Genomic DNA, 72089 nt, shown 5'->3' on the forward strand with positions numbered 1-72089 from the left:
ACCAGACATTGATACAGCCTTCCAACACCAGATGCTTGACTGCCAAGTATACAGTTAATCCAAGTTCTTCAATCCTTTTCAGGCTTCTTCCACAGAGGCCTCTGGGGATGCATTTTTCCCTTCAGCCCTGACAGTACATCGGGAGCTCATGTTTGGCGGAGTCATGTCCACTCTTAGTGCCAAGCCTTTTTAAGAAATGTTGCCCCCAGCATAAACTCTCTCACTCTGCCAAGAGAACCCTACTCTCTTGTTTAATTTGTAGATATATAAATTGGTTATCAGAGTGAATGGACATACCCAGAGGCTCTCAGAGTCTGGGAGGAGCAATCAGGCTCCTAAATATCATACTATGTCCTTGCCAATGGACTGGTAATTTACTTGTTTCTTCCTCTGTACTTTGTGTGACTGCATATTTGCATTTTTCTCCTTCATGTGCCGAGGCTGTACATGCTCTTTCTTTTAGATTTGATCTAGTTTCATCTGGTGAACAGAGTATACTTTAGGGATTGCATTGTGATAATGCTGTTTCTCTAATCATGTTTATTATTATTACTATAAAATGTTATCTATGGGGTTAATTATTTCCTGTAGTTGTGTGGCTAATAAAATATTCATCTTGAGTACATTATGAAATGCCTCCCATCTTGTTTAACTTAAGATTAAATTTCTTTCGTTGCTGCTGAGCCCTGTTCAGGGTGGTACTCCTTCCCTGCTATCTCTGGAGAGCTGATATCACGCTGGTTTGGAATATTCATTAGCAGCCCAACCCTTTTTCCAGGGATAACTCTGTTTATGCCCATTTCAAATGCTTCTGCTTTTAAAAAGTGCATCAAAAAATGAATTATTGCAAGGAAAAAGGGGCTTGAACCTGAAATCTACTTCTTGGGCTGGCTACAGAGGAGGAAGAGAGAGCCCCTCTCTTCTTGAAATGGATCGATGTTACCAGCATGACACTCTTGCACCAAGGGCAGAAGCTATTGTTTCCCTTTCCAGATGTAAGAACACTATTCCCTGGTGCTAAGTAGAAGAGAAAGACTTTTATACTTTTAGGATTACTCTGTATTTAAAAGCGTCTATTTGAAAGGAGCAAGTGTTTTATTGGAAAAAAAAAAAAGAAAAACAAAACAAAATAACCTGATTTCTCAAGATATCAAATTGTATGTTAAAGTAGAAACAAATCTGAAGAAGAGCTGAACTAACTTGATGTCAGTAGGTATTCTTAGGAATTTTTTGAACTGCTGTTTGCCTTTCTTGAAATGAAGGTGTCCTCTTCTATAATTTTTAGTTACACTTTTCTCTTGAAATCCTTCAATAAAGCAGTTGTCTGGTGTGAGTTATAGGGGTTGCAGCTGTGCTGGGTCCCACCAAGTGGCCAGGCAGCGAGTGTGGCCAGCAGGGAGTTGTGCCAGTGTGAGAGGCAGCAGTGTGGCACCTGATGTTGGCAGTGACTCCCTGTTCCTGGCCACCTGGCATCCAGGATGGACTTCAGGTCTCTGACACCTGGAGGGGAAGAATTGTTGCACGTGGTTATGCACTTTCCAGCAGCAGCAGGGTTGAAACTTCACCAGGGCTACTGGCTTGTGCCATGAAGGAGTTGTGCACATGGAGAGAGAGGGGAAGCTGCTGTGTTGAGGGGAAGCAAGAAAGTCTCCAGTTTTGTGAGGCCAATGGGCCACCACAGAATCATAAAATATGCAGAGTTGAAGGGGACCCATCAGTATCATCGAGTCCAACTCCTGGCCCTGCACAGGACACCCCAAAAATCCCACCATTTTCCCAAGAGAGTTGTCCAAACGCTTCTTGAATTCAGTCAGGTTGGGTGCTGTGACCACTTCCCTGGGGTGCCTGTTCCAGTGCCCAGCCACCCTCTGGGGAAGAATCTTTTCCTGATATCCAACCTAAACCTCCCCTGACATGATTTCCTGCCATTTCCTTGAGTCCCATCACTGGTCACAAGAGTGAAGAGATCAGTGCCTCCCCCTCAGCTTCTCCTCATGAGGATGATGAAGACTGCCATACCATGCCATGCCCTGAAGCAGTGTGACATGGGTACTCATCACCTGGAGTTTGGATTGCTGCCTCTGGATCCTTCTGGTGGTGGCTAATGGTGACAGTGGAGGGTGCTCTCTTGGAGCTCAGGCACATTCCATGCTGGGTCTGGAGGAGCCCCCTGGGGCCAGGCCCACCACAGGCTGCCACAGCCCCATGTTGTGTTCCCTCAGGGGGTTCCAGCTGCCGGCAGTGGTGAGGCATCCTCAGCCCTGTGATGGGCACCAGGCCTGCAGTGCTGCAGGCCAGACAGAAAATGCCTTCAGCAGCCTCAGTGGTAGCCAAAGGTGGTCCCAGCATGTGCTGGCTTTGCTTGCCCACAATGCAGGGAACTGGAATGGGACAGTGTTCCTCTTTGCCCTGCAATGCAGGGACCAAACCTCCATATCCCCCTGCTCTGACCTGGGCCATTCTCAGGAAGGGAACACAGCACAAGGTATTTAGAAAGAGCAAGACCAGCAGCCTCTTGTAAAATATCTCAGTTACTGGGCTGGAGGGTGTGAAGTGATTTCTTGTAGCAGTTCTTGAGCTGAAAAGCAGATGGTATCTATATGCTATGGTGTAAGTGCAGCAGAAGCACTCGGAGGATTAAAATGATGACTCATTGGAGCAAAGCAGGTCACGGAGATGAACAATTGGAAGAGATGGCTTTAGTCAATACAAAGTTGTTGGCTTTTTGAGGCATGCAAAAATGTATTTTACACTACTGAGAAGCAGTAAGTTTTCAAAGTTGTAAATATGCTCTCCAGACTGTATGTTAAACTAAATAAAATCAGTTTTTAATTTTTTTTTATACTTTAGCTTTATGTTTTGTCTATCATCCAGCAAGTAATGAGTCCTTATGAAATTAGAAAAGCAATCCTCCTCTGGCTTGGGTAAATAGAAAGATTGGCTTGTCCTTAAATGATTGATTACTTCTAAATTACTGTGAAAGCTCTTTTTAAATAGGTCAATGTAAGTGACAAAGTAAGCAAAGCTACTCCTTTTCCCCTCTCTGTTGGAGGTATCTTTAACATTTTCAGCATACACTCATGGTGTGGAACTTAGGATAACACACCTCTAACACACTGCCTAAATGATGCGCTGTTGTTGTGAATGCAATAGAAATAATACATGTAGTGAAATTTGATGAGTTTCCCAGTTTTTCATTTAGATACAGTATCTGAGGGGTTGTACCTTCTGTGAAGCTCAGAAGCTGAAGTGTTTCCTGCTTTAAAAAGTGAGGTTTTGTTGCTATTGGGTTATTTGATTCAGATTTTTTGTTTGTTTTGGTTTGGCTTTAAGGAAGAAATTGGATGACAATTATAGCATCTCTGATTCGGAGACAAGGGAGAAAAATACAATATTTTAACAGTTACTTTGTGGTTTTTTGGTTTTTTTTTACCTGCTTTTTGAAAATTTCTGCAGCTAAAACGGGACAGATGAACCAATTTTGACAGGGAATTCTGTAAATGTTCATGATGAGACTGAGTTTTGTTTTAGTGCATTGTGAACTACTAAACTTGGACAGTACAGTTTAATGATAAACATTCAAGCTGCTCAGCTAAAAAGTCTGCTAAGAATACTCGTAGACTGAGTTAGCTCCATGTTGGAAAGGCAGAATTTGATATAACCCTAGGAATTAGTCACTGGAAGGCAGCATCAGCAGAAGATGTAAAGCATACCGAGGGCTCAGGTAAAGGTTTTGCATTTTAAAACTCATCATTGCTCCTCCTTACAGTTTATCATAGAATAATAAGTAGTCCTACTGCAAGGTCCTAGCTCTGCAGAACAGCCTATCTAGTGACTTAATTTATGACGCCAGCATTTAATAGAAGAGTCAAGCATGTCAATTGATACAATCTAAAGTTTCTGAATAATTTGACTATGTACTGTTGACATTTTGTGGCTGGGCTGTGCTGCCATGGAATAATTTACACCACTTGAAGTAACTTGTGTAGTAATCTGTCCTCACATCTAAGGATAGCACAAAGTTTCTGTTTTAAAACTAAGGAAAAGTATTTTATAGAACAAGTCTGTTTTCTGAGCCTGTGTGTGTTTGACTTGTCATAACACCAACAAAGTAGAGGAGATAGGCACACCCATAGATATGCTATGAAACCAAATTTTAATTCGCTGGTATACCATAAAAGTTTGATAACTTTGGAGAACTGTCTAAAAAGTCTAATGTAACAGAAAATATACATGAACTTCCAAGAATCAGAAGTGTGAGGGGAGCTAAATCTACTGAGACAAAGATAAAAATCAGTGCAGTTGACTAACCTCCCTGTAGCACCCTTTGATATATATGTATATTTTTTTGATATATATATATATTTCTTTTCTTCTAAATCAATCCTAGTGTGTCCTGTTTTGTGGGCAGCACAGGTACGTTTCTTCAGAACTGCCTTTGGTCATTGGTGGCTCTTCTCCAGAGCAACACCTGCTGATCCCTGGTGTCTTTCCAGAAGAGAGGGACCATGACAGAGGGAATTTGTGCAGCTTGTGACTTCACATGCGTGGAAACGCTTACAAAGGGTATGGGTTCATTCCCAACCCAAAAGTCAAAGGTGATTTTATGAGGACACAAAAAAATTAAGTGGCTGCAGCTCATGTGGGCCTCCCGGAGGCAGCCAAGGGCTGACATATTTGGCCTTGAATCTTGCCAAAGAGCTAATGGCTGCAGGACGAGGATTAAGGAGAATGGATAAATATTTGGGGAGTGCTGGAGTGGAATGAGTCTCCTTTGCTGTGTAACTTGTTTAAAGGACACGGTTTGGCAGCCAGAACTGTGTTTAGGCCAGCCGGCTGCCCCGTGGGGAGTCCAGAGCACCTTCATGCAGTGAGTCGTTCCTGCCTGGCTGAAGTCCTGTTTGTCCCAGATGTTTGGCATACAGATATCTTTACTAATGACTTATGTCTAGCTAAGGCTGTAATTCTGGCTCTCAGAAGAGAAACACTTTCAAAAATGTGTTTGTAAAAATCTCAGAAACAACTGAATATTAATTTCAAAAATCTCACTTCTATTCAGTTTGACTTATATGGCTGATGGCCCCAGGAGTTTTGTTCGTATTTTTGTGGCTGAGGTTTCAGTGGACTATGCCAGAAACATAATGGTTGCCCACACCAAGAAGTACCACTGGATCCTAGTGATGGCTCAGGCCAAATCACCCTTGAATAAACTTTAATAAATGTCCATTTGTTTACACCTCTTAGGTTTGCTTCATATGTCTGAAACCAAACTAAAGATTTGGCAGTACACTTGCACTACATCTTTGTGGGAACAGCTGCACTATGCTGAAAGCTTATCAAGATCCTAAAATTTTAAATGTATCTCTTCAGAATAAATCATAGTTAAAATTGGATGCCTCAGTTTGCTTGTTTACATTAGCAAATATTAGAGTGCAATAGAAGCAAATCTGAAAAGCAAAACATTTTGTGCTGCGGACCTGATGTCCACATGTGGGGGCACTTTTGAGGTTTTTACTTTAGTTTAGTTCAATCTAGTTCTATGTATGGAATGTTCCTTTATTATCAGAGAGTACATTTTTCATAAACTACCAGCCCCATCCTTTTTTTATTTTGCTCTTTTTTTAAAAAATATTTAATATGTGAGGTTTTTCTCTGTCAGCAGGTGCCTATGATGTTCTGATATAGGTTAGGGTTACGTGCTTGACATATACTAGGTTAGCACAATAAAATGCAAATTAAACTTATGTTGATTCAAGAAGGTTTCAAAATGAGATCCTACTTTACAAATATCACACATTTTGGTGAGGTTTCACTACATATTTTACTGAAATTAATGTTTTAGGGCCATGGAGATTGCAAGCTGAAACAGGTTGCAGGCCATCTGCTCAATATGTTTTCTGTGATGGCAGCCAGTTCCAGGTGCTTAGGAGCTTAGAAGCCCCTATATTAGATGGCTGTGGAATAAAATAGCCCCAGGGCAATGTCTCTGAGATCCATAACAGGTTCTCTGTTTGTTCTATTACCTTAAGCAAAATATTTTGAAAACATCTTACTTTGAAAACAAATATGGTTTACTTCATGCAAATCAAGACATTGGCAATTCGAGGGATTTCTCTGTGTCCAAGCTTTAGGTACAGATGACTTAGGAACTTCACCACAATTGTCTTTAAATGGCTTAGAATATGCTTGGTAGAGATGATCTGCAAGTTATGTGTCCTGAAATTGATTGGTTTTTTTTATTTGTGAAAGAAGTTCTATTCAGCTATATTTTTTTTCATTTTGCAAGTAGATGTGTCCCTCAAGCTATTGGGTCCAAACCAGCTCTGGAACTGCATTATCCATATTTACCTTCCAAAATAGGTTCTCATTTGTAAATATTAATAAAATAAAGATTTGTGCTCTATCCCAGAATAGAATTTTTGTAGTTATTGCAGTCCTTTTTGCAGTCCAGTAGATATCTTGAATCTTGGATTATGCTTTCCAAAGTTGAAACTAGGGCATTTGAAAATAATATTTGAATGACTGAGGGAAAAAGACCCAACTTACATAAGTTCAGTGAGATGGGCTTTCAAACAATTGCAGTCATAATTTTATTCTTTTTTTTTTTTTAATATATATGATATTTCACAGTACACTGAGACTCTGTATTTAAATACTATTTGTATATCTTCTTTTGCCACTGGCAACATTTCTTTCTCCTGTTCACTTCAGTGTGCATTTATGAACAAGCACATTTCATTAGACTTCTCTTTGATATTTGTGTTTTGTTTTGTTTTTTTTTTTTTAAACTGGAAATACAGTAACTTGTCACTAAAACCCCTGCAGAAGACCTGATTTTGCTCCATCTGTTCCTCCCAGACTGATAGGGAACAGCAGGATGCCTGGCAGGTATCACTTCTAAAACCCGAGCTGGCTCTCACAAAACACAGTGCCCAAGACAGCAGTGAAACTTTCCAATTGGAGCACAGGGGCAGCATTTTTCTGGTCTTGTCCTTCCTCTGCTTCACGCAAGTGTTGGACAGCATTCGCTGGACAGCTGGCTTAGCTGTCAATGGAGAAGAGATGTGGAAAACTAAAGCAGCTGGTTTTTAGGAACCCTTTTTTTTGTGTGTGAAAATGGGGCTGAACGCAAAGAGTTTCTATTTTAGTGTGAGTATGGTGTATAAACCAGAATGAAACTGGAAGTTGTGTGTATGGCACACTGCCTACATCTCTGCCCACCTTCCTGTTCCTATTCTCCAAGCTCAAGTGAAAACATCCTGAAAAAATCCAGTTCTACCCAAACCTTACAATTTTATATTCTGTTAGAGCCTACTTGACATTTGGACTGTCAGTAAAGTACTCTGCAAGTCTTCTAGCTGGGCTTTTTGTTTTCTTTATCTGTTCTTCTTGTCACTCTTCTCCCAGTAAGTACCCTCACACTCATCCAAAACTGGTTTAAACTTTTGCTTGCTCAGAAAAATCACTCCAGAGGTTCTTATTTCAATAATATTAACAAAGCTGTCTTTGAAGAAAGGCAAAGCCTGTAATAAGGAGCAATGCCAGGAGTTGTCCGAGTTCCAATACCGAAACCAACATGAAAATAAAATTACTTTTCACTTTACTTTGGGAGGGGATGAAGAATAAGTCTTTACAGTGTGATTACTTAAGTAAAAAGTGCAGGAGGAGTAATAATTTCATTCAGTTGAATAAATAAACCAAAAAGCTCCACCTTCTTATCAAGTGACTCTTTGGAGAACTGGCACTTGGAAATTCACAACAGGGGATTTTTATTCATGTGTCTCTTACTAAGCATGTATATTTTGAATTCTCTAAAGCAATAATATAGAGGTGAGAAATTAATAGCTTGCTTTGGAACCTTTGCTGTGCGTTTCTTGCAGTGGATCTTGATTTCTTTTTAATATATCCAGGAATTGTAGTGAGCCAGAAGTTGGTAGTGAGAGGCCTGAGCAGTGACAGGAGGACCCCTCCTGTCCCTTCCACAAAGTTTTAGCCTGTTGCAGAGAGCTGATTTCTGCCTGCCACACATACTGTCTGATGCTGAGTGGATGACCCTTCCTGCTCTACACGCTCCCTCTCGAGGAGACCACACTTCCTAAGGGCAGCCTTGAATTGGAAACAACTTTATGGACTTGCTTTTGTTATGCGAATTAACTCCTGAATTACTTGCCTTTCTACTGTGTTTATGGACTTGCCTGTTTCTTATAGAAACCGGTTTAATTAGCTGTGTCAGTTCCAGTGCTTGCAGAAAGATTTACATGGTTGATCTTTGCTGATATTTCCTCTGTGCAGTCTCCACTTTAAGTAGTGTTAGCACTCCACAAGGACATAAGTGGAGATCATGCTGTGGTAATTTCTTATGGATTCTGGCATTGGGATGTGTGTGTGTTGATGTGTGTGCATTCCTTGCCCTTATAGCTAATCATTATCTGTAAGTATTATAGCTACATAAGAAGCATTAAAGCTATAATAGAAATTATGTTATTTTTTGATTAATTCTCCTTCAATTAATTTGACTTCAGTTATTGGTTGTTCATACCGTGCTATTTAGGGGGAATAACATCTGCTGAACATCACAAGTAAAATGCTAATTTAAGAAAGACAGAGAATATTTTGAAATAGTAACTGTTACAGGTATTGCTTTAATTATACAGTATTAAGAGTCCAAATTACTGTTTAAAATCTCTTATCGATTACTTGAAATATACACCTAGTTTAAAAATAAAAACAAACAGGAACACTGGGTTTCTACAACAATTTCCGTCAGAACTATAAATATTTTTCTTACTTTTGATTTTTCTCCCTCTTTATCCTTTTGGATGCCCTGAGTTCCAGCCTTCCTGCCCAGCAGGTCCCAAAACAGAATTTAGGTTTTGAAGGTGTATAAGGGAAAACAATTATCTTGTAGCTTCTTTTGGAGTCTGATTCCTCCATATTCTGTGAAACTCATTAGCTTAGACTGTTGTGTGGACAAAAGAGATGTTCTGATATGTTATAAAAAGATTGTAGGCCAGTGTATTTATCTTGTAACTAAAGAGATTTTATAATCAGAATCTGTAGTGGAGACAACCTTAATCATTATTTCAAGTGATAATGGAAGTATTGTTCTGCTCAGTGTAAAGTGGTAAGTTAGGGAATTTTTCAATATTAAGCCAGATGAAACTTTAAACAACATAGACTTTTAAAACATTTTTTTTAGCTCTGAGGAGAAAGGTCGGGAAAAAAACAACAGTCAAAACTGTTCTTAACTTTCGTGTGGCACATCTCACCTACTTTAATACGTAAGTTTACAAAAAGAAATATGAAGAGTGTGTTAATTAAGTAAATATGGGATAGTTTAACATTCAAATTAATTGTTTACTAGTAGCCTTAGAACTATCTGTGCTAAAAGACAAGGATAAATGCAAAGGTAGTATTATCAGTGCCTTATCAAAAAGGAGGACATTGAAGAAACGTGGGAATGCCTCATTCCTAAACAACATTGTCGGTGTGAGTTCAGCCCAAGCACTTGAAGGTGACTGTGAACACAACATTTGGCATGTGATGTGGCATTTTAATGCTGCCAGGTTACCTTTTATGAGTGCAATAGTATTGAAAATTCAGAAGGTGTCAATTCCAGCCTTGTTTAAATAGCCTCCCACCGATGTGTTCAGCTAGATCTCAAACCAGGAATCACACAAAATTAACAGATCTTCAGTCAGACTCAGTACAAAAACACATGCTTTTCTAACTGCATTTTATTGCCTTCCTTTTCTAGGTCTTTAGCGATTTTACACTGCATATCTGGAAAAACAAATCCCTGTTTAAAAATTAAGTCTGCAGCTTGAATGGTAAGGGGTAGCCACATTAATTACTGTGTGGTTATTACTCAATTAGTGTGAAGCTGATGACTTGGATGGAGGGAATGCAGTTCTAGTTTCTTTGCTTGGAACTTTTGTGTTTTAAGTCAATATATTCCCCAAAGAATAATTTTTAAAAAAACACATAAAGCAAAGCACAGTTTTTAAACACTTCCATGCTTATAACTATGAGCTTGCTGCCAAAGAAGGTGAAGAGACTTATCAGCTCCCGTTGAACTCACCACTATTCTTGGACCTTGTATATGAACTTTCTGTTATATAAATTTGTACTTCTTTATGTATTTAATGTTTTAAAGTATTCTTTATATGCTTCCTTAGGACTTTTTTTTGTCCTGTCCAGGTTTGCAATGATTTTGCCTGCAGTCTGGCAAGTATTGTCTCTGAATGGCACCTAGCCTTTTGCATTCTAAAATCCTACTTTCAATCTATTTCTGGAAAACTGTGAATTTTTTAAGTTAAAATGATCCATCTTCTTCTCTCCTTTGTTTCCTTTCCCACCAGAAGGATTCAGAAATTTAGAGGAAACCCATCTTTCTTCCAATATTTAGGCAGCCTGTTACAGAAAGTATATTCTGCCCTTCTTCTACTGCAGCAGGGCAGAAGGGAAGGTGCCTTTTATATTCCAACAAAAATTTCTCACATCTGCCCAGGTAGCAAGTGTTCAGAACAACTGAGCCTGGAAAACCTGAAGCAGAGAGCTCTAGGCCTCTGCAGCTGAAGAGTCTGTATTCTTTCCACATTATGAAAACAACTTAGGACTGAGCAGAATATTTGCTGCTTCAATCAGGACCTGCTTCAGGTAAATATGAATTTTGGCATAGAAGCCTCAAACCAAGAGCAGGTTGACTGTACCTTTTCTGGGCTTTCAGTGAATGTGCTTCTGGGTTTGGCTTGAGTGCAAACTAGACATGGAGGGCAGTTAATTGGGTTGGTATCATTTGAGAGATAATTATACGTGGAAAGCGGCCCTAGAACTGCAGTTATGTTTAAGAAGCTGACAAGTACAAGAGCACATAAAATTAAGGTTGCCCTTAGAAAGAGAAATTTGTATTACAGTTACTCTGGACCAAAAATCAGATTTTTTTTCTTCAGAATTAATTGCAATTACTTATAGCACACAATTAATTGTAGTTATTTATAGCACTCAGTGTATGTTTTCAGTTTGGTGTGGTGATAATTACAACACTGGTATAAAATAGCAGAGCTTCAATACACTGAAGCTTGAACAACTGGCAAGCAGTAATATCCATGAAGAGTACAGATCATTCCTCATTGTTTCAGATCCATTCCAAATTTCCTGAAGGAAAAGTAGTCCATGGGTTTCCAAGGGGGTCTGCTGTGGTACTTCATAGAAGTGCTCTAGACTTTTAATTTCATGTTTTAGTAGGTTTCGCAGGGCCTCAGTTGGTCTCTTTTAGGTTTCAGTGGGTCTCTGAATACTTCAGAGACCCTGGCATTTTTCATATTCCTCTTGTCGGCCTGAGCATACCATGGTGAACTCTGACACTGGCTCTCTGATCTCTCCAGTGTAACCAGCCCACCAGTCAGGGGAAAACTGAGGAAACAAGGTTCAGAACCTTCAGCTATTTCTTTAACTTATGTCTGAGTGAAAGGATGAGCAAAAGATAGAAGAGAAAGGATCACAGAGATAAGGATTGGCAAAAATTGGTTGCCTAAGTGATTACAACTGGTTTATTCACATCACTTAGTGCGTAAATTAGCAGAAAAATAAGGGTCCATTTGGAAGCTTAGGGTGAAAAGGATTAAAAGAGAAAATTTCATTAAAGTGTCCTAAAAATATTATTAAACATCCACAGAGAGTAGATGCCTTCAATTGATTTTTAAGAATAAAATATCTGACCTTCTCCTATGGGTGCTTGTACATGAAGCTTCTGGATACCCAATTTATCTTGAGTCTTGTTTCACGACAAGCTAGCCCTTTCAAAGAGGCTTCTTAGATATTAAAGATAGTACGAAACATGCAATTTCCTTCAGAATAGCCTGGGAATACAAGACCAGTAAAAAGCAAACAAGAAAGGCTGGAAATTAATCTTTTGGAAGAAAAGCCCAATAGGAAAGAATGAAGATGCCCATCTTAACTCCCTAGTAAAAGATGTGCAGGATGATGCCTGCAAGGGATTGCTAGGCAGAGGAAAGCGCATGGATGACATTTGGAATTTATTTCTCTCAAACAAAAAATGTAACCTAAAACTCATGCCCTGAAGAAAATTAACTCCACCTCATAGGAACTCTCTAAACATTAGCCAGTGAATTAAACCACTGATTTAAAGGTTTCTCAGGTAGCTAAAAAATATATGAAGTCTTCAGGGCAGCAAAATCTTTTCTAATAAATTTGTATGTCATCAAGCACAGTGCCAAGAAGTGCTGTTTCCATTTATGCTGGTAAGAGTGTAGTATGAAAACTTCTTTGGATGTCTGTAGTTTAATTTCCTTTTAGGGTCATTTCTACCAAAAATGTTTTGTTATACAGCTGGTTTAATTTTTATTTTTTTATGTGAATTTGGTCCGAAGATTTTTTGGAGAAAACCAAAGTAACAGTTCATATAGCATCTAGAATCCAATGTAAAGGGTCACAACACTTCTGTCTACCTGGAATCTAGAGCACAAAGGATCAGTAAACAGTTAAAAATCCCTTTTGTGTGGGGGATTGTTAAATGCCAGTGTTTATCTAGGGAAAAGACCTGGAACAGACAAGTGGTCTTTAAGAGGATTCAAGGAATGATGAAGTTCAAGGAAAAATAGGAAAGCATGTCAATCTATTTCAGACCTGTCTTCTCCATATTTTTTCCCCCTATGAACAAATAGCATAGCACTCTGAGGGGTTTGTCCTCATCACTGACTGCTGTGTTATCAGTCCCAGTGGGAGAAAACCTGGACCTAAGTGGAATCAGTTGAGGTATGTATGGAGGAAGTAATCCCCAGCCTGGTTTGAGGGGAGGAGGTCCCAGCATGAACATGACAGAGGTAGATGCTGATTTGAGATCTAAATCCTGCTGTTGCAGGGCATGTCTGTACTGTGGAACTGGTTAAAGTGCAAAGGAAGCTCCACTGCCAGTTTCTTGTCCACCCAGCACGGTGCTGTGCAGGCTTCCTGGCATTCCTGTGGGAGAAGGGGAGCTCCCTTTATATTGACAGGAAGAGAGGACAGAGTCTTAAACTGTGCCTGGGAAGGTTCAGGTTGGACATTAAGAAGGTTTTCTTCACATAAAAGGTGCTTAGACACTGGAATGGACTTCCCAGGGAGGTGGTGGAGTCACTGTCCCTGGAGGTATTTAAGGAAAGACTGGATGTGGCACTGAGGGACATGATCTAATTGACGTGGTGGTGTTTGGTCACAGGCTGGACTCGATGATCTCAGAGGTCTTTTTCACCCTCATTGTTTGTGTGATTCTGTGATTGTGCCAAGGCTGAAGTGAGGAAGGCTTTTCTTGCATTGGCACTGTACTTATGGACAGAGCCATGGCCAGGCAGCAGCTGAGCTGATTTCAAATATCTGCTGAGAACATCCCCTCGCTCTTGGGGTTCTGCCATCAGTGAGGGTATCCGGCACTTGTACTTATCCAGGGGTTGTACTTGTGGGGGTTGCTGTAATTACTCAACAAATGTTAGAAGGATATTGCAACAACCAGTTTCATGTTCTGTCCCTCCCCAGGCCACCACCCAACACATGTTTGCTAAATATTTTCAGGATTCTTCTCTGGCATTAATAACATTTTTTTTGGTTGGTTGGTTTGCTTTGCTTTGTTTTGTTGGTGTAAGTTCTCTTCATAATACTGATGTATCTTGTAGTACATCCAAGAACCTTCACCAGGAGTTAGATAACACTTGGTTATGTGTGTCTGTGAGGAAAAAACCCACTGTGTTGACAGAGTGACAGTGAAAGGTATAAATGACATATGACTTCAGAAGTGAAAATCTTGCCGTCTTGTTTGTGTAGCTTGTTATGTGGTTAATAAAATGTAAAGTAAGTTTCAGTTATGGAAGTTTTCCAAAGCGATCTTTGATAACTAATGAAACATCTTGCTGATCGTTTTGCAGAGTAACCCATTTGAAAGAGAAGTTTGTTGTCTTTTGTGACATTCATTCTTTTATTCTTTTAACTTTCATCAAGAGCAAAGAGTTACAAGCTCTTGTACTCCATGTACTTATACTTGGAGAGTTGCCTAAGAAATACATACTTAGTCTTTCTGCAGTCATTGTGATTGCAGCATCACAGTATAAAAGAGGCTGGAGGGGCCTCCAGAAACAGATCTAAATAGATCTGGTTGCTCAGAGCTGTGTCCAGTTGTGTCTTGAATTCCTCCACTGAATTCCTTCATGAGGAGATTCCACAGCCTGTCTGGACACCTGTGTCAGTGTTTGACCACTCTCATGGTAGAACAACAAACAAAGGAATTAAAGTTGTTATATATATAATCGGAATTTCCCATGTTCTGACTTATGATTGTTCTAGTTCCACTGTGAAGCTGCAAGGAGGGTATAGCCCTGTCTTCTCTGTATCCTCTGGTCAGACTGTTGTAGACAGGAATATGTTCTCCCCTGAGCCTTCCATCCTGTGGGCTGAAGAGGCCCAGCTCCCTCCGCCTCTCCTTTTTTCTTTTATGGATGATACACATCTGTCTTCACTTTATAGCTTTCTCTTGTGGATATATATACACTTATCTAACTTCAAATTTGTTTTGATTTCTTTTCTTTTTCCTCAAGCCTGGATAATTTAATAGAAATAGTTCTGGTAGCAATGCTTATCCTAGTACAACCCAGGATGTCAGCATGTGGCAAGGGCACGTTGCTGGCTCATGATGGATTTGGTGTCCATCAGGTCACAAGGTTCTTTCCTGAAGAGCTCACTTCATGCTGGTCAGGCCTCAGTGTGTAGTGCTGTCTGGGGTTATTCCTCCCCCAGTTCTGGACTTTGTATTTTCCATTGTTGAACTTCATGAGGTTCCTGTTGGCCCATTTCTCTGCTACTCTCTGAATGGCACAACTCTTTGGCATATCAGCCTCTTCTGCCACTCTTGCATCATCAGCAAACTCCCTGGGTGTCTGTTCCGTCCCATCACCTATGCCACTGAGGCAGAGAATTAAAAAATATTATCCTTGAGATCAACCCCAGGGGTAGACCACTGGGGACTGTCCTCCAGATGGACTTTGTGCTGATCACAACCCTTGGAGCTTGGCAGTTCAGCCAGCTGTCCGTCCACCTCACTGTCCACTTACCTAGTCCACATTTCATTCCTTTGTCTATGGGGATGTTATGAGAGGCCATGTAAAATCAAGATGAACATTCAGAGCTCATTTCTTCATAGGAGGCTCTCGGGTCAATTCAGCATGATTTTCCCTTTTCCTATGCTTATTATGCCTATCATTTCCTTGTCTGCAATACATCTGGAATATTTTTCTGGTGGGTTTTTCCCAGGGTCTGAGGTGAGGTGAGCAGCCTGTAGTTCCCTGGATCCTTCTTCTGACCCTATTGAAAGATGGGGCTGATATTTTTTTTCTTCCAGTTCTCTGGAGCCTGTTCAAGTCACAGCCACCTTTCAGAGGCTACTGAGGATGGCCTTGCAGGGACATCAGCCCATTCCCTCATCACTCATAGATAGATCCCATCAGGTCTCAGGGATTTGTTTATGTCTACTTTAGTTCCTTTAAATGTTCCCTAACCTGATCCCCCTCCACTGAATCTAAGACTTCCTTGCTCCAGATTTAAAATATAAACTTGGACTGTCGAAAATATATGATGTAAAAGATGATTTATGTTAAAATTAAGCACCCCAAACCCCTCCATAGCATAAATATTCAACATAACAAATATGATGGTAATGACTGTGATGTAACTACAATTTTTTTTTCCAGGAAAAGCTTTACCTAGATATTTTTTCATGTTCTGTATGGAACATACTTGAACTGCCAGTGGGTGATAGGCAGCATGTTTTGTTTGTTAAGTATTTGTCTTTGTTTCCTTCTTTTTCCTACTGAGTTGATAAAGACAAGGTTAACTTGTGATCCATAGGTCCTTAAGTAAATTTTCCAGCTTTCTCTGATTATTACAATTAATGTTTTTAGTCATGTTTTATTTAAACAATGGTCAGATATTGGAGTAGGTACGAAGTGCACTTCAGTATTTCTTAAATATGTTTGAACCACTTACAAATATTCCGACCACATTTTGTTTGATAAATAAAAATGTCTTTCTTTTGGCCCCAGACTTCGTAGGCCGAAAAAAAACCCAGATTGCCTTTGGAAAAGGCTTTATCTCACTCTTTTAGGGTATAAGCATATGCTAAGAAGCATATCCCTGGCATACTGAAGTAGTCTCAAGTTTACAGATATCTTTATCTGTTCTGCCTTCATAAACAAAAGCTGATACACAGGTAGGTCTCTTGTTGGTCCTTCTGTAAGTGACAGAAGCTTTTAATCTTTATCTTAATCTAGTTTGTGTTATTCTGCATGGTTTTTTGATATTGTCAGCCCAATGCTGACGTTGAAGTTGGGTAATTCCTGCCTACTTATTATCCTCTTGAAAGCTCTTAAGTGGATGTGGTTTCACTGTATTTATGAAGAGGATCAATTAAGATAATCTTGGATTAATCCCATTACACTCTTTGGTTTTGTTTATGGCTTTCTTTTTCAGCAAATTCACACAAACCGTGAAAAGACGTTATTCTGTTTATGGTACTGTCATTATCATTTATTATGGAATTCCTTCCCTAAAAAAATGTAAATGTGTCCCTCATTGCATTCCACTGTTCACAGATACACAAAACAGACACACAAGATTTTTATTATGTTACTTTTTAAATATTTTCTTTTAGGCACTGATCTAACACATAGTACTAATTATATGGTTACCTTGAAACAATCCTGTCAAATTTGTGGTGTTGTTAAGAAAATTAACTTTAGTTTCACACTGGAGTTTTAGGATGTTCAAGAGGTTAAAAAAATGGGGCTTTCACCTGACAGCTTCTAGAGATCTTATGAAATTAATCTATGCATAGCAGGTAACATAAGGTGCATTTACCTATCTCAGTTCAAAACTATTAGCACATCATTTATTGGATCATAAAAAATACTTCTTGTTGAATGAGTGCTTTGATGAGGAAACCTGCTAAGAGCATTGGAGTGTATGGTATGCACTGTAATATCAAGCTGATCTGTAATCATAATTTTTTGATGTGTCAATATGTGGGGGAGTAATCTGTCTCATTAAAAAAAAAAAAAAGTGAGTCTGATTCATTTTCACTGGGTCAATTGCTGTTCCTAATCCAGAGTCTTTGTCAGCTTGCAGGCTTTCTTGTGTGTTGTGTTTTTACACTTTTGCTTAAAAGGCAGGTAAGATGATACTGTTAACACTTTCTGCTCTTGTTTTTTTTACTTGGAACAATAATGTGATAGAATTAAAATAGCTGCTTTTAGCAAATTCTATTTTTCACATGGGGAGACAGATGGCCAGAGAAGGATAGAAAGACTTTGATTTATTTGCATTAACAATTTTTTTTCTTCTGTTTATGGTGCTGTCTTTAGAGTCATATAAATTCATTCATGAAATAAAAACTTTGATAGTCCTGGAGAAAAAATATTAGTTGTGCCCTCTGAAACATGGCACAAATGTTATAGAAATGTAGTTTATTGTGCTGTTTTGAAGGAAAAAAATGCCACTTTGTGCTCTGAATATTTAACGGAAGGAAGATTTCTCAGGAATGTCCTGTCCACAGTATGAGTCCACAGTATAAACCATCTCCTGTGGTTTATATTTGGATTGCAGGAATGATTCTTTCTTGCAACTTCGTGCATATTTCCTAGTGGAATTTCTTTGCTCTATTTCTTCTTACTCGTATCATGTGGCTTTAAATTTGGCATTCTAATTCTTCCTATTTCAGACCAGATTATTTTGTCAATATTTCTTAACAAAATTTCATACATACTCAAGTAATGAGTCTCTGGCTATGGGTGGGTGTGCTGTCCTGAGGTATGCAGGGAAGTTACTGCTGACTGCCTTAGACTTGCAGTGAAACCTCATCTAATAGTATTGCTCCTAGCACCTGCCATACAAGAATATTCCAGGATTGGGTTCTGCAGGCAGTCAACATGATAAAGAGGATTAATTCCAGTAAATGAACATACACATAAGGACTAAGATCTTCGGTAGTCGTGTACTGCTTGTGTGTGCATAAACACTTCATAATGATTTTGTCTCCTAGATATTCTTTTCAGTGTTTCAAACCACTACAGCATTGGGGAAACTATTTGTGTATTCCAACTCTAGTACTTAAAACAGGTGGAGTCCTCAGAGAACTAAAACTGCAGAGTCTGTAGAGCCTGGCATTGCTTTTTTGTTTGTCTTAGACAGAATATTTTAAATCATGATTAAAGCTGCTCTTTTTCTTCACTTTGGTAAGAAGGTTTTGATGTTTTAGTGAGCCTTGAATTTTGACAAAGAGGCAAACCCCAAACTGTACGTTACTCTTTAAAGGATTCAAAAACGAAAGTGTAGTGGGAAGAGCAACCCCGTCTAATCCCATGTGGAGGGAAAAAAAAAAAAATTAAGAAAACCCACGAAAAAAACCCCAACAACCAAAGCAATATTTTCCCCCGCTTCTCCCAGGCCAGCCGGAGCAAGCTGAAGCATCTCCTGCCCTCTGGCCCGGCCTGTGTCTGGCGGTACCGAAGCTGGGATGCAGGAGGTGCAGCCCCGGCTCTCCCGGGCAGGGCGGTGCTGCCGCCGGCGCTGCCAGGGGCGGTGGGCCGGAGCGGAGCCCAGCGGGCAGGCTCTGCTCTCTGCCCTTCCCGGCCCTTCCCGGCCTTTCCCGGCCCTTCCCGGCCTTTCCCGGCCTTCCCCGCCCTTCCCTGGCAGAGTCCCCCGGCGGGTCCCGGCCGGACTCGGTGCAGCGCTCCTCGGCCCTCCGCCCAGCCAGCGGGGGTCGGCTTTGCTCCCCTTTCGCTCGTCCCTCTCCTCAGCGCACGGGCGGCTTGGGAATCGGAAATGATCTTAATTAAATGTTTTCTGTACTAAAACAAGCGGGCGCTTTTTGTGCGGGAGGCGAAGGCAGCAGACCTTATCACAAAAGACAAAAGCAAATATTTATCAGGGAACAAAAGATGTCCACGGTTGCTTGCAGCGGGGGAGATTTTTCTCTCTCTCCCGGTGAAGATGTTTAACAGCGTAAGATGTTTATCGGGTCTCCTTGTTGAAATTCTTTGTTTCCCTGCAAGATCTACAAATGAAACTGTTTTTCTTTCTGTGAAGCACATAATGAAGCCCTTGAGTTAAACTGCAGAGAATGCAAACACCTGCTTGTCCCTCTGTTGACTTTGCATTTCAAGAAGGTCTTTTCTGTTCCACACGGTAATGGTTTGGGGGCTTGGTTTTGTTTGGTTTTTTGTTTATTCTGTGTGGAGAGAAATGGTCATCTTGCCTGTCTTCACTTTATGTCACTTCTGATGCAGCAATTGTCTCTATTAAAGGAATACCATGTTGTTAAAAGTATTCCTTCTTCAGAATCTTTGAGACTATTTGTGATTAAATTTATTCACATGGCAAATGTTCAGTGTCATAATAAGCATTGTAAGTTGATGTTATTGCACAGATTTCTGGTACTGGACAACATAATTCATAGTAGCACCTATGATCAGTATTTGGGGTTTTTTTATAGTTCACAGGATTTAAGAAATACTTTAAAACACCTTTCCACAACAATTTAGAATAGAGCTTTACAATGACATATTTAAGTACAATGCTGTAAAGTAAAAGTACTGTGTCATAACAGAAGTGTTATACCCAGACAGGGCTTGTTTGCTGTTTTATTGTATTTCATAAATATTGGGGGCAGGGGGCATGCTTGATTCTTCACATGACTATACTTGTAGATAGTCCTATTTGTCTGGGAAAATATATTCAAAGTGGTGGGACTCCTGGGAGCAAGCACTTGTGGAATCGAAACCTTTCTATTTCATATACATAGTTACATTTTAAATTAATAATGTAAAATAAAGCTTTGTATTGGGAAACAGATTGAAGTACTGGTTTTGCTTCTTTATTCATGACCATAATATTTTTCTCAAACTTCTCTGAAACTTCACAGAACTGCCAGTTTTAGAAGAACAGTTCCTAGGTGTGCTCATAAATTATTTACCTTTGTACAGACCTTAAGGTTTTAATAAAATTATTTTACTTCTAATTTAACATAATAGTTCTTAGATAAAGATGCTCTAGGACTCTTTATTTTCATGTGTCTATTTCAATTCTGATTACAGAGCTTGTATTCTATTCTTCTTTTTTTACTGAGTTCAGAGAGTTTTATACTCTTTTCTTAAAGTTGTATAGAGAATCAACAAATTAGATGGTCTCAGGACTTTCTTAAAACAGATAAAAATATCCTTTGCTATTTTTCCTTTCTCAGTTCAGGGTTTTTTCTTTACCGGATATAGAGCATTTTCTATGATAATTTGAAAAATTTCTGTCTTATACTAAGGCTTTTTGTATTTCTGATAATACTAGAGTATATTTCTGGAAACGAAAAAAATAGAATATGTAGTATTACAGTTTTCTCCATTTCATCGAATAAAATGATTATCTAGGCTACCTTGGATTAAATGACTATCCCTTTCTCGGGCTCTTTGGCAAGACATAAGTACTTCAGTAGAGAGAGGTTTATTCTTCAGAAACACTGAGTACATTCTGTAGACATATATTCTGTAAAATATTAAATGCCATATACTTCTGGACTGCTTTTGGCCTCAAGATAAGTTTTCTTCTTAAAAAAAAAGAAACTGAGACTGCTCCAACTTTCTTTTCTAACAGCACATGCATTACTCGAGCATTTTATTGTTTTGAGTTTTATAAATATTGTGGTGAATTATTATTTCTGCAGAAGCAGGAAAGTAGAAAGTGGGGGGGGGGGAAGCATATATGCTAAGTTCAGAGAAAAAGCTCATCTTTTAAAATAACCTAACTATTTCATAATAATATTATGAAATAATATTTCTTTTATCTATATATAAAAGAATTCATTATGGTTAATATGGTCAACTCAGAAATAATGAAAGCCATACTGCTGTGGAAATAAACTCACTCCAACATTAGGAAGTCATTTGTACAATGGTAATTCACTGTTGCTGATGATAGCAATGCTGACCATGCTGTAGGGTGGTTGGTGGTAAAAAACCAATTTTAAAATTTATTTTCCAATGCAAGTGAAGTATTTAGAGATGAAAGAGAAGGATATTAAAATATGAGTATTTTTGATACAGTTTTGTACAGATGGGACTGTAATTGGTTACATGGGAATAGTATATATACTGAAATATTTGAAATGCTAATTCATTTTTTGCATCAGTTTTCCAACTGCCAGCTGTAATTATGGATCTCATTTAACAGATGCTAACACAGGGAGTAACTTTACTCCTGGAATAGTCCCACTGAGACATGGAAGTAAAGCTAAGGATCGGGTGCTTTGGCATTGGTGTAGATACAGTTCTAGGGATTCATTGAATGCTGCTGTTAAAGACCGTCTGGTGCCTAGGTTATAAACCATTTGCATTTTGAATATATTTAGTTATACATAAACTAAGTTATGCATTGATATTCTTTAGCAAGGTAAATGGAAGCCTTTAGATTTAAATTTACCACTGTTTACAATCCTTAAAATTTCATTATTTGTTGACAGAGGTGAATGAATCTGAAGTGTTTTTTAGCTCCACAGAGGTGTCATAAAATTTGAGATATGGATGTGAAATGGTTTATGAAACTATTTCAATTAGTTTTATATTATTTTCCAGTGGGATGTATTTTATACAAAGAAGTGTTCTAATAACAGTAAGTGTCTCTAAATTTCCTCAAGTCTTCTTTTTGAATTTTAAAAAACATATGAATAAAGCATCTGTTTAAAAGAAGTTCTATATGAGCAAGGACTCAGTTGGCAGAATGAACTGAAATAAAAACTTAAGGCTTTCATCAGTGTCTTCCCTCTGTGAAAATGATACAAACACATTAAAAAGACAACCTGTTTTAGTCTATTTATTGTTAAAATATAAAATTAACTAAATACACAGACTAAATTTTGTTGTTTGCTTGTTGTTTTTTTTTCCTCTTATCAATATTTAAATATATACTGTTTATAGTTCTGTTTTATTTATTGGAAAAACTGAATTTCAGTTCAATGGGAAACTCTCTATTTTTCAATCCAGTCTGGAAATTTAATATTGAACTTTCAGGTCAAATTAAATGTCTTTGTAATTGTAAAATTAAAAATCATTAATATCTTGAATGACTTCAGTCCCACAGGACTTTTCAACAAGGATTTAGTAGGAATGGATCCAAAAATGTTCTGTATAATATTAATAGAAATTACTTTAAATTCTTTGTTGTGTAACAGGAACTATGTTCCTTTTCTAGCACTTTCTGGCTGTTGAACAATTCTTCAAGAATTTGTAATAGCGATACGATTTTGTAAATTCTGGGGCAGGTTAATATTTTTTCCTTCACTGTAAGGACAGAAAATCCTTACAGGACAAAGAAGTAAAACCCTGAAGGAATGCACTACACAGTAGAACAAATCCTCCTCAATTCCTGAAAAGGAACTAAGCTTATTATCTTGTGGTGTTGTAATTTTTGTTTTTGCTGTTGTTGTTATTATTATTATTTTCCAAAGTGATTTTAAGATGCTTTAAAGGTTAATGAGAAAACAGAAAGCACATTTTGAAGCAACTTCTGAATGCTTCAGAATAAATGAAAGAACAGCCTGGTTCTGTGCTTCCTTTTGAAACTTAAACTTGGACAAAAGTGTTTTTGCATTTGTTCAGATACCTTTTTTCTTCTTGCTTTGAAAGGACTGTAATTGAGTAGGGATTTGTTTTGATAAGAACTAATAGAAGTGTAATTATAAAAGGGCGAGTAGAGATTACAAAAGATTGTGTTGTTTCAGGTTTTCTAAGTTATTCAGTCAGTATTTTTTTTATGTTTTTGCTTTCCTTATGCCAATGCAAAAAAAGTGAGCGTGTGAATAATGCAGTACTTAGAAGGTTGAGGTGAATTTTCAGGCTGAATGCGAAAGCAATGAAAAGTATAACAGGAAACGTCATATTGCTTCACATTATTGTTCAGGGCCAGATCATAACTATGAGAAGGATAACAGAGTGGGAAGTAATTTGCTGTCTTATGTGGTTTTTTTGAAAGACACCACATACTATCTTTTGAGGCATTAATAGCGATTAAGTAAAAAAAAAATCCTTGCTTTGCCAACCAATGCAATTTATTTGCTTGATTTTTTTCATGCATTTTCCAAGATTGTTTCCTGTGCAAACTCAGAGACGGAGACTGGAACTGAGGTGGCTAATTAGTCACATAGTTTTATGGAGGATAACCTTCCCTTTTCAGTCCTTTGTCCCTTACATCTCTTACATTGCTAGTTCTTATTTTGATACTTAGTTGTTAGAGCCAAACAAACACAGGAGAGATCTGCATCTTGCCCCTGTGCTTTGCTTTATACAGTCATGTTTGTTTTCTTGGTGTGTGAGTGGAAGATGGCAGCAGATTAATCAAGTCAGTGTACGATGGACTCTGGAAGGCTTTGGCCTTTCACTTATTTCTTGAAAAGAAGGACTAATCCCACACCTGCAGCATCTGGGTACAAAAGGCACAAGAATACTCACCTCTTGGGTGAGATTTCAAACCAGTGGCAACCTATTCAAGCCAGAAGGGAAGAGACTCTCTGTGTGGAGCTTTGGAATGACCTTAAAACTCCAGGAAATGGTTTTGGTGAAAAGGCAGGAAGCCAGGGCAGGAGAAATTCCAAGGTGTTTGCCTTGCTGTGAGGAGGACTTTGTTTCAATAATGGGAATGGGACAACAATAGAGGAAGGATCCAGGCATTTATTTTGTATGTAGTCTGAGTAATACCAGAAAGGTGTTCCTGTTTTGTATGCAACATCAGGAACAGAATAAATGTATTTGGCTTAAGGATGTCACTAGTAGATCTATTGTAGTGAAAGATGTTTGTTAAAAAACTTCCTGTTGTGGATAAAATTAGTTTTAAATTGATTTGTTTTCAAATTGGTTTAGCCATTCAGATTCAATTTTATCTAAGACATTGAGGGGTTTCTAGACAACTCTTTCCTGAATAACACTATGGAGTTTTTTGGCATTATACCCAAATTAACAGCATGCTGCGTCATTAAAAAATAAAAGAGCTGCAATTTTTTCTTGGCATAGATTTCTGCAAAGCAATAAAAGTCTCCCTATGTTGATCACAAATATTGTAGTGTTTATCTTGCTCTATAAAATTGGAGCATTTCATGTTTGGATATATTGTATGTGGCCTCTTAAGACCTTTTTCATTTTTCTGCTTGTATCTTGTTTGATGAGGGTTTCAGGTCTCATGCAAGAAGAATTTTGAAGGACAAAACCAGTGTGCCTGCAGGAAAAGCAAATGCAATGAAGGCATTTGTAAGCAGGATACACATACATTAAGAATCTTGCCTTTAGTTAATACCTACTGGTTTAGTGATGGAAAGTTGCAGTTTTCCAGTGCCCTCATTTCTCCATATTTTAAAAAAGAATAAGATTGACCTGGCACGTGAACAAGTAGTGCTCTTCTTTGTTGCTACATTGAAATACTAGAATTTATTTGCTGTTAGAGATTTGCCCATTATTAGACCAAACACAAGTTTCTCTTTCTCCTGTTTTAAAGTTATACAAAGAAATCTCCAAGCTTCATTCATTCTAGGTGTTCCCACCTCTCAAAATTATTAATTGAAGAACCCCACGCAACTTCCCAGTGAAGTCCGTGTGCACCGAACCTCTTCCTGCATAATCCCATATGAGCACGAAACTTTCCCAACCAGAAACTTCAGGTCCTATGAATTGTAAAAATGGTTTCCAGCTGGCTAAAAGCTTCTCAGAAGTATTGATAAAAACGTCTTTTGCTGGCTCAGTAACAAAGGAAAAGGCAAGGGTGGACTATCCCTGCCTTGGGCAGGAGAGGAGCTGGCACTGGGCTTGTTTTGTGGGGCAGTGCAGGGAATGTATTTCTCAAGTATTGGACTTTAGTCACTCACCAGAGCTGGCTGAAAGCCAAGAATTTATTTTCACAAAATAGTTTTGTGCTGTTTAATTTTGCTTTTGCATTTCATTGCAACAGAAACAAGGTTTTCATGCCTTTTGGTGTAGCACATGGGTAAAGGGTGCACCATATGGGAATAGGAGAAGCCATAGTGGAATAGTTGGTGGGCTAGAATCCCATCCAGTTTATGCCTCCTACTGTGCATGACCAGGGCAGAGATATAGATCTGAATCACCAATTTTGTTTTCTGTTCTGAAAATGAAGAAGTTCTACTTTATAAAATATGTTCTTAACAAATGCTCATATTTTTACTTGTATAACTAATTATTTTACTGGTTCATTGTTGGTTGCATTCAGTGGATCCCTTTTATGCCATATCCTACTGCTATGCAGGATTATTTTCCAGATATCTTTCATGTTGAATAACACACAATGTCAGACAGAATTGACATTTATGAAAAATAGAAATATGAGTGCTAATGTTCTTAATGTGAAATTCTGGAGGCAGTTAGTAAGAAAGTTTAATCAACCATTAAATAATCAATAGTTACTAGTTCACAGAAGGTTTATCAAAATTTTAATTTCTTTGGTTCCAGGACATTGGAAAATATAATTTTCAACAGCCTTAGGGAGTTAGAAGTCTCACTCCCATTGAATTTAAAAGTAATTTGAACTTTTTATTACCTCAGGCTTCCTTGATAATCCCAGCATGCATGGGTTGCATCTGTTGTTCTTTTATCACTGAAAGCAATGAATTGTGGATTCTAAATTTCTAGTTCTTCAGAAAAACATGGATGTGGATAACAAGAAATGAAACATTCCCAGGTAAACTTTGAGTTCTTAGAAAACTTTGTGGAGGGACTTTTGTCTCATATTGAGTAAATTCAGTTTAATTTTTCTTCTTGCTTCTCTTTAGGGTCCATCCAAAAAGACCATGTGTTAAGGATTTCATAACCTTTTTCTTTTTGTTGGTTGCATAATTTAGATAAGAGAACTCCTTTTACTGGGAAATATTTGTGTTGTGAAGACTCTTTACTAAAAAATATATATTTTTTCTGTTCATAGTGCCAACAGAAAAAGTACTTGTCGTCTCTCTCTCTAGATATCTAAATTTATCTTTGGACTGCTATCTTGAATTAGTCTGGAAAATATTCAGACTAACTTAATAGTCAGCACTGTTTTGTTTTATTTTATTTTATTATTTTTTATTATATTGAGTTAATCAGTCTAAATTTTCTGGGAAAAGTATTTTCAGTGAATAAAATTTTCTGAGTATATTTGTTGCTTTCACTTTTACTATCATATGACTAACAATTCAGCCACCTTTCTCAACTCCTTGACTCTTATGTCTTCTAGGTTATTCATAGATCCATAGTCTTCCTTAACTTCAGAAGCAGTTCATATGGATCTATGTGAAACATGCTTGCAGAAAAAAAATAATTTATTATTGTGCTTTGGGTTTTGGTCACATGAATCAATTTCATTTCAGATGAAACAAAAGTGGGAGACCCTCCCCAGCTCGGCATTCAAACCACAGAGGCAAACTAGAATTGAAGTGTTCATAGCATGGGCATCAGGTCCTCAGTACCAAGATGTAGCCAGAATCACCTTGTAGCCTGGCATCTGGAGCATTTTCTTGAAAAGGGGCTTGTGTGTATTGACCCCTTCATGCACAGAAAAGAAATAGCTTAACCATCATACTGTCTGAGCAACTGGTCAAATAGTCTATTTCTGTTTTTAAAATAATAGGAGTTGGAGGAATGAGCCAACAGCATTGCTCTTCCTCTTCAATGGTTAGCATGACTTGCAAAGGAAAAATGGTGAGGTGGAAGGAAACACTGATGAAATCTGGCCCCTGTACATCATCTCCTGAACAAAGGTGCCCTCCTATAGCTCTGAGTGAAGCGTATGAGGGGTAGGATTAAGTCATGTCCTTAGTATTCCCTATTGCCTGACTCGAGACACTGGTCTGATAAACATGCCAAGGACTTTTGTACTGTCTTCTTCCCTCCCTCCCTTCCTTCCTTCCAATCTCCCTCTCTTCCTTCCTCCCTCTGTCCCATCCAGCCTTTACTTCTGTAAAGTATAGCTGAAGGACAGAAGGGAGAAGGAGGAGGAGTTCTCACCCTTTTCCCCAGGCTGAGACAAGCTCTTCAATCCCTGGCTGTGGGAGCATTACCTCTTGCTGTACACCAACATCCCAGCTCCAGCTTGCTTGGCCTCCTGGGAATCTGACTGGCACATGAGGTAGCTCAGCCTGCTGTGCCATCCTGAGATTTCAAGATGTTTGTGCTGGGTCGTTCCTATGGAATGAGCAGGAGGTGAGTTGAGGGTCAAACTCCAGATTTAGAAATGCACAGGCCTAGTCAGAGAACAGCCTTGGTCTCCACAGAATATAGAGACTCCTGAGTAATGGTAAAATAGGAACAGCCCACCATTACCAGGCAATAGGATGAGATCTGCAGGGAGGGCAGTTTTCTCCCATCAGGAGATGGGATGTGTTCAACATGGATAGGGAACAACTGTGCTAGGCTGTGAATCTGCTGTGGTAAGCCAGAAGTTCCATCACCAGATTCTATCATGTAGAAACTCTTAAAAAACGCTTAAGTGTCCTTCCATCTGCTCTGCTCCACAGTTCAAACTAAAACACACTGCAGAAGACTATGCATCTTGTCAGGAGTTAGCATTTTTAAAAGCAAAAAGTAGTAATATAAGAATGATTTGTCTCTCAAGAAACATTTCCTTTTGATGATTAGATAACAGTAGAAGAGACGTCTTTCAAAGCTTTTATGCAAAACTTATTATTAAGCCCCACATGTAGTCTAAATTCAAAAGGCAGGATTGGGGTGCTTTAACTTCCTCTGTTTGCACTGTGGTTTGTGTATCACAAGATGACAGCTGTAGATCAGAGGACAGATGTGCTCCTGGCCAGTGATGGGTGTTTGTGAGCAGGAACTTCCTGGGAGATATTGACCGGGTCACGGGCAGCTGCTCGGAAATTTGTTAAGTAATCTATCTAATATGTCCAAGGAGTAGCACATCTGAATCAATCCATCCAAATGCCTCAGGAATATCAATAAAGAGATAATAAATCTGATAATTCTCTGTGATCTGCTCTGGTGTGAAGCTACCAGGGAAGCCTTGTACAATATGAAGATTAATTCTAGTACACATTTGTTAGGGTGACAAATGCTCCATGCCAGAACTGTGGCTGGTGAAAAATTCATTTCAAATTAATTTCAAACTCTATTTTCTGCAATAATCTGCTGTCATAAAACTGAATGGCAACAAATGGAAGTTGCTGAGGATGTTTTCAAAAGGGAAATAGACCCCAGGTTTACAGAATGAGTTTTCTGGCTTTTTTTCTTTTGTGAATATCCCACTTAATTTTTTTTAACCCATTTTTTTCTCTGCTATTGTTCTAAATTTTAAACCACAGTAATGATAACAATAAGCCATTAAGTATAACATAGTAAATACAAAGGCTAAAGAGTTAATAAATATATTTAGGTAGTTAATATCCTCCCCCAATTAGGTATATTAGTTCTAAGTCCTTTGTGAGAAAGAAAGAAAAAAATGTCCCATTAGGCGCAGTCATGAAAGTCAAAATTTTTTTGTTTCCTTTGACTGTGGTATGTATAAAATCAAGTATATAATCTAGAAATTATGCCATATATAATTTATTTACTATTTTTCCATTTGTCACACCATCTCAAACACCTTTAAGAAAGAATCCCAGCACTTCTGCTTCTGACTTAATGATGTGAGAGAAGAAACCTTTCTCAGGGCAAACTGGCACTCTGGGAATTTTTTTTGAATGTTTGAAAAACTCAGAATTCTGTTTGTGAGCTTCATTCTAAAAATTATCAAAATTACCTGCATCTTTTCAAATTAACTCCAAATGCTTTGAACATCAAGACTAGTACTTTAGCCATCTATGTCTTGGTCAGGGAAAGAAATTCATATTTATTTTAAAAATAAAGAGCGGAAAGTAGGAGTTGAAGTTTCAGTTTACAAAGATGCAAGCTGAGGAACTATTAATTCAAACAAAATGCTATTTTCACAATTTGGATTATAGACTTTAAAAACTTTATAGATTTTTTTTTTCTATATTCCTACATTTTTGCTGGACAAAAATCTGACTGTGCCTTAAAATCTAACAGAATACACTTTGTCCTCTTTGTTCATACCACCATCCTATGATAATATCTACTCTTGTAAATCTAGATAAGGAAAAATTTATGTTGAAAGCAAAGTAGATGATAGAATCCAAGCATCCCCCTACCTCTGTCAGTGAAGTCCTGTTCCTCAGAAACACAGGTTCTGCTGATGCCACTTTGTAGGCTCTTTCACACTGACTCTTGGAAAAGAGCAAGAGCCCTATAATGCCTGTTCATCCCAGTGGAGGCTGTTCAGCCCTGTACCGAATGTATTTTTTGGAACATCCATTTCCCCCCATTTTATACGCAATTTTTTGGACAGATCTGTGATCTTCTTTTCTTTTCTGCACACTTTGGAAATATCTCACCCTCTATCCCTCAGGTGCTGGTCTGGGAACTGGCTGAGTAGGTGCAGCCCTGAGAACATGGTGTTGAGGGTCCACCTCTCCAAGAGAACAACTGATACGGGACAGGGTCACAAGATGGTTTGAAGTCGGACTGTGGTGGGAGCAGAACCTTACTGCATCTTTCCTTTGCCAAGTGGTTACAACATATTAGGCACAGTTTGATGATTTTAACTTTTATCTTAGTGTGGAAAGCAGCAAGCCATGGATATTTCATGGCATTTTGTTCCTATTACACTTACCTCATATAAGAGGACGTTCTCATTCCCTAACCAAGGGAAGAACTATAATAGCATTTAGCAATTAATGTCTAAGTATCATAAAATTTTGTTTTGGTATTTTTTTCCCATTCCATGAGCTCTGTTTTCTCTCAGAGGAGTTGGTTTTGTTTTGCTTTAGGAACAAAAAGTTTGATTCCCATTGTAGCTCTTCTGACACCCCACAAAACATTGTTTTCAGAGAGGTGTTTTACAGCCCTTTATTAAAGATTTGCACTTTATAATTTTGAGCATAACTTATAGCTTATTATTCTATGGACTTTGATCCATCTTCACAATTTATATATTAGAAGCAAAGTTTGCTCAGCTGTGAAGTAGAGAGTGCTGGTGGTGGACCTCAATTCAGCACATTCAAAGTGGATTAGACCAAAATTCCTTGACACAGGTGAATTTTTATCAAGTATTCTTCATAACTGCTTTTCCCCAAAAAGATCTGATTTATTTTAGGGCAGAAGTACATGTTTCGGGTTACTCTGTGCTTTTTATTAAGAGTCACTATCACTGTGAATGTGAATAAGGACATCAGGTTATGCAAAGTGGTAATGAAGGAGAATGTCCTACTATGCTATGAGTTTTACATTGAATGGCTACCAGCTGAGGAAATGAAATTTCCATTTACTCCTTAAGCCACGTAGCAAAAACATCACCAGTGCCTGATGGCATCAAAATATGTATTTCAAAGGCTAGAAATGTTATGTGAAAAGTAGTTGAAGCCTAAGAATTTTACTTGTGCATGAGTTTGTATGTGGAGATGTCTGTGTATGCTAATAAAGAAAACTAATAAGCCTGTCAGGCTTGTTTTCATATTTGGATCTCATCTTCAGTGTGTCTGTGTCTGATGGTTTGAACCACAGGTCTCATGTGGTTTGGTCTTGTATCCATGTAAATAGAGATCCAGACATGGCAAACACATCACCAGTGTTATTTAATATCTCCATTAATGACAAAGGCAAAGGGACTGAGTGCACCCTCAACAAGTTTAGCAGATGACACCAAGCTGAGGGGTGTGGGTGACACACCTGAATGATGGGATGCCATCCAGAGGGACTTGGACAAGCTCAAGAAGTGGCCCATGGGAATCTCATGAGACCAAGTCCAAGATGCTACACCTGGGTTGGGGCAAACCCTGGTACCAATCCAGGCTGGGCATGAACAGATCCAGAGCAGCCCTGCAAGAAGGATTTGGGGGTGCTGGTGGGTGAGAGGCTGGACATGCCCTGGCCGTGTGCTCTGGGAGCCCAGAAACCCCCGTGTGCTGGGCTGCACCCAAAGCCCCGTGGGCAGCAGGGCAGGGAGGGGATTCTGCCCCTCTGCCCCGCTCTGCTGAGACCCCACCTGCAGTGCTGCATCCAGCTCTGGGGTCCCAGCACAGCAAGGACAGGGACCTGCTGGAGCCAGCCCAGAGGAGGCACCAAGGTGATCAGAGGGCTGGAGCAGCTCTGCCATGAGGAAAGGCTGAGAGAACTGGGATTGTTCAGCCTGGGAAAGAGAAGGCTCTGGGGTGACCTCATTGTGGCCTTTCAGTACCTGAAGGGAGCCCACAGGAAAGATGGAGAGAGACTATTGACAAGGGCCTGAAGTGACAAGACAAAGGGGAATGCGTTCAAGCTGACAGAGAACAGAGAATTAGATTAGAGATTAGGAAGAAACTCTTTCCTATGAGGATGGTGAGGCCCTGGCACAGGTTTCCCAGAGAAGCTGTGGCTGCCCCATCCCTGGAAGGCCAGGTTGGATGGAGCTGTGAGCAGCCTGGACTGGTGGAAGGTGTCCCTGCCTATGACAGGGAACTGGAACGAGATGATCATTAACATCCCTTTCCAAACCAGGCCATTCTATGATTCTCTGATAATTTAACTTTTGAGATTCATGAAAGGGATTAATATTACATTGGGATCGTTTGCTTTGTATTTGCGCATACCTAAAATATGTATTGCTTTCAACTGAAAAAGAAATTTATCTTGTGGGAATAATTATTTAATCTCAGATACATCAATTATAAGGAAAAATATTTTATTTCTGTTCTGGCACCTGGTTCACAAAACTTCTTCTTAAAATAGCTTATTGGAAAATATTTCTTTTCTGTCTTCAGTCATGGAAAGAACTTCAAACTCAGACAGACACTTTATTGCAAAATATTTTCTTCTTCTCTTAAAGTGATATAATTTAACTGTGGTCTGCATGCCTTTAATTAAAACAGAGTGCTAGTGGGGTTCTGCTGCTCCAGACAAAGACAGTAAGGGAGACATGAAGTCATTTGTATTTAATACAATAAAGTATTAAATTAGTCTCTTGTAAACTTGATTGTCACTCCGTTGAAATTATATGTTTACAAACTATCTTAAGTTTGGCTCAAAACCTTTTGAAAAGGGAATGACTGAAGATAATGTTTATACATTTTGTATATTTTTTTTAATTAGGGATTGTATTTCTTGTGGTCTCAGCTTGCACTAAAATAATCAGCTCCTCCCTCTCCATTTCCCTTTCTCTGTGTGTTCATATTGATTGTATACAAGTCTGTGTGGATTTAGGAGCAGAAGTCAGTTTCCACTTTGGTTGATGCATTACCAGAGAAATTAATGAAATTCCAGTTGTATGGCCATCAACTTTACTGACATAGATCTCTTTACTTCACTTTTGTCTAATCCTACAGTGCTTATCTTCACACTTCTACAATTAGGTGGTGGAGTCACCATCCCTTGAAGTGTTCAAGGCACAACTGGATGTGCCATGGTCTAGTTGACAAAGTGGTGATTAGTTTTCTATCATAAATGGTTCTGTGGGATATTTTGAAACTGCTGTCATGGTAGTCAACATTCTATTGTATACTGGATACTTGGCAAATACTTGAAAGCTTATAAATATTCTCTTTACTCTTTACTTCTAAACTATTATAAACACTTCTAAACTGTGAAAATCATTTTTTTAAAAAAGGTACTTTGTTCTATTTGTAGATAAAAGCCATGAAAACATGGCTTGAACTCTAGCAGTCCAGTTCATTTTGCCAGTTTGAGGAGGGGGAAAGGGTTTTTTTGTTTCTCCATTTGTTTTTGTTGTTGTTTTTCTAATTCTTTTTTCGTGTTTGTGAAACATCAGACTTAAAAAGGGTGACTTGTGTTAAGATAATCTTGGAATTATACAGTGAAGTGCTTTTACAGGGTCTTTGTTTCTGAAAGAACTGTGATTTTTTTTTTTATTTTACAGGACTGAAAAGTAATATTTTCCATAGATTTCAGCTTCTGTCTGCTGTGATGCTCCACTCTGAGTGACGCCACATGCAGCACTGAATAGTACTGGCAAAGGAGAGTGGCTTCTTGTAATAAGGTAGGTTTCATTCTTTCCCACAAGACCTGATGAAGTTCTTCATAGCTACTTTTCTGTTTAAAAAGTGAAATCAGACAGGTATTCCAAGTCCAAATTCACCTTGACTTGTCATTGGTTTTGGTGGCTTCCTCTGTGTTGGTATTTACCCAACAGAGTTATTAATGAGTCCAGGTGTTGTAGTGGGCTACAGTGTTTCATGAGCTTTCATTTGTGTCACAGTTTTGTTCCAAAGCATTCTTGGGCTGTTGTGACTGTTACCTGTGACTACGGGTATACTCTGTAGTCCCTGTGCATGTGTCATCAGAAAGAGCATATCTTAGTTAGCCTTCCACAGCCAAGATTATTTCCTAACAGAATGGTTTCAGGAGAGTGATTAGAGGAAGGTTTGCATATTATTTATGATATTATTATTATTATTATTATTAGACATAATCTCTGGTCAAAGTGCAGTGCAATGAATAAGTACTGCCTAACAGCCTTGGTTCTCCTTTACTATTTTCTCACTGGTGTTAAAAGACATATTGAGGTGAGAGTTTGTTACTTAAACATGGGACTGGTAAATATGACACAAAACATGCAATAGACCCACAGCCATCTGGAATGGCAGCTGAGCCCTTGGCAGGATAATGTAGGGTATGCAAAATGCATGAGTTGCCTATGCTTAGCAGTCCTATCCTATATGTTAGATTTCTCTTTCAGGGAACTGTAAAAACTTGTTTAGTTTGGATTGTGATAGATCCTAATCCCAGATTCAGAAGTGATGTTGGAAGTGAGGGGTGCCTGGAGACCTGCAAGGAAAGAAGGGCTGCAACGAAGCAAGTAAGGCACCAAACAGGAAGGTGTTGGACAGCAAGGGGGGCTTAATTTATCTTATTTTCCATTGATTGCTTTGCCTACTTATACTCTTCATGAGCTAGCAACTCACCACCTTCAAGTGAGTGACATCTTTTCTGAGTTGTTCTGTCATGCATTATTTCATGAAAAGAAATGTATTAATTGCTGTATGCTGTACTGCACCCCCTCATTGTGTACCAAGTGCAAGGGAAAATATTACAGTCGGTATCTGACATGTGGAACTAATTTGCCTCCGTTGGAGTTCAGGGAGAGGTCTTGGCTATTACAGTGGATGAAAACATTAGGAATTATAGGCACCTCACCTCATGGTGCTTCATTTGTAGTTTACATTTGTGATGATATACTATGGATAAAATATGGGGACCATATCCTGGCCCCATTGAAATCAGTAGGAGTTTTTCTCTTAATTTCAACTAGGCCATGACCCTGAGAATCTCTACTGGCTCCTGGCAAAAGATTTTTTCTATTCATGCCCCTAACTAGACCCCCTCTGAGGACTTAGTTTTTAATATTGCTACCAAATCTGCTCCTTAGGTAATAATTCTCTCTTACTGAAGTTTATTTGTACTTGATTTGGGATATCCTATGCTCAAAGGAAAACATGTTTCTATACCTATATTTTTTTATCCTTAAATATGACTGTATAGTTATGGGTAATTGTAGACTGAATCTCAGGAAACAGTATCTGATGAAAAGAGAAAGGACTTCAGAACAATTTACCAAAGGATAGGGTGGCAATCCTACAGGTAAGATACTATTATGTGAAAACTGCAAGAAACAAGGCTTGACTCTGAGAGGAAAGACTAGATCACTTAATAGTTCTTTAATATCATCAGTTTCTATGAATGCAAATTCTTTCATTGAGCATATTGTGGATTTTCCCTTACTAACAGTTTGGATTTGATAAGCTTATCTTTGTGCATGGGTGAAAAGATGTACTTTAGTATTATTTTTGCTTTAGTAATAGACTCTTCCATGATCCCACGGCTGGAGTATGTACCAGCTGCAGGTCATTCATAACTTACAAATCCTTTGACTAAAGGGCACCATAATTCTTATTTTCTACATAATATTTCTTTTCTATTGGCTGATCAGTGGAGCTCTTTGCTCTAATGTATTCCACTCATTGTATAGTGCAGGCATAAGAGTATATTAAAATTGTTGTTAACTGATATAGTGCAGGCATATGAGTACATTAAAATTGTTGTGAATTGACATATGAATTCAAATTTTGATTGCCAAAAACATTAATGCTACACCAAAGCTATTTCTGACTCTGAGATATTTTCTTAATGCAAGTATTCATTGTTTCTGAAAAAAGGATAGATATGAAATGCTGAGAGTGATATCATCTGATACCTGATTTATCTGTTTCAGTATCTCAGGTTCACCAGCTCCTAATGGAAGTTTCATTCTATTGGTGTACCTCGTTTTAGGAATTTTATGATGTTTTCATTAGAAATCTCTCCCAGTTTGGACTGGGTTTTAAGAAGTACACAGTTTATACGGTGTATGTGTCCATATGCATCTATATGCTCAAGTGTCTCTGTTGGGGGTTTGAAGCTGAGTAGTAGAGATTTTAGAAATCTTCTGCATGCTCAGGCCCAAGTGTCCATAAGAATGTTCTGTTATGCTTTGTTACACAAAATTATGCCAGGAAGGAAGGCCATGAAGGTATTAAGCCATTTATTGCCTAGTCCTATGGTGCCAATTTACCACTTTATGCTCCCTGCATTTTGCATTGTTCCTTTAAAACTGTGTAAAAAGCATATTTTCCGTCTTGAATTCCTTTGCCTTTACTCTCATAGATAAGTATCCTGGATCTGGCACTGCCTCGTGTCTAAGATGATTAACATTGCAGAGGGGATGGGGGTAAGGTATTTTCACTGGGGAAGAAACATGATGTCTGTCTACCATGGGTGTTGCTGCATTTAGTTCCCTGTGCTCTTCCTGGTGTCATTGTCACCTTCTCTACTGAACTGTGAGAGATGTTTAGGGCAGTCATGTTAAGTACATGAATATGATATAAATAATGAACCAAAATATTCAATCTCACTAGTTCCTGTTAATTTTGGAGCAACTCACTGAATCAGTATTAACACTTTGCTTTGTTAATTAACTTGCCAAAGCAAACCACTTATTCACCTGAAAGAGTACCAAGAAAACAAGACCCTAGTATTCTTCTTACAGTTGCCCCAGTTGTTCAAGTATTTGAAGTATCCTGTAGCTATAGTCGTACATTAATTTGTAAAGAACGTAGTATAAGTAAATCCATTTTTTTATAGAAGATTTTATAGTGATAAGAATGTTTGATGGAAGGAAAATGATTCAGTGCAATTTGTAAATTGGAAAACATAACACATTTGACTCCTTTTTCTGTATAATACAAAGAGTTCATCTGTTGCACAATGTTCATTTTTAATTAAACATTTTATCATTGCACAGTCTTTTATTGACATTCCTCATAATAGAGCTGATAAGATCTTGACCTACTCTTCAATATAGCAACGTATAACTCAATACTCTGGCACACACTGTTCCCTTCAGAATTAAACACATGATTTTCTAATTTAATTTTAAAGTCTTATGTACTTTTAGTCCCATTTATTTACTTTAACTTCCTAGATTTATGCCCCTTTTGACTTATGCATTTTGGATGCAACCATTTCTTGGGCTACCACTCCTGTTTGCTCAAGCTGTTAGCTAGCTGGACCACTTTATTGAATCTTTTTCGCCTTTCTTTCACTTCTTTTTCTAAATTTGCAATAAAAGGTGATTTATCACCTAATCTTATTTCCTACTGTACCTTTAGAGTACAGTTTTGACTAGGTGTGCTAACTTCACTCACTATTGCCTTAATCACAGGTATATAGAATTTCTGCTACCACAGAAATTCCTTAAGATACTTCATGGGAAGAGATTCCTGAGAATGTCCCCAAAGATGAATTATGAAGCTGATGCCTGTCAGTAACCTTAACGAACTATGTGATATAAAGGTTCCCGGGATCATGTGCTTACCCAGACAGATAAACATCCCTGTAGCTTGGCAGGATTTTGTCACCTCCAGCAGACTTGCATCAAGGGAGTGGGAACCAATCCCTTAAACTGGTAATGGCTGCTGTGGTGCTGCTGACACAGGGCAGATCTGGGGATGGGCTGGCCACAGAGCAGCATCCGGAGGGAATGAGCCTAAAGTACATTTCCAGGGGTTGCTGTTTCCTACATTAGGCTTTAGTATTCCTCTAGATGGGAAAACCAGAATTCTCTAATACTTTACTGCAGCAAATTATCCCTTCTGAGTTGAGCACCCACCATAATCACCTAAATTTCTGAAGACCATCAGTTGTTACATGACCAAATTTCTCAGTAATCTCCTCACCTCTTGCTATATCAGCTGTCTCAGATGAAAATCACTCAACTACCCCGTGCTTCTCTTTCATACTTCGTAGTCAGCTTTGCTGTTCATCCTTCTCATACTCCAGGCCTGCCACTGTTCACTGTAAATATATACTGATTTGAGCTGATAATTTTGACGTAATTTAATACCCATTTGAAATTACTTCGTGTAATAAATTGCAGAAATTGCAGAACTACCTTGCAGCTGAGAAGAGCTTTAAAGATGGGGGAATACTCAACTACTGAGGATGTTTTCTTACACCATGGCAGACTTTTAAATTTTGCTTGGTCAGCATAGCAGGAGTTAAAAATCACACAGGACCTCTGACAGTAGGAAGTTACAATGTGCCAGATGTGCATCTTACAAAGTTAAACTTTCCAAGGTCTTTGGTCTTCAACAAGCTCCAGATCTTCATGGATAAATAGGTATGTAATAAATTTAAACAAATACTTATTAGATGCCTGAAGTAAACCTAGATTTCTGATTTAGTTTGGGGTTTTTTTGGCGCTTTTCTCCAAACCTACAAGAAAATATACTGCCATATTATTGGAAACAGAGAGGAGTGTGTGACTTGAAAAAGACAGTGTATTAGGCTTTATTAATTGTTCTAAGAGGGAATAGTTTATGAAAAAGGAGTAACTCTAACACCGTATGTGGCAAGTTCATGGCCAGCTACACCTAGCTGAGTTGGAGAATGGTGAAAACACAATCAAGGTGTGCCTGGGATACCTAGGAGTGTGTCACCGCAGGGGCCACAAGCCACGGGTGCCTCTCTGTCTTGGTTACCTCTGCCATCCAAGCTGGATAGATTAAGGCAAATCAGGGAAATGCCAGCAGAGGCCCAGGGCATTGTGTGCAGTGCAAACACAACTGATGCATTACAAGTGCAGGGCCTCACCATCACAACACAGAAGGGTCAATGACAAGAGAGAGGATGAAAAACGATGAAACTGTTGCATTTATCCCTGAAAGCTCACTTGTTTAAACCAGACCTAAGTCATATCAGATGAAGCTTCCAGTTACATTAGAAATACTGGACATTGCCAGTGAAATAAAGATACTGAATTTTGATCATATGGTGGAGTAGAGAGGCTCAATTTATGGATATCCTGCATAAATTCTGCATCTATCCTTTAGATGCAGTGATGCTCATGAACTTGTTTGCTCTCCCTTGCTCTCCCACCCTGGGCAGCCCTGCAGCTGACATGAAGAACAGGGAGGAGTAACACTGGTGTTTTTCTTTCTCACTTTGTTTTATTGGGTTTTCTTGGCTTATACTTCGGCAACTTCAGGCTGGCTCACAGGGCTTGAAGAAAATGTGCAAGCTAGGATGGTGACTGGTTGCTCCACAGATGCATTGATATTAATTTTTCCCAGCTTTTTACTACAAGCAGTCCTCTAAGTCTTTTCTAGAATTAATAAAATAATATCCTGATTTTTAAACACACTTAAAATATGCTAGAAAAAATAATCTGTTGTATTTGCTGGTGAACATTTGTGTACATGTTCCCTTGTTTGTAGAGAACTAATAGGCACATAATTTCCCCCCATATTTATACATAAAGTAAAATATTTATAGGAAAATAAACCCTGCTAACATCTACTTCGAATGTCATCAGTATAAATTTTGATAAGTATTTTCAAATGTTCATGTGTTCATGGACACCATTTTAAAAGCAAAAGTTACATTGTGTTTTTACTGACAGAACTCAAAGAAACCTAGATGTTATTTCTCCAAAAAGAAATATTTTATATAGTTAAAAAAAAAAAAAAAAGCTTGCCTAGCTGTGGTTTTGTTATTCAAAGACACACCGTCACCAGAGGGAAGGTGCAAGTGGGATTGAACTAAATCTATAATCTCATTTCAAGAGATGTGTTCAAACTTACGTCAATTAGTGTTTTGAATCCACGTCCTTGGTCACACTGTTCACATCCCCTGTGCAGTGTAGAGGCTGGCACAGGTAGCAAAACCATGGAAGGACAAGTCCACAATGGGCCACAGTGGCTGAGATTGGCTTTGTTGCTGCCAAATTATCAGCTTTCTGAAACTCATGAAAATTCACACCCACTTCGTGTAAAGTCTAATTTGCTTCTGCATACATTTAAGACAGGAAAAAAAGCATGTTTTAAGAAGAGAGGAGTTAGGTAGCATTGTTGTTTCTGTGTATATTTGTTTAGTGCTTTAGATTTTTTTGAAAGACAAAGTCTGTTGACTGTGTGCTTTGGTTACATTCTGCTGCTTAAGAAGGGATGTGTTTTGTTTATCAGCTTATTAGCTGACAAAATAGCAGTCAGTGTTAATTTTAGAGAACATTATTGGAATATTCCAAGTACATTATTTAAAATGAGGGGATCAGCCTTATTTTGTTGATGTTTTTTTGGGGTTTACCCATTGTAAATCTCACTATTTTATAGAAAACACTTTAATGATTCCTGAAGTACCAAAGTTAATTGCTTTGATACCGATATCAAACTCCTATAAAAATAAATCTATTTAGTCTAATAATTTAAATCTAGTACATTATTAATACAGACATTTAGAGTGCTCTCTTACATTAAAAAAAAAGGAACCAACCCACCTCAGTATTTGAAACTTTTAAAGTTCACAGACAGTCATGTAGAGAATACCTACTAGAGAATGTATATGTAAGATAATGTAGGAAATAGGAAGATATTTGAGAAATCTGGCTGTTTAGTTAAGGCATTTAGCTAGAACTTGCAAGGTGTGAGTTAATTTGCTGAATTCTACTGTGAAAAATCTAACATTTTTCATGATTGCCCATTCAAGATGGATACTTTAATCTCCTGGGAGAAAATAAGTGAGAATTTTAACAGATTGTTTTGCAGAGACTGCGATTTAGTAGACCTGCCTTGTTTTTATACGATGTGGTTAGTTTTCTGTCATTTTTTTCTACACCTTTCCTCTTAGCTTTATTTCATGGCAAAAGCCTCTTAGAACTGTCAAATTTGTTATTTCAAATTGGATAAAGATAACAGATTTTAGCTATGAGCTGTATATAAATGATGCATAATTTTTATGCAACTTCCTGCTAGGATGTTCTCCTCCTCTCTGTACCCACATGCACACTGAATTGCAGTTTTGGTCTGTATTTAATGAGAGGACATTCTTCTGCTCTGCAGTTGCTCTCAGTTGTTGTTTTTAGTGGTGTGATATGGCAGCTTTCACTGTATCCATAAAATATGAGCAAGCATCAATAAACTGTCCAAGAGAAAGGAGTTTTAAGGAAGTATTTGAATGAGGAGAGGGTGGCTGTACAAAAAAAAAAAAACCAGAAGGGAAGTTCTCCCAGTTTATACTCAGGTAAAAAAGGAAGCTGTCATTCCGGCAAGAAGGCCTGTAAACATCCTGTCACATGGGTAGATGATGTGTTGAAATTGTAAATTCCACATGGCATTTGGTGTGTTCTGCGAGTGTGCACATATTGGTGTAAGGGAGTTCATCCTCTGTTCCCTTTGCAGCTCTCCAGGGATTCACAGCATGAAGTCACAGCCACGCTCACCAGCCACAAGATTGTGTGGGGAAAAAACCAACCTGCAACAAGTATTTGCTGGAAAGTCCCACTTGAACAAAGCGTTTTAACTGACTCCTGAGGCAGTTGCAAGCATTTGTGGAGCATTAACAAACAGAAAAGGCCTTCTTTTCTCCCCAGCCAGGAAAAGAGCACAGTTTTGTGCTTTAAGTGGCCAGTCACGCATCACAAATAACGAATAGTGATTGTTCCTATCGGTCAGTTAAAAATTGTGTCACAGGGTCAAATATGTTTGCATACACTGCTCAAGGACTTGTGGCTAATGAAGTAATTAATAACACCCGTGACCTATTTGCAGACACCTGGTGAACAGATTTAAGAGCTCTATCCATGGGCTGGATTTCCTAAGGAGCAATTCCACCAGCCCTAGCTAAAAATGTGTAAAATCTAGACTAGAACAAAACCAGTTTAATCACGTAATAGCAACGTCCATCCGCAACACCTGCTGCGATATATCCTTTATTGATAGGAATATTACAGATGATGGATTCTGGTTTTGTGAGCCCACTCAGTCTGAACCAGGAGACCCCCAGGCCTCCAGAACCTTGAGATACCTGTATTATTTTTAAATCAGCTTTTGAGTATGAAATATTGTCACAATAATGATATTCTTTGACTAATAATATGCAGTAATGATTCAGACTAGCACTGTTCAGAGGCAGGCCAAGGTCTAATCTGCTTTTCCAGGAGTTTGTACCTACTGAAAGTTCAAGTTGTTTGTAGTTGCCGGGCAGAAAAGGAAGCCTTGGTGAGTGAAATAATGAGCAGGATTGGTCCCAGAGACTCAGCTTCAGCCTTAAAACTTTCCTCATTCCAGTGATTGCTGCAAACAGAAATGTCTTCCCAAACGAGTGTGAGGAGAAGGAGGGCGTGGAGGCCAGGACTGGGAGCATGCAAAACTCAGAACCACAAGATTTTAAATTCCATTGTATATTTAGTGCAGTTTTTGTTTTTCTGGGGCTGATGTGCTGCTCTAAAGAGCAAGTGAAAACTGCATCAATCTCTGTGTCATTGCATCTCACACAGATTTTACTTTAATACTCTATTATATTTTGTACCTCCAAAAGAAAAAAAAAAAAGTTTTGAGGAAGGAGTAAAGGGAGAGTTTTCACAAGGAAACAGCGTGTAAACTTTATGACGTCTAGTTTGTAAAATCTTCAGTGTCTCTTTTGCTTTTTGTTCTGTAATTGATTACTAGCACCCCCTTTAACCCACCTTAAAGGGCAAGCAGGAAATTCATGTTTTCGTTCATCAGCCCATCCCTCTGAAAAGCGTTCAATATTAAACCAGTTTGCAAGGAGCAAAGGCAGAAGAAACAAGAGGCCCAGTTAGACCGTGGCAAGGTTAGGAGATGCATGTCTGGTGCCTGCAGCAAATATCAGCTCTTGTTCCTGTACAATTTGTGCATGGGGAGACCAAGTTAATTGGGGTATGGCTCTGTTCTTTCCTTTATGTGTGACCTTTTATTATCTCTGTGGCCCTGCAGTTCATGCAGTGTCATAAAGCTGTGGGAAAGTCTTGCAGCTGCTGTTATCAGCTGTTGGAAATTAACTTAAAAATTGAAATATTTGTATTTCCTTTTGCCTGAAGGTGTCTGGGAGTCTTTAAATTGCTACGAAGGTGGAATTATTGTGGTTGTGATTTTGCTGAGCATTGCCGGCGCATCCTCTTCCCTTCTTTCTCTCCCCTTCTTTCCCCCCACTGCTTTTTAGTGCGAGCTGTGGGCTGGCAATCAGGTGTTGTGCTGGGGAAGGGGGGTTACTTTAGGAGGGGGGTTACATGGCATAATTCCCACGAATGTAGGAGGAGGATGAAAAAGATAAAGAAATTTTGTTTTTCTGAGCTGGAGGATTCTCTGCATGACTTCCCCACTGATGGGATCATGTGCTTTCAGGCTGAGATTTTATTAACAATTCAAATGGAAATTGAGGGCACAGGAGGAGCAGATTCTCACATAAACTTGATCTGTCCATGAATGCAGTTCTCTGTTTGCCCTGACCCTGCATGGCTTAAGACACTGCCTGTGAGGCCTGAGTGCCAGACACAAAGACCGAAATGAAAAGCAAGCACATTCCAGTAGTCTGCACAAAGGCAATGGAGCAGTTTCTAGCCGTCTCCCCAGGGAGAGATCTTATCTCCTTGCAGCTAAAACCCTTTAGAGTGTTTATTTGTACTCTAGCACCCGAGGTTTATGAATTGATATGGATGCTGATTAAACTGTAAGTTTGCTCGGTGGGTCTTTTTTGGGAGGCACAGAGGTGTTCCACGTGTGTTTTCTTTCCCGAACACCTTTCGATATTTATCAAAAGGTTGCTTGGCTTTCCTGGAGAGCGGACGCAGGCAAGTGCTGAGGGAAGAGGGAGCCCAGAAAGCACGTTCATTAACAAAAGTCATCCCCAGCCTTAGGAGAGCTCTGCAGAACTTTGTCGTGAGGACTCATCCCCTGTGCCTGGCGTTTAAAGCAGCGCAGGGGGTCAGCAGCGCCGGGCGCTTGTGCGCGGCAGCGCTCGGGAGGCTGCCCTGAGTGGCTGTACCGATGAAATGCTGTGTGCAGCTGCGTGACCTTGTGCTACCAAGGCACAGGGAGGACGTGAGGCGAGGCTGCTGTGGCCACATCTGCAGGGCCATCGCTTTCCGCCAATGGCACGCAGCGCGCGATGCTGCCTGCCGGGAATTCTGCCGGGCAGCAGAGCCGGGCGTGGATGACAGGGCTTTGCTGGGGGTTTTGTCACTTCTTTTTGAGGCTGGAGGTGGGAAAGGCTAGGAACATATCCCAGTGCAAGACTATAATTCATACTTCCTGTCACCACTTGATGTTAATATTGTGTCAGTATATTGTTAATAGTTTCAGTAAATACTGGAGATTCCTTAATCAAACTATTAAACATTGATATTTCTAGCTCTCCTAAACAGGCTTCCTCTTATGAAAACTACCTAAAACAGTAGGAAAACTGTAAAGACCCAAATGTTTTGACTGTGTTAATTCCAAAGAGTCACAATATTAATTGCCCTAGTTTTCCTTATTTTCACTCACAAAAGAAAAGGAAAATAGCCCCAAAGCGAAAGCTAGCAACTTTTAGATAGGAAATCATAACCACATGTTTTTCCATTTCTCTTATGGAATTTAAAAGTTTCAAACATTTTGATACTCCCGAAAGTATTTAAATTAGTGGCAAGAGATTATCAAGAGATATTGATTCAAATAGTTTTGGTCCCTTAATTTTATGGGTTTATATGATCCAAAATTAATGGTCGTACTTAGGCAAATTGTCAGTAATTGGTGACAAAATTGCTTTATCGCTTTTCTTTCATTTGATGCTAATTAATGGCCTTACATTATTAAGTTCAAGCCTCTCCTGTATTTCTCCTTCTCCATAAATATTCTTAGTGATAATTTGTCAGGCTAAACTTTTTTCTTCAGTGTATGCAGTAATTGCCTTATAGAAATGTGACAACAAACAGATTTCTGGCATGATTTATAGAAATGTGATAACAAACACATTTCTGGCATTTTTTTTCCTGAAAGAATATAAATATTATTGCTCAAGAGCTTGAAATCATTTCTATAGAAAAGAAACATTAGTAACATAATATCTTAATTGATTAATGTGGTAAAACAATATTTTTTCATCTCAAAGTATTTCTTAGTAACTTACCCAGCAGCTACTTTATAAAATCTGAACTTTGCTTTGTTTTACCAGTTAAAACCCCCTTACCTCTCTCTTATTTTAGAGTGTGTTTGACAAAAAAGGTTTTTTTTCAGTGGACTAGAATAACACCACAGAATTTTTCATCATATTTTCCACCTGTTAATGTAACTGGTATTCGGTACAGAGCAGTATTTATCCATGTTTCTCCAAAATAAATTATTTTAATGACACATAAATATTTTAAAGTCTAGAATAGACGCAGTAAATAAAAGGCACTTCTAGTTTTTTTATACAAGATCTATGGAAAAACCAGATGATGTGTATTATTTGTTTGTTTTCTAAGAATTTAAAAGAAAAGAAAAGTAATGAATATTTGTCACAAAATTTGATATTTTTAAGAGCATATGCTAAAGTAAACTAGTGAAACTAAATATCAAAATGACTGTTAAAAGGGACTTCTAGTGGCTTTGTAAGAATAATTTAGTAAAAATTATTAAAAGCCAAAAGGTTTTCAAAATATTGGAGGAATTAGTCTCTAAGCTTTTATAGTTTCACAAATGATACTTATTTCTCTGCCATCTTATCCTGTAGTACTTAACTGAGAGAATGGTATCTTTCACTGGTAGAGGATAGCACCAATGATAAAATATTGTCTCTGTTATTGTTGACAAAGTTCTCTTTATCTTTAATCTCAGGTATACACAGAAAGTTTTCAAAATTGTGATTTACTAATCCTTGAAGTGTTTTATCTTTTGTCATGAGTTATGCTTAAGTTATTTTCTATTTATATATGAATGAATATTTATTAACATTTTTTAATATTTCAGTCATGGTGGTATTATTTAAATAAATCTTTAGAATCACTGACTTTATAAACAAATTGTTACCTCTTTTTGGCATGATTGTTTAAAACGTGTTGCCCCCAAAAAGAAATTTTGAGGGAGAAAATTTACATTTAGTTTTGCTTGAACGTGAAGAAGATGGTGTTGCTGGACTTCAAACTTCTATGTTTGTGTGCTCTGAGTTTGACCTCTGGAGGGAAATAGGTACTCCCTTGCAGTGCCTACACAGAGACTTTATGTCCTAAACTGATGTATTTTAAGTTTCATCATAGATAATAAGTTAACCTCAGGTATGACTTCTCCTTACAAGTAAACAAAAGGAAAAGGAGAATAACTAGAATCACTAGAATTAGGTAGAACAGTGGCAGTCTGTAGTATAAAAACGTGAATTTAATCTTGCCAGAGAATCTACCCACAGCATTTACTTCTCAGTGCCTGAAGTAATGTAGTCTTAGGCTGCCATTTGAGCAGCCATTTATGCTGCTTTGCTAAACTAGCCACACTGAAAATTAGCAAAAAGAAAGGGATAGTTCTTTGAGGAGGGGAATAGTCTTCATGACAAAGATGGCCTTTGAATGATAGCTGAGCGTGTTTATGTAGGTTACTAGAAAGCACAATGACACTTCTGTAAATTGATGTTGATGAGGGATTAAATTTATGTTTGTTTATGAGCTGTGATGAAATACAGACTCAGTTGATGAAACATTTTATTGTAAACCACTGAGAAATTTACCATGTGGATGGAAGTGATTGAGGAGAAGGCTCGGTCTTCGTATGGAAACCTGTGAAATTTGCAAATGTTCTTGGAAATCCCAAATCTTCTAAATGTAACTTAAAAATGAAGTAAATTAGAATTTCCTTAGAATTGCCTTCCATTTCTTATGGCATATTTGGGAGCTATCTTGAGTAATTAATACAGTACTTGTCTTAAATAGTGTCTGGTTTGTACTTGGTGTGTTTCTTCAGCTTTTGTCTATGGTTCTGTCCACTGATACGAGCAAGGGAAGAGGAAGAAAAGAAGCCTATTGCCCTCAGCCCCCAGTCTACAGTGCCCCTTTTGTAGATGGAAAATTTTTGTTTTCCCTGGCTTCATAGAGTGGGCTCCAGGGTAAAATATGTGCTGTTAGGTCTGTTTGCTCTTCACAGCAGTGCAAGTGCTCCAGAGGGGCAACCCCATCACCCTGCTTCAGGTACTCAAATTGAATACCTAATCTGGGCTTTTTCCAAGAGAGTCTGGGCATCCTTCTTTTGACTTTCCATTTCAGAGTAGCCTTTTTTTTCTCACTGACTGTGTAGGCACCCTGAAGTCTTGGTGTTAGTACTTCCATGAAACTGTGGCATTAGGACTTTCCATATTACTTCCCTTCAGTGAATGTTGCCAGCTTTTCTGGCAAATTCTATGATTTTGATGTCTAGTATTTAATATTGGCCATATCCTAACAAGGCATTATCTGCTCTATGTAAGAGCATAGAGAAATGTGTAAGACATTTCATCACTGATTTCTGTGATTGGAAGTTTTCAATGATACCTTAGTTATTTTTGGCTTTTCAGCAGTAATTTTTAAGGAAAATATATTAATCTTAACAAGTCCCAGACGGTCTGGGTGAGTATAGCCTCAGGGGACAGCCATCAAATTAAAAAATCTCTTTTACTTTGATTTTTCTATTGATAATTCAGGTTTAGATACTGTCCTGAAAGATGAGAAGTATATGCAGACTTTTTTTCAATATACTTCTGATAACACCGCCTATTTAGTGATCATTAATGTAATTTTTCTGTAAATTGGGTATATTATTCAAAATTAGTTCCCTTTGGGTCTGCTGTGTAAATATACTTTCTAAAAAGAAAAAAAACAACTGAAACTAAAGCGGTTACGTGCTTAAATTTGTTAAATAGGGATGACTTGAGGAAACTTTGAGAAGTCACGACTGTCTGTCTCCTACCTCCAGTCAAGTCATATTTGATTGTTGGTACATGAAGAAAAGATAGAAAAAAAGAAATAGACTAAGCATGGACGTAATAATGAAGAAACAATGCAATGTAGTCAACCAGGCATGAAGAATTATGTATTGAAGCTAAGAGGCCAAGTGTCTCATCAGCCGGATTTTAATAGTGCCTGGCAGAAGTGCTTGTACTTGTACAGCAATTGTTTTAGTATCCAATTGTGTTTCAAGTTGAAATATGACAGTCTGTCTTGAAACATGAAGAGAATATTTCCTGTGATGCAATGTCTGAGCATTTCTTTACGTACTAAACTGAGACCAGAAAATTGGTGATACTTATGTTTTCAGATTCCAGGAGCTTTCTAATTATGCATAACTAAAGCTGTATCCTGTGCAGTTTTACTATTGTTAACTCTTTCCTCTTCCTGTCTTTATAAGTCATCTTGTTTACTGTATTCACTTGATGAGGCTTGTTCCTTTTGTTGTTGTGGGTTTTATTAATACTGTTAGCTGCTGCATTTGCTAGTTAGCAGATTACCTGGTTTTGCTTGGGAAGTTTCGCTACAACAGCAATGTAGCTTTTAAATATAAAAGTGACTCCAAAACTGACGTCTGAATTGTGCTTCTGATAATCTAGCATTACCCTTACAAGGTCAGGAGTAGAAGATCATCATAATTGAAGGTTAGGAAAAAAAGAGGAGTTTGAAAAAAGCTTACATTTTTACTTAGCATGCATACTGAAATGGATGCAATACTCAAAGTATAGCCTGGTTTTGAAATGGGCTTTTTCCATAATATTTCCCATGATCGATTGGTATGTGAAGCTGGAGCTTTTCAGGAAAAGTCTGGGATTATGAGTGCGTCAGCCTCTGCTTTTAGCACAGCAATGAGGTTATCAATAATGCATTGGAGATCTCAGAATCCTTGAACATGGGGAACTCACAGTTGGTGTGGGTTTATTGTTGAAATTGCAGATTTGCGCCAAGAGGTCACGACAACTGCATGTCAGACGGTCACACACACGCACACAGACATGTCTTGGGGGAATGAGGGGAATAATATCTGAAGAATTGCCAGTGCCTATGTTATTTAGAAACTCTTCATATGTTTCTATAGTTCGGCTTTAAAAGCAGCATATTTAATGCTGCTTGCAGCGGCCTTTTGACATTTTGGCCTTTCCCAGTATTGTAAGTTTTATTGTTTTCCTGACAAGTTTATTCATATACTAACAGCTTGCTTGGCAGCAATGTTCAGACTCAATACTTAGGCTTTCTGGTCACGGTGATGGCTGGCAGTAATAGAGAGGGAGAATAAGTGAGTGTGGAAATGCAAAGCTGTCTCTTGTTACATTTTATCGATCTCATTCTGGTGTCATTCAATTAAGACAGAAATGTGATGGATAGTGTCTGCATAGATCCCTACTTTGCTTTCCAGCCACTCTATATAAAGCTTTTTGAGGGGAGGGAGGAGGAAAGAGAGTGTGAGGGGAGGAGGGGGTAGCAAATCAAAGATACAGTGTGATTTGAATTACAGATCAAACTTATCTTTTAAAAAAATCATTATTCTAAAGCTATGCTGAAAAGCAATATTAGCAGAGCTAGCATTCTCTGTTGACTTGCTAATAAGTATCTGTAAATGTCCAGCACATTGTTCATTGCAGTTGAAGTAATGTTGTTGGATTTTTTTTTTGGTCCAGATCTTGTCTACGGTTTATGAATAAACACTTGATTCTTCTGAATTTAATACACAGATAGAAATGAAAGGATTTACTTGCATAAGAGAGTTGCCTGCATGCTGTAGGGCAGTAATTCTAGATAAACATCTGAAGATAAGAGTTGTTCATTTCAGCCCATTGTTTACTTTAAATATGGTGAAAAAAACCCCATTGAGAAGCTCTGTCAGTGTAGTACAAAAACATAGAAATTAGCTCCATGGGCTTAAGCAGACCTACATCAATTCACAACCAAACCTCTTGCACAATCTTCACACAGTGGTAGCTTCAGAACTAATAAATTACTTTCAATCTAACTCACAGTTTTCTGCCTAAAATGTGAATGAGACAATCCTAGAATGCATGGGTGATTCCCAGACATGTTTCTTGTCATCGGGCTTCCTTAGGCTGTGAGGAAAGCCTTGATAAATCTCATCTAGTGGTTTTCCTTCCCATCTTCTCTGTTTGGAGGTAGGAGGGCTGTCTATCCAGTTCTCCTCTGTTCCCATGAAACTCACAGAGGAAGGGTTTGTAACTCAAAAACCTATGTCCAGGGCAGGTTTGGGATTCTCTGCCAAAATGAGGTTACCTGGGCAAAAGCCAGTTCACCAGAACCAAAGTACTTCATAGATGTATACTGGCCATTCCAACTATCACAAACAAGAAAAGACCAATCGACCAAAACAAAAGAGCAAACCAATCTGTGCCATGTGCAGTATGTAGGGTTGGTATTCCTGGCTTTCCAGCCATTGGGGCTGCTGACAGTGTTCCACCTTTCACAGTCTGGCTGTCTCCCAACATCCCTTTTCCTGACCTGGGGAGCACAGGAGTCCTAGGAGCCACATTTTAACGATGAGCCTTGGGTCTTTGATGTTCAGGACTGTATTTCCTTGTAACTGCCACTATTGAATCCACAGTTACCACTGTGGAAGGCATTAATTACTAACTAAAAAATAATTATGTTTTGAAGTTTTAAGGTACTTAACATTAAGCCACATTTTACATGTGACTAGGCTAAGATTTTAGAAATGAAAGCACACTTCTGTTACTCATTCAGATAAGTATTCTGAGTGCTTGTTTGTGATTGCTGTGTTCCTCAGGTTAACAGTAGTTACTCGGTCCTCTGTAGAACCTACAACAGAGTTATGGGCCTCATTTCTGGATTCATGGGCTTGAAGATCAAACATCAACTGGGGTTTGAGTTTTCAGAACTACAGAATTTCAGATGAGAGGTTAAGGCTGAGATGAAACAAGGTTTCTCAGAATAACTTGATATTGTGCTATTAATTAGATGCTTCTGCTGAATCAATCAGGAATGGTTATGCTGTCATGAGTATAAAGTGTCTTCCCTTTGTGCAGGAGTTCTACTAGGGATCTATAACTTGTCTTCTGAGGACTTTTGGAAAGGAAATGTGAGCAAAGTATGGCCTCCCAGACATGAGGATGCAAGAAGGGCCTCAGGCCCTTCCAGTCATTGCTGGTTTTTTGCCTGAGAGCAAAGATAGGTATGCTCAGGACTCTAAATAGTTGTTGGACCTGCTCTTTGAGGGCTGATCTGTAGTGGAGATGCTGCTTGGGTGAATCATGGATATTTTATTCCCACTGCAGTTCTTGAAGTCTGGGGGATACTGAGCATATACAGCTTGAATACTTGCTCCATTGCCAATATCTTTTGAAATTACTTTTAAAGAAGGACAAGAGAGGTAGACTCTTGTTACGCTTCTATCCCCCCCTCAAAGTAATATTGGTTTTATTATTAAAGTTAAATCGTGGTATAACATGTTGTAGCAAAGACAGCATAGTTTGTGCAACATCCCCTCTTTGTTGAGGAGCCTTTCAGTGCTGAACCATTTGATAAATCATGCATTTGCCACTCAGGTATGAAACCAAAAATATTCACATGCATTTAAAGCAAGTAGTGTTGCTCAGATTTTACAGGCAATCTCACAGCCAGTGCTGTTGGTATAACTTCTTAACATAAAGCACTTAAAGTGATTTCTTCATTTAACATCCTGACTCAGCACAGGTTTCTGTTTCTTTCTGCACTCCAAACAAAGAGTTTGCTTTGCTCCTTCCTGGCTTTACGGGCTCACATAATGTAACATATAAAATAGCCTTGAATTTTTAATTAATGTTGATTTCACTGCAGGAAGGAAAATATTTGTGGTATTAAAAAAAAGAAGAAAATTTTTTTTTTAAATAATGTGACTTTGTGGGAGGAGGCTAAGGGGCCTTGCAGTAGCAATCTAAAATATTTGTGACCAATGTAAAATCTGACCATGATTTTTAAAATTTGATGATCTGGATTTTTTCAATGCTTCATTGAAGTATATCAGGTTCTAACAGCCATAAGTAAAATAACGTTAGGAAAGACAACCAGTCTTTAAAATAAGCACTACTAATAAGCTCTACAAGGCAACTTTTAATATAATTTCTCCACCACAAACTTCTCTTTTCCCTGACCTGAAGAAAGTTCATTGAGGTGTACTTTTGGATAAATTCAATGCACTGACAGCTATCTCTGGAGGCGAAACTGAACAGGCATTAAGTTTATAAAACGTGAGTTAGATGGTTTTGTGTCAGTGTCACACTTTTTGTAGATGTCTGCATTTCATAGTTCCAGAAGTACTACCACAAGAACTACTTGTTTTGTACAGTATTTTAATCTCAGAAGGAAACAGCTATAACACAAACCAAACTTGTTTTAAGACATACACTTGAATTTCCAGTTTTGTTTCTAGACTTCAGAAATTCACTGAAGATTTAGGAGAGGAGGGAGGGAGGTTTCCTAAGCATAAGCATGCAAGTGGTTGTGGCCTATCGTACTTTTTTTAGAATTGAAATATTTCAATAGTTTGAAAATGAGCCAGACAGACTGTGTATTATGAATGGGAAAAAAAAAAAGGATAGAAATAAATAAAGAGCAGCTGCAGTTCTGTTAGCAGTGCAACAGAGTTAAAAGAGACCTGAAAAATTATAGCTGACATTATGTATACAAATCTAGGAGAAAAGAACCCTAAAGTATATCAAATCTTGTCATATTCTGTTCTGCTCTGAGCTGATCTCAGGGTTCAGTGTTTAACATATGGGCAACAAATTTTTTCAAGTGTTTATAAAGAATTAGAATTAAATATATAAGACACAAGGCAGAGCTTTAAACAGCTTGAGAACAGAAAAAAATAAGTCAGTATCTGAGTCAGATATGTTTTTGACTATTATCAGCTGTAGCAAGAATTTACAAGTAATTGTCTACAACGTGAGGGTAGAAAATATTAGTATTGTTTAAGAAAAATTACTTTTTGTATTGGAATTCTTTTTGGGATTCTCAGATTCCTGGGTGTTACTCCTTCTCGACATTTAGCTCTTGGTGGAGCGGACAATCACATTTTTCCCATGTGGAATTCACCTTTATCACTTCAATATACAGAGAATGTCTAAGTATTGTTACATTATTTGGTAATTAGAACACTTTAAGTGAGAAAAAGAGAGATGTATACAGAGTCTGCTTGAATTTGGGACATGTGGCTCCAGAGTATGGCAAACATTCATTCAATCTCTGTGTGAAGGTTGAATAAATAAACACCATTTGTCTTTATTGCACTTTATCCAGTAAACTAAAGATAGTAGAATAGCCCTGTTTATCCTTGCCTTTTGATTTTTTCAGTATTAAGTAGTCTTCTCCATTAACCAGAAATGGGGCAGTCTTTCACAGACAGTGTTCTAACTGAAGAGGAATCGATGGTGTTTATGCTTCTATTCCACCTGAAGTTCAGTATTTAAGACGTGTAGTAATTCTGATTGTCAGAAAATGTCAGATGGTAGATGTAAAAGAACCATATGCTAGAGAAGAGTAAACTGAGTTTAATCTTGAAAAGTATCCATAAATAAAGGTGGAATGCTTTATGAATTTAGTCCTAATAAAGATTAGATGTGGTAATGGTGATTACCAAGGTTTTGGAAGTAAATTCAGGAATACAGTCATATTAACTTGCTTTAAGGAAGACAAACAAATCTCTCATCATCAGTTTTTGGGTTGGATCAAGTGGCAAAGTCCTTTCTACTGTTTTTTTATGTGCAATTCCAAAAATCTGTTTTTGTAATTCTGGGTAATTGGAAATAGAGAGCAGTAGTGGAGCAAGTCATGTTAGCAATCATTAAATCGTCATAGAAACAGAATGATTTGGGTTGGAAGGGACCTTAAAGATCATCTCACTCCAGCCGCCCTGCCATGGGCAGGGAAACCTTCCACTACACCAGGTTGCTCCGACATCCATCCAACCCGATCTTGAACGCTTCCAGGGATGGGGCATCCACAGCTTCTCTGGGAAACCTGTTCCAGTGCCTCACCACACTCACAGTAAAGAATTTCTTCCTAATATCTAATCTAAATCTACCTAGTTTTAACTTAAAACTATTCTCCCTCTTCTCCTACTGTGTGCCCTTATAAAAAGTCCCTCTCTCCAGCCTTTTTGTAGGCTTCCTTTGGGTACTGTAAGGGGTTCTAATGTCTTCCTGGGGCTTTCTTTTCTCTGGGCTGAAAAGCCCCAATTTTCTCAGCCTTTCCTCATGGCAGAGCTGCTCCAGCCCTCTGATCACCTTGGTGGCCTCCTCTGGGCTGGCTCCAACAGGTCCCTGTCCTTGCTGTGCTGGGACCCCAGAGCTGGATGCAGCACTGCAGGTGGGGTCTCAGCAGAGCGGGGCAGAGGGGCAGAATCCCCTCCCTGCCCTGCTGCCCACGGGGCTTTGGGTGCAGCCCAGCACACGGGGGTTTCTGGGCTCCCAGAGCACACGGCCGGGGCATGTTGAGCTTATGTGGACATTAATAATGATTATGGAAGATATAGCTGTGATCAATGTACCCATTCCATATCTTTATATTCTAGTAGAAATATTGCCTCTTTATTTCAATTTTAATAGAACACCTCTAATTCTCAGTGGTCAGTGTGTGTTTCTACCCTGTGCTCCAAGTGTTGGCAAACAATGGGAGGTGCAAATCTATGTGGTGGTGCCTTTGTCCTGAAAAATTATAGTTTCCAGCACCATGGAAAGGGACCTGGGGGTCCTGGTCCATGGCCAGTTGAACATGAGTCAGCAGTGCCCTGGCAGCCAGTTGCCCTGGCAACCATGTCCTGGGGGGCATCAGGCACAGCATCACCAGCCAGGCAAGGGAAGGAGTGTCCCACTCTGCTCTGCACTGGGGCAGTCTCACCTTGAGTCCTGGGGTCAGTTTTTGGTGCCACAATATAAGAAAGACCTTAAGATATTAGAGCGTGTCCAAAGGAGGGTCATGAGGATGGTGAAGCGTCAGGAGGGGAAGCTGTATGAGGAGTGGCTGAGGGCACTTGGTCTGTTCAGTTTGGAGGAGACTGAGGGGAGACCTCATTGTGGTCTTCAACACGAGGGGGAGAGGCAGACCCAGATCTCTTCCCTGTGGTGGCCAGAGATAGGATCTGAGGGAACAACCTGAAGCTGAGTTAGGTTGGAGAAAGGTTCTTCACTGAGAGGGTGGTGAAACTGAAACAGGCTCCCAGGGAAGTGGTCACAGCACCAAGCCTGAGAGAGTTTAGACAATGCTCTCAGGATGCTGGACAACACTCTTAGGCACATGGTGGGACTCTTGCGGTGTCCTGTACAGGGCCAGGAGCTGGGCTTAATGATCCCTTCCAACTCAGCTTATTCTACGATTCTATGGTTTTTCCACAAACATGGTACTGTGGTGCTATTTTGATTAAAGGTGGTGTCCACTCTGGAAACTACAATAAAGATCTCCCATTTAAAAGGCAGGATAGACTTTTTTAGGTTCTCCGGTTTTTTTGACAGCTCTCTTCTAGCACTAGGGATTCCAAAATCTAAATCGTATCTTTCCAGCAAATGTCAGATGCTGACGGTAAATTTGAAAACAAGATAAGCTACTTATATTTATAGGTAAACAAAGTCTAGCTTCTAATACAATGGGTGAGAATTTTCCTGTGAGGAAAAATTGAAAGAAAAAATTTTAAAGGATACATGCCCCAAATATGCATCACTATGTGTATTTCTGCTTATGTAATTTGGGAACTCTTGAAGCTCTTTGTAGTTTAGGGTATCTTCTCCCAGGCAAGAACAAGAGAGCACAGCCTCAAGCTGCACCAGGGGAGGTTCAGGTTGGACATCAGGAAGAATTTCTTCATGGAAAGAGTTGTTAAACATGAGAATGGACTGCCCAGGTTGATGGAGTCACCATTCCTGGAGATGTTCAAGAAATAACTGGCCGTGGCTCTTAGTTCCATGGTTTGGTTGGCAAGGTGCTGATCCGTCAAAAGTTGGACTCAATGATGTTGGAGGTCTTTTCCAGTCTAAATGATTCTGTGATTCAGGACAGCTTAGGATGGTTTCTAATGATCAGTATCCTGTATGCTTCCCAAAAAGAATTTTTGGATTTCAGTTTTGTAAGGCAGTCCTTCAAGGATTGTTTTTAAATGGAGTTAGTGGCCAGCTGACCAGTGATTGTGTATATCGAAATCATTTGTAGAGGGACCAGAAATAAAAAAAACAGAATAAAAAATAGCGCGCAGTAAAAATTTAAACCTTTTCCTGACCAGCAAACACCTTGTTTGTTCTTGAAGGAGGCAAAGAGATGAAGCCTTATTTGTCCTGCTGGAGAAAGATCAAATATTTTTGTAATTTTCCTCTGAAGAAGAGAACTTGTAATTGACTTTTTCTGAATTCAGAGCAGTCATTACAGAACATTATGTGATGTTCTTGCATGAGCACTCCTTGGTTCTTAGTAGTTAATCTTTCTTGAGCTGCTACATTCTCTTATGCTGTGTAATGTCAGTCCCTGAGGAACATGGGGTAACTTTGTGAGTTAAATCTCTGAAGAGGTGTCCAAAATTATCAGGAAGTTTTGCTCATGCCTTTTATGATTGCTTGATTCACAGAAAAGCAGATACTTAAAAATAAAAGTGTGGGCAACCTTAGTGGCTGTTGCTCAAGAGGATTGCATTTCATTTTCCCAACAGCACTGCTGTCTCCTAAATAATTGCACAACTTCGTAAGGGACACAGGAGCAAAAGGGCACATGAACCTCACCAAGTCCTGACGAAAGGAAAGAGTGTTGTCTTTTTGCAGGAATTTAGGGATAAGTGCTGGAAGAAAAATACAGCTGTTTCCTAGCTGTTGTCAAGAATGAGATCTTTAGTCAGGGGCTTCTCTGAGGAGATGAGAGAGGGATTTTTTTCTGTTTAATTTAATTTTCTGCTACTTGGGCTTGTGTTCTGTCACTGTGCTGTGTGGCCTGCTTGTAAAGTGGTGTGAAGCTTCTGCAGTTGTAAAGTGTTTGGGCATGCTCTTTTTCATTGGTCTGCTTTCCTGAAATTCAGACTATGTTTTGAAGATTTTATTTCCAGAATAGTGACATCTTGCCAAAATGAAATAAATTATTCTTGCTAGTTTCATAGTTGTAGAGGGGAAATAAAATCAGTGACCTTTTACTTTTTCTGCTTTTCTGTTTGGCGATGTTACAAGCAAAATCCGAAGACTCCAAGATCATCTTCAGAGAATTAAAAAGAAAAAGAGATTCTGTTTTTAAAATTTGTAATTGGAACACTTTCCTTGAAATTGCTGAGAATAGAGATTTAAGTTGCTTTTAAGACTGAGATGCTGTCAAACTGCTAAGGTAGGTGGGCAAGTATATTGTTGTAGACTAATAGGCGTCTTTAGGTTGGAAAAGACCTTTAAGATCATTGAGTCCAACCAATTAACCCAGCACTGCCAAGGCCGCCACTTAACCAAGTGCCTCAGTGCCACATCTGCACATCTAAATACATCCAGGGATGGTGGCTCCAGCACTTCTCTGGGCAGCCTGTTCCAATACTTCATAACCGTTTTTGTGAAGAAATTTTTTCCTAATATCGAATCTAGACATTCCCTGGTGTAATTAGAGGTCATTTCCCTGTATATTGTTGCTTGTTATGTGGGAGAAGAGCCTGACCCCTGCCTGGCTACACCTTACTTTTGGGGAGCTGTAGAGAGTGATAAGCCTCCACTCTGAGCCTCCTTTTCTCGAGGATGACCCCCCAGTTCCTCAACTCTCCTCACCACACTTGTGCTCCTGACCCTTCCCCAGCTCCGTTCCCTTGTCTGGACACGCTCCAGGTCCTCAATGTCCTTCTTGAAGTGAGGAGCCCAAAACTGAATACAGGATTCAAGGTGTGGCCTCACCAGCGCTGAGTACAGGGAGCTGATCATGGATACAAGCCAGGTGCCATTGGCTTCTTGGCCACCTGATCATACCTGGGCTCATGTTCAGCTGCTGTTGATCAGCACGCCCAGGTCCTTTTCTACCAAGAATCCTTCCAGCTGCTTTTCCCCAGTCCTGTTGAACCTCATACAGTTGTCCTCAGCCCATGGATGCAGCCTTTCCAGATCCCTCTGTAGAGCCTTCCTGCCTTCCAGCAGATGAGCACTCCTGCCCAACTTGATGTCCTCTGAAAACTGACTGAGGGTGCACTTGATCCTCTCATTCAGATCATCAATAAAGATATTGAACATCAACAGCCTTTCCTTCATCTGCTATGTTGGTCAAGCATGACCTGCCTTTCACAAACCCTTATTGGCTGGAGCTGATCCCCTGATTGTCCTGCCCCTGCCACATCATGGCACTCGCAACTGAGAACCTCACATATTAGTCCTGTACTGCATAAATTTCTTCTATGTCTAAGTATATTCTAAATAGTTTTGAGGAAATGTGGAAAACAAACTGAAGTATAAAGGACTGTGCCTTTTCAAAGAAATGAAAACATGGGGCCAAACTTTGTGCTTTGCTGTTTGTGCTTCCTTCACTTGAATGTTGTTCAGACTATGTACATTAGATTTCTTTCAAGTGTCTTGGAGTGGTGGACAGATGGATGGATGGATAGATTGATGTGCCTGTGGATACAAATTGTGTTTATAGGATCATAGTCAACATTTCTAGTCATTATTATAATACCATATCACATTAATGTGTTATCTATACCTGATTCTATTTTATGCAGAGGGAAAAAATTAATACACCCAACTCAAAAAAAGTAGTCCTACATTTGTTTCTTTGTGTATATGAGAATATATTAATTCCCTCAAAGAAATAATTGAAGTCTGTTTAACAGTAAAATTTGTATTGGTCAACTACAGGGATGACAGAGGTTCTGTTGAGCATTTCCAGATAAAGGAGAGCTTGGGTTGATTAATTTCCATTATTAAGGGTACCAAGATTCAGCCTCCCTAGGCCTTTCCTCTTTCTCTATATACTTTAGGTGGTTATATCTAATTGATCATTGACCTTTTTTCTTGACAAACCAGAAAATCCTGAACTAGTTATATTTAAATGTAAAACAATGGGATGAATAATCTCTTTCTTACAAATTGGGTGGTCTGTAGCAATCAGACTTGAAAACTTTTTATTTCTTGGAAAAAGGCGGAGGCTGAGTTCTATATAGCAATGAAATAAAATTTGTGGATATTCCCAGAAGTTTGATAGTGGCATGTAAATACAGATCAGATATCATCAGGTGTTCTAAATGACATGGATATCAGAGCTCTGGTCCCCCGGTCTGGCAAAGGGAAATTGAAGTCTGAGATTTTTGAGTGTTGATCTATTTTTCTTCTTTTGTTGATTATTTCTCATTTTTTGATTAATTTTGTGTATGAAATCTTGACTCACAGTATAAGTCCAAAAATTATGAATGAAAAAGATGTGGGTAGGAGCCTTCTAGATTATCATGCTATAATATCATTTAATATTTGTGGTCCAGGAATGTAATACCTTATCAGAGAGTTTAATCACATGAGTATTATTAATTCATTTCCTAAAAAATCATTTCCCCCTTGCATGGAGTTTTGAAATGGCTATATATAATCAAAGAGCAGTAATGTATCTTTAGGAAACCAAGTCATCCTGGAAAGTAAATACTAAATGACAGAATATTGCATGAATAATAAGTATGTAATACTGTCTTTAAGATCCTAAGGAAATAGCAAGTGACTAGATGAGATCAGGACAGTAGTTTCAATGCCCAGGGTTCTAGGAAGTGACTTTATCTTTTTGGATTTCTGCCTGAATTCAGAGTTGGCTGAATGAACATAGAAATATGCAATCAGATGCTGCACTGCAGCTGCTCTGTTTAGGGGACTCAAGAGCACATCTTTTCTGACTTCAAGTGGGCAGTAAATTATTTTCAATAATTCCATCTCCTGGTGCTTCCATAAGTGGTAGAGGAGACATTTGTAGTTGTTCGATCAATTTTTACCTGCTTAGGTAAGCCATTGATCACTGACCTGTGCTATGTGACTTTTTGCCAAACACAAAAGTAAAGTGGACTTTAACATCCTTGTGGTGGTGGTGACGGGGATTTCTTCTACTGTGGTAGTTTTATGACTGCTATAAACTTTTTTTTTTTTTTGGTTCGGTTCCAGTTGCACTTGCATGCTGGTTTTGTTCTGGAGTCTCTGAATAGAGTTATTGATGATAAGGATATGATGACATAAAATTATTTCTTAGAAGGGACTTTTGGACTTTTTCTATCATGTTGGGCCATCCAAATAAAGCAGGAAGTTATGAAATGGAAATTATTTGCTTTGTTCAAGGATTGATATGTATCAGTCTTGCTGCCTGTTGATATGCTCTTGTCTTACCACAACAAGCTTTCCTAAAAACGGGACCATATTCTGCAACAAATTAGTTACTTGGTATGTATGAAGAGAAAAGGCTATAATGATTTCCACATGTTTTTTTAACCTGGAAGGAGAACTAATGGATGCAGAATAGAATGGAATATTCTTTCACTTTTATTTTTAAAATACTTCAGAGTGCATTAGAATAATCACTTAGTTACTGGTAATGGAATGAGGATAAACAAGGCCGGTTTTATGGTATGGCAAATTAGACATCAATTATGTGGCCAAGCATCACTGAAGGATGCAGCAGACTGGGAATTAAGCTGTAGTGTTAATTGATTATGAAATCATTTGATAGCCTTTGGTTTTATTGAAATGATTCTGAGAGTGCATCATAAACTCAAAATCCATTATAGGAGAGGCACCACATTCTGTACTGAGGGTAATGTCAGTAGTGGGCCAACTTCTGACAACAGTGAAAAACTGACTTTGATTTTTGCAGCTATTTTGCATAAAATGATTAGGGAATTGTGCATCTTTCTGGCCATAACTATGAGTACAATTTGAATCTACATCCTTTAGTTTTACAACATGAATATCTTTGTTTCAGCCACTGGTATATCTAGTTAAATGACACGTACTCTTCATCTTTTATGTATATATAATTTGCTTCCTTAAATTAGAGGTAAGTGTGCTGAGTACTTCTACTTGAAGAGGCAAGATGATACAGCATTAGCTGATTAATACTATCTAGCCTCTGTGAAGGGTGAAAGCTACCAGTTTCTTTTAAATTTCAATTTAAAGAACACTGCACTTTTTGGTCTATTTTTATACCCCTTCCCAAGGTTTTTTGTCCTTGGGTTGCATGGAAGAGCACCAGATGGCAAGGTGGACCATTGGCAACCTACTGTCCCTTTGGGTGTTTCAATGTCTGTTCTCAGATTTCGGGCCTGCTTTCCCAGGTTGCCCACTCCTCTTTTCCTACTGTGTTTTGGTAGGTCTTGCTTTGTCTTCTTCTCCAGTTCAACCTCAAAGCAGCTGCACCTTTTTAATTTCAAAGTTAGAGAATGACTGCCATAAATTCATAACACTTAAGTTCCAAGTGGTTTATAACCTTCTAACAGCTTTCTCTCTTGCTGCTCCTAATGCAGGAGTTCCTGCCTTTTGCTCATGGAAGGTCTGGCCAGTTTGACAGCCGTACTCTTTTTACTGCCTCACCTCTGCCTTGCACACTTCTCTTTTTGCTGCTTTCTGCTTTTTTCTCCTAAGGCCATGGGACCCAGGGCTCTGGAGAAGTCAGAATGTAAAGATAAAAGGAAGGTGAAATGGGGAAAAACAGTAGTCTGCAGTGCAAAAAACATAAAGGGGCAGACTATAAATCTGCAGCACAGGTTGGGGAAGACAGAGGTGAATTACGTGGCCATTCAGGATAGCTGCACAGTTGTGCTCTGTGCAGAGTTTTGCTGTTTCAGGTGACTTTTGACATTCAGTTTTACTTATTTTTGAGAACAAATATTGTCCTAGGCACTACAGATAAAGTCCATTTTGCTGGGACATATCAAGAGGTTTCAAGTTCTGCTCAGGCAGCTGCTGGAGACTGGCAAAAGGGATCTCATTTTGTTGACTAACATGAATAAAAAAAAGAAAGAAACCCTATCAAAAAACACACCATGAGAAACTTTTGTCCCCCCTAATTCTGCTGAATAATGTTACCTCTTCATATGAACTTGTACTGAGCAATAAGACTTCTGGGTGTATGGGATGAGGTGGAAGGCAATTGAGCCAGTCTGACATTATTTGGTCACTAGTGCATAAAAATACTCTTCTAGTGCCACTTATACATAGGTACCATACATTTCTTTAATGGTATTTAATTGAGATTAAAAAAGCTGTTGGAATGGATGCTGTGAATGCATATTAGGAATATTACTTAAAACCATAAGCCTTGATATGATAAACCATAACAAGTCTGAAGGACTCATAATGGCTTATCATGTCAATAAAATGCACTTAAAAATCCCCAAGTGATTAGAAGGAACCATTTCAGTCTATTATATCAATTGTTATATGCTGAGAGCATGAGAGATTTATTTTTCTTTTCCATCCTCTGTTTAAAAAAAAAGAAAGGAGGAAATTAAATCATAATAAGCTATGCTCAAATAGAATCAAGGTACTAAAATAAACCCACAGAAGGTGATTTATAAATTAAGGAAGGCAGTAAAAAGTTCTTTCCAAGCAGAGAATACTCTCATGTTACACTTGGTCTCTCATTTTTAAGCACCACAGGATGGCTGATGCATAGAGTGTGTTCTTGCACCAAAGATGTTCCTGTTGAACTGGCAAGAAGTGTAAATTAAACATATTGTCACAAGAAATCAGACTAATTTTGGCACTTATACCAAGTGATGGCCTCCAGCACTTGTGCACAGGGAAAACTGAATTGACTTTGCAACCCCATGTGGTAGTAAATGCTTGGCAATGGCTGTAGCAGAAGAGGGTGGTGATATTTTCCTAACCTCATACTTTTCCTGACTGATTTTTCCAGGCATCTTCTTCAGGGGATGGAAAAAGGTTAAGGACATAACCCCCAAGCTCTTGAGGGTAGCAGGGGCCCTGATGTTTGTTGTTACCACTCTGACAGCTTCATCCAGGGGCAATGGCTCTGAAGCAGCTGCTTGGGGGTGCACTTCCATCCTGGAGAAGGTCTGTCAGACTGTGTTTTCCCCACGTGTAACTCTGCCTGTTGTCCATTTGGTCTTGTCACCTGGACTGGCCTGTGAGGCTCATGTAGATCCAGCAGGCTTTGGGAGATGGCAGGAGGAGCTGCCCTAACAAATAACCTTTTGTGACAGGGACAAGCTGATTTTGGAGGTAGTTACTGCACTGGTCCAGTGTGCATTTTAGCCAGGGGAAAGCCTTGTTTGTCAATTTACACAGCTGAGTCAGGAAAGCTTTGAATTGTTTTCTGCTATTAATAAATAAATATCCCTTATATCGCTTATTTGCAGGCTCTGAACTGGATTACGCAGCCGTTCCGTAGCATTTCAAACAGACCTGAGCAGGCTCTCTGGGGCCAGCTTTGCAGATGGGTCTGGGACCGTCTTCAAATAGCCCCTGGGGGCAGATTGCTGGTGAAATTGGTGTCACGGCTCCCCAGGCTGGCGCAGTACTCAGAGGGAGAGGTGAGGGCTGCTGAGCAGCTCGGTGTCCTGCTCTCAGCTGACAAGCTTAACCTCTGCGGCACACACGTTTTAGCTGTTTAATGTCTGAATAGATGGAGAGCATTCTGGGAAAGTGAATTTTTCTCTCCCAACAGTATCCCTGCTATCTCACTTGCAGATATTACATCCTACATTTAATGCAATCCTTCCAAACTGTCCAGCTTCGTGTTCTCAAAGCCTGAGTCGTTCCTCTTCCTACCTGTACAGAATTAACCTGTTCAGTCCTGCATCCCACTCACACGCTCAGGGCGCCCCTAGCACAGGGATGTGTGGGGCTGCACATTTTGGGGGATCCTTCAGCACTGCTGCTGGCAGGCAGGAGAAAGAAAATAAACAGGTTCAGGAGTTGGAGAAAAATGAGCTGGTGGAAGCCAGGGGAGGGAAGCAGTGGCAAGTAAACACAGCTGAACAAGAGGAAAAAGATGTTTATGTATGCTTGGTTAAGGTTTGCAGTGGGGGTAACTGCAAGTCTGCCAGGACAGTTTCTCCCCTCACAGTGCTGTGAACCCTTCACCTATTTACATGCTGTTATGTGTGAGTAAGAAATTTGGCATTATGCAATTTTCTTTATGACTGAAATGAATCCAGTGAGGTTTGGCAGAGGTATATGTAAATGGTTCAAAAGAGCCCCAGTTGGAGGCTCAGCTGAAATAACAAGGCAGAACAGGCACATTCCCACCTGTACATGCACACGTATGTACGTATGTGTGTGCAGTGCTGGCTTCTACCCAAGAGAGGAGGCTGCTAATTGAATCACCACTTGGCAGGGACAGCAATTTAAGAGCAACTTAAAAACATATATTGGATTAAAAAAGGAGATGGCACCCTAAGAAACACCCAGAGATTACATATCTCAAATTATCAAAGCTGAGGAAATGTTGGACACAGAAACACAGCCTCTGTGTTGTTAGTCAACATCGGGCTGCACATTCTGGAGCAATATTCCAAGACTCATTTTTCATTTTCTGATATCTTGCTGGGGAGGGAGACATCTAGTTGAAAAAAGTGATCAATAAAAGAACAAATAAGGAACAAATGCTAAGAATATTCAAGACAGGGTTTTATTGTGCAGAAATCTCTGAACAGGACATTTTTCAATCTGTTCTGTTATCTTTTCCATATTTTTTTGACAGGCTTAGGTTTCAGGCAGCCAGAAAGATAAAGTAATGTTTTAAAACCCCAAAAAATACTAAGATGCAGGAGAAAATAAGTTGAGAAAGTAGGCTGGGAATAAAAGAAAGCCAGCAAAATAAACCTGAAGAAATAAATTAAAATTACCATATATAAACGTACTGTTTGGAGTTTTGCAATTATAAAATCTGGTAGTATGTCTAGATTTTAATATGTTGAACTAGAAGTGTTAAAAAAATTATGAACATTTAAACCCTTTATAAAAATGGCTAAATTGCATCTGTCCAAATGATCATAGCAAATTCTTTGAGAATGTAGGGAAAGACATTTATAATATTTTAGAGTTTTTAAGTACCTTGCCTTTGTGTCCCCTAGGAACTTCAAAAAAGTGTTATGAGGGAGAGAAAAATGAGAGGATCATGTTTACAAGTATTTGTAAGGTGATAAAAAATAGTTGTTTAAGACAGAGTGCTTAAATACATCGTCTACATTCATCATATGTGTCTGCATGTGCAGATGTTGTAGAGTTTATGTACCATGTAGTCCTGTCTTATTGCAGTTGTAGAAATATTCGTGGCTCAGTGTGACTTAGGCACATAAAACTGTTCTTTAATAGATAATTTGTCTTATTTACCAAAGAGCAATACTTACACAACGGCGTAGTATCAGTAAATTAGTTTTTGCTTTGTTTTGGTTTATGCTTTGGGCTAAAAACAGGTGAAGCCAGGATAAGTTTGTTTGTGAAAGCTTGGTGAATACTAATGAGAAGAAAAATCCTCCCAGTCAAACTGAATAAATTCTGTGGATAGTATGAAGGATTTTCAGCGATCCATATTGTCCTTGGACTTGGCTGTTGCATTGTACTTTAAATGGAATTGATTGTGTGGTTGTAATGAAAGTAACGGATTGATTTCTATACAGAGTTACACAGAGTAAATAGAAAAATGTTCTTGTCTTGACCTGCATTCATAAACTAAAAATCAGTGGCTTTTGACCTAAACCTTAATAAAAAATGCAAATGAAATATAGGAAATTGGAAGGTTTCTTTAATTCTTAGAAAATCTACTGTTTATCAGGTTTTTCTTGTGTGCTTTCTTGGATTTTAATTAATTTTGTTTAGGAATTCTAGTAACTGTAATCTATTTTCTCTGCAAGGAACTTGTACTTTTTGCTGTTCACATAATTTTGGAAAATATATTTGACTCTTTCCTTTCTTATTATTCCTTTTGCCTTAACTACACAGCATTTTCCTTTATCTAGGTAGGATATTTATGACTTTTAGTACCTTCTCTGTTGAACAGTGTTAGCATAGCATTTTTGTGAGTGTGTGACCCATATATTTTTGGGTTGCTACTACATGCACTATCACAGATTATTTCTAAAAGATAGTGGTTTCTGAACTAAATATGCAGATTAACATCTTTATGTTGTAATAAAGGGAGGAAAGCTGTTGATTGAAATAAGGTGCAACATTCTTTCTATTTGAATAAGCCTAACAAATGTTTATACTATTGCAATGATTATCTCAGTAAAAGGCCACAGAGATATTTATGAGCAACATCTATTACTCTTTTCTTTTCTTTTTGCATGTATGAGATTGCGGTTCAGGCCCCAGTAAAATGCACAATCCAGCTTGTAAATTCTCTCATTGAGCTGTAAACCAGGACTGCAACAAGCAAGATCCGAGTTACTGCATTCATCAGTTTCTCGGTGAATTTTGTGACTTTATTTTTGGTGCTTAGAGTTTAATTTCTCGCTGAAGTAGAGCAGCACATTGTGGCGCCACACAAACAAGAAGAGCAAAACAATAGAAACCCCAATGCACCGACGGCCACCGCTACTCCATTGTAGCTTCCAAAGGCACTCTATTCTTCCCAGCCCACTTGATATCCTGCAGGTTGTGGCAGTACAATTCAGAGGAAAAGCTTAGACATTGAGCTTGCACGCTTTTTGACTCCATTTTAAACCCTTTGTTCACACCGGGGTGGCATTTTTTCACACCACATGTGGCAGCTTTGACTCCTATCCAGCTTGTCGTATAGAATCAAAGTCTGTGATTTCTTACATTCCCAGTGTTGTCTTCTGAGTTGCTATATTCTTTGTAGCTCCCAAAATATTACAAATCTTAATTTCAGTCATAGGTTTTCAAAGCTTTATAGGCTATGGGATGAGACAACTGTACCTGCACACTTAGATTTGGTTAAAATCAAAGCTGTTTGGGGAGGGGAAGAGCTATTTTCCCCTCCCTCTTCTTTTAAAAAAACCTCAACACTGGCAACTAAAAACTATGTGGTGAATTTGATATATATTCATTCTGCCTGATGTATGTTTTGCAGAAAAGAATTAAAATAATGTGTAATACTATATATCTTTGGATTTGTAAGTCATATGAGTGCTTGTACTTTGTTTCAGTATTAAAACATTATTCATCTTAAGAGATTCTTTTGTTGCACACAGGCATCATTGTGCTCTCTTTTCCCTACTTTTCCAAAGACAACCTTCATCTACAATTTTGCTGAAAGTTTTATGTGCCATGTCAATAATAAATTCTACTTCAAACTAATTTTGAAGAAAACAAAACAAGTCTACTGATATGACTGCCCCTAAAATAAACATTTTTGAAAGCTTATTAATAGAAGATATATTGCTTAAATTGATGTCATTCAGTATAGCTAAAATGCCACTTGACTTCTGAAACAAATACTAAAGTATATATTTCTTACTAAGAAACTTTACGATGGATTGCAAGTGCAAAGTGACAGGGCAACAATAACATTTGGATAAAAATTATCACAGGAATTAATGTAACTTGTACTTCACACTTTTTGATATATTTTTCAAATGATCAATGAAAATTAAATGGTTGTACAATTTGAAAGAACATTCTCAGTTCCATGTATATTTACAAATCTGTACATTCATTGTTGCTGGTTCACTCAGCTGAAGATAATAGAATAATTTCTCCTTGGCACATATGCTAGCCTGTACATTGACATGACACCCTAATAAATATTTTGACTCCAGAGCTGTTGTTTGTTGCTGTTTGTCAGGTGGTTAGAATGGTCTTTTGGCTGCCGCTCCTCTCGCGAACTAAAATATTAAAATCTATGCTTTCAATCCAGCAGCTTTCTTACTGCATCTTATACATTTTTCTGACTGCTTATTCTTTCTTTAAAATATAGTACTGCTGTGTGCTTAATGCATGCTGCTTATTCGCCAAAATCCACCTAATTGCTTATGGTGTTTAATAAATACTTACATTGGTTTTATGTTTGCTTTTAAGAACGGCATGAAATTGTATTATGTAAGAGAATAGTTCAGTAACTACCTCTAGAAAGACAAAACGACAGTGTTCTTTTCTGGTTTAGAAAATATAATTAATAATAATTCCATGTGCTTGTTTTTATGCCATTTCCTTGCTGTTTGTTTATGGAACATTAGATGTTAAGTTGTTAAATTGTCTTAACTGCTCTGACATGTAGCAGCACTGAATAAGAGAAAGACTGTTCCAATTAATCTTTATTTTTTATTTCAGTCCAAAATCTCAAATATATAGACTAACCCCTAGTAATAAATATCCTTTTAGAAACACAGTTTTATTAGCTCTGCTCCTAAGCAGTTACTGTGTAATTTTAAAAATCCTAAATATATGAAAATAAACATTTAACTCATGGTTGTTTGAGGTTTTTTTGTCTGTGATTTTTCAAAAAAGATGAACACTCAAAGAACACATTTAGAATCCATGTCTAAAAATAGTTTTATTTTGCAAACTGAATTATAAAAAATTTATAGAAATGTTCTCTGAGATCAATAAATACTTTAATAAAATTACATTAAAATGGAATTTTAAAAGTTACCTATTACTTTAAAAAGTAATTAATCTAAATTAAAAATTCTGTAGACAAAATGGGACATTGTTTATTTCTTTTTTGCCAAGCATCTTAGCATTTTCTGCAGTTTAACTAGCTAAAAAGTCCAGGCATTCTGAATACAATTTTAGATCATAAAAAAAGAGTTGTTTTATGAAAACTGAAACTATAAAAAGATTAAACCTTTCAGAATGCAATACAGTAATTTGTGCTAAGCACTTTTTTTACAAAGCATATTAAAAGGAAACAAACATAAAATACTCATGCAAGTTTACCCATTTACTGTTTAAATATTAAAACAGTGACTCAGAAAAGCGATGTACACACACTAAGCAGAAACTTGTTTTACTATCACAGTTATCTACATCTAAACTTGACATCACACAGCATTTTTAGAAGACACTCAAGTATGAATTTCTCGGAAGCAAGACAAGTTCAGTAAGTGTATCAAAATTAGTTTACCTACTTTCACAGCGCATAATTACTGAAGAAAAGGCATGATCTTATTTCATTTTAGTTTCATGAAGCAGAAATATAGAATAAGCATTTGTTAATATCCATTCCAGAAAATCCCAACTTTTATTTCTCCGCATTTCTTACTTTTCCCCATGTTTCTTCAGACCCTCTTCATATTATTTCTTCTATTTCCAGAAAAGAGAAAGTGGGGGGTCGGGGGGGTGGGGGGAACCCCAACAACAAAACCCCACAAACAATCAGCAAAAGCATAATTGGTTTATATTGCCTTTCAGCTTGTGGCCTGTCCTTGTATTATTAAATCAGATCATACATACTCCCCTAAAATTCAGCTTGGAGTAATCCTCTGCTACTTAAGGCTGGATGAAAAGAGTACTCATTGTGAATTATGTTTCATCTGTCACAATAACCTTCTTTATTCTTTAGTGCACCTCCCCTTTGCCTGCGGCAATTAGAGAAAATAGGTATGCCTTGAAGTATGAGATAGTGGTATCTCAAAAATATATATACTGATGTCATATATAGAAAACCCTGGGTTAGCAGCACCCTGAAGAATATATAAGCCCTTTTTGATGCAGTCCAAATTTTGTTAGAACAGAGTAGAGGCTCACATATTGTACAACGAGTAGGTGCTGATGGCTTTCACTAGATTATTGTTTTTTTGACAAGCAGTGATCAGAGATTTTACCGTTCCATCAAAAGAAGAGTAAAAACTTGCTTACCGACTGATATAATTTTCCATGTTAGCTACAATTCTGTTTGGGTATTTTTTTAATTCGAAGGTGTTAGAAAATCTTTTTCTTCACTCTTCCCTGAAATTCCTGGAGTTCTGTTGAACTCTTTGACTGAACATTTCAGCTACAGTTTCTCAGTGGGTTAGCCTGATTTTCATAATTTCTTGCAGTGGTGCAGACATTTAACTGTTTCATCTTGAAAATAAAATACATATTAAAAAAAAAAGGTTGACCTGTGAATATCAAAAATGTTTTTGCACTAGTACAGAAGAGCAAAAATCCATGTTATCAGAAACTAATTTTCCAAATTTTTTGTCTTTCTGTATCAAGAGAAAAAAATAATATAAACTCTTTTAGGGTTCTATTCACCACTGCCAGGTTATTTTGTCTATTAGAATATCTGTCTTTTCTCTAAGACTATCTAATTCATTGTATTTAACAAAGAAACAAAATGCAATTTTTTTAAATTTTTTACTTTCTGAATTTATCTTGGAAGCTTTCTAAGTTTACGTTTGTTTTTCTTCTGTGTTATTTTTAAAGCCTTATGGCAGAAAACCTCCAGTCAGTATCTTGTTTTGAAACCCCTCACGATTCTGGGCTGTTCATACTGATTCCAAATCAGCCTCCCTTGCACTTTAAGGGGGCTGATATTCAACTGGGAATGACTAAAAGAGAAAGCACCTTTAAAAAAAAAATTAAAAATTAAGTGCTAAATCAAGCAAGTTAAAACAAATAGATTCTGCTATGAGGCTGGTCTAACATTAAGACACCGTTTTTAAAGTTCCTGAGAAATTACTATACTACAAAAACCAACAATACTTGTGAATAAAGGAGGAGAGTTTGGCCCACTGCACAGGTTTGGGCACAAAAGTGCTTGCTAAGCTATCTATTTCACACATGCAACGACAGAAGGTTCGATATTCATTCGATCGATGACTGAAAAGGCACAATGGCAAAATCGGACGGACTTCTTTTCAAATACAGATCTCCGATGTCCCCCTACAGTCTGCAGTCGCACGGCTGGTGGTGTGGCACAGACGGAGCAAGGGTTACATCAAGGCTGTTCTCTGGACCGTGCAAACGGTCTAGACCAATGACCTGCAGCATCGTGCCCTTTGAAGAAGAGGCAAGTTCAGTCACGACGAAGAAAAATCAAGGCGTACCCCTTTTAACAATAGGGAGCAGCTCGTGGCTGCAAAGAGGTAAGCAGGGGTAAGCAAAAAAGGCATCTGCTTCCATGGTTACAGGCCAAGCATGGGAACCTTGCTTTTGAAGAGGGACGGTTCTCAGGCTCCCTCACAGGCTATGTCATGCATTCTAAGCAAAGGCAGGTTGAGCTGAAATCCGCAGAGTTATTTCAGAGTAAAATGATACGCGAGCACATGGCTGTTAGCAAAAAAAAGTCACATGACTGTTTAGAAGCAGCCTTGCACTGTTTCTGAATCGAGCCTTTCGTTCGGGGCAGTTTCTTCTTCCTTTCTTTTTTTGTTGTCTTTTAGTTTTTTTTCCTCCGCTTTTGCAGCAAACTAAGAAAATTCGGAGAAGATTTATACAAAACAAACATTTGTTTGATACACAAGATTCTGGCTATTCTCCTTCTCTAAAGTGAAAAAAGGTCAAGGGTCAATGTTTTTTCGTGACAGGGCCACAAATCCTTTTGTTAGCGTAGCTTTAGCAAATGCTATTTAAAATAAGATTTTGCTTTTCTTTCCAAGTGCACATTATTATAAGTTTGACAGAGTATTAAAGAAATGAATTTCTGTCTCTCTGCAATAACTTTTTTGTTCCAACATTTTGCCAGGTTTTTTTCTTCATTTTTTGGCTCTACAATTCCAGTTTTTAAGATTTGCACTTCTAGACAAGACAACTGAAAATGCACACAAAATCAACACATAATAGTCCTGCCATATTCAGGGGGGGAAAAAAAAGAGAATTATCTGCAGGCACAGGTAGTAAAAATGTGATCAGTGACTATAAGCCTGTGGTGTAACCATTAACCTTTGAGAATCGCTATGTTTGCACTTGTTTCTTTATGCTTTGTTATTCCTTTAGCTGCGACGTGTTACATTTTCTCCTGAAAAATTAAAACGTGCAGTGTATTTGCCTTGGCATAGGTGTGCCTGATTTTTTAATTGTGTTTATTACATCTGTTCTGTGATATTTTAACTGTTTGTGGTTGTTTGTAAATTTTGATGGCTTACTATTTTATTAGAATTTTACTGTTAAAAGAGTTTGCTTTAGTAGCTTCTGTTACATACTTACTATGTGATGGTCTGTATTATTACAAGCTACAGCATTTGTCTTCTTATTATCAATATGAGATTAATTTTATTCCAACTATTCTTGTTAAAACTGGGGGGGGGGAAGGTGACAGGGGGGGCAGTGGGAGGGAAATATCTGACAAACTGTGGAACAGAGTTAAAAGTTCCAGAAACACTAATAATTACTCACATAATTTCCATCAGTATTTTTTCCTGCAGTGACCTGTGGTCCTTGGTAGAATTTGTATTGCTATCCTATAAATGTAATTAATATTTATGAGTGTATCGAGGGCAGTATTTTCTCAGGGTGTATTCTGAACTTTTGTTGATCTTTAGGACGGTTTAACTCCAGACTGAGGACTGTGTATTTGAAATGAAAGCATGTGTGTGAACTAAATGTAAGTTGCCCTCAAATAACAACAGGCTTTTTTGAAAAAAAGTTTTTGGCCTACCCTGCACATTTATGGGCCAAAATTATCCAAGAAAAAACCCCCAGATTTGCATAGGAAAATATAAACATGCACAGGAAAATATAAATATGCAGCATAAGCAATTAAATGTTAACAGTAAAAAGTAGGAATCCCATTATCTTAAAATGGTCACAATCTGGACTAATTGGATTCATTCTGGATAATTTATGCCCTGCATACTAATTCAGTTTTCAGCTGGACTTTGACATGATTGCAAGCTGTACCTTTTCTCCAGAATGTCCATT

This window comes from Corvus hawaiiensis, chromosome 2 (genome assembly GCF_020740725.1).
Source record: "Corvus hawaiiensis isolate bCorHaw1 chromosome 2, bCorHaw1.pri.cur, whole genome shotgun sequence".
Classification (NCBI taxonomy): Eukaryota; Metazoa; Chordata; class Aves; order Passeriformes; family Corvidae; genus Corvus; species Corvus hawaiiensis.